At 38.4% G+C, this 54,007-nt stretch overlaps 1 protein-coding gene across 1 annotated transcript; it reads left to right on the forward strand.

The window, feature by feature from the left end:
* Positions 1–7,984: 7,984 nt before the first annotated feature.
* On the forward strand, positions 7,985–47,579 carry CPB1 (carboxypeptidase B1). Its single transcript, XM_032630726.1, has 11 exons — positions 7,985–8,058; positions 8,167–8,242; positions 15,727–15,851; positions 29,279–29,378; positions 29,467–29,568; positions 30,404–30,505; positions 32,792–32,902; positions 32,992–33,082; positions 33,756–33,958; positions 45,399–45,483; positions 47,207–47,579. Exons 1-11 carry the CDS (start codon positions 7,988–7,990, stop codon positions 47,392–47,394), a joined length of 1,254 nt encoding a protein of 417 aa, XP_032486617.1. The 5' UTR covers positions 7,985–7,987; the 3' UTR covers positions 47,395–47,579.
* The last annotated feature ends 6,428 nt before the right edge of the window (positions 47,580–54,007 follow it).

The following is a 54,007-nucleotide window of genomic DNA, read 5'->3' on the forward strand; positions in this document are numbered from 1 at the left end:
AATTTGTCAGTCTGTCGGTTAGAATTTGCCATCAAACTAAACTTTTACCAGCTGCTACCCTTATGCCCATTGGACTTAAACCAGCCACTCTTTCCCACATTTTATACTCTGAACTAAATTGTGTGTGAAAATTACCTTTTATTGACTTTAGTGAGAGCCTTATACAAACAACTGAGGGCAGGTTTCAACTGCCCACTGCCAAAATAGCCCTCTGTCCCATCTGTTGGATGCACATATCATTAAGACTTTTATTAGCCTCGGAAATGGAGAGCTCATTTTATGGTGTTAGCTAAAAATCTACAAAAGTCCTTGAAAAGCAGTTCTTAATGGTCCTGGTAAGCACTGCATCTGAGCAGATGCTCTTAAAGAGCCAGACTGGGAACAGATATTGAAAGATAAGAATGCCTCTAAATGATGGCACCAAACTGTAATTTCATGTCTATAAACTCATACTTTACATTAAACTGCTTAAAGAAAATGTACCTATCGTCCTTCCAAAATGGAGACTTTTTATAATTTAAGTTTAGAAAGAAAATAAGAAAAATGCCTCAGAAACATTTGGGAAAACATGATTTCTTAAAGAAACCACTGTGAAGGAAAGACACAGCATAAGAGTCACCATCAGAAGAAATCAAGAACTTTCTTGGAAAAGTTATAAAAGGCTTAACCATGAGGGGCCCAGGGAGAAGTAATGATCTTTTACCAGAAGAGGAGAATAAAATCATGGAAGCCTAGTATGGCTTTTTACAGTTCTGCTTACAATTACACATTAAACAATTTACCCCTTGTGGATGAGTTCCTGAAGCCTGCTGAGATGTGGCACTCAGAGAAATGAGTACATGCTGTTTTTCTTCTGTTGAGGTTTATTTTTATTAAAACAAAAAACTTACAACAACTAAAAAAAATTCATTTTTGCTGAATTTTACTCTTTCTAAGAAGACCGACAGCATGGGTGAACATTTATCCAATGTTTGTAGTAAGTCCAACAATAAAAGACAATGGCTTATACATTCATGCCCAGTCAATGTCCTATGGGCTGGAATTCATAAAATAAAGGCAGCAGATGGCATACCTAAATTTAATTTGCTATTTGACTCATCCTTGTGTTACCACTCTGAAATGCAGACACTGAATGTTTATCTAACACTGTTAGAAAACACAAGACCATGCTTTGAGCAAGTTTATCACGTAATCTGATGCTGGATCATCAATCCTGAGAATGAAAACAGTAGCCCATCCACAGAGGCACTCTCTTCAGATTAAGAGGGACCAATATCAAGAGTAATTAAGAGTATTATCAACAGCCAATACTCCATGTATCAGGGATGGCATTTCATACAGTGTGGAATCACTTCTCATGACAGTAAAGCAATACCAGAGACCATCAAGAAGAAGAACGTGCTTTGATTCTGCTGTTCTAATTTGAAATTAAAGGGGATATTTTTGTGGGCTTCGGCCTTATCTCCCAACGTTCCATTAATGTTATTGCTTTTCCTTATGAGTTCTTCTCTTGAATACTGTGCTACTGTCTTTGATCATCCATTAGTATGTATACATCAGACCAATATTCTAGACCACCACACTCTAAAATGAATACTTTTTGAGACTTACGTTACTGCTTCTGGCAGCTGTCAAAATAATTTCTGCTGACATCATGTTTAACAGACTTGCCTCCCAGTCAGATCAATGCTGGGGAGCAGCATGCAGTGCTACAAAATTAGGTCATTAATTGTGAAGCAAGCTCACCCCTGCTTGCATTTGGAGACCAAAAAACTCTGAAGTTAAAAAAAAAAAAACTGAACAAGCCAAGATTCTGGAATCTTCTTTTAAATCTCAATAAAGGTGTCAATTTAGCTATTTAATTTTCAGAGTTCTTCGGAAGAATTTTATTATTTAAAAGTATGGTGATATAATACCTAGTCCTCCACAGGGACCTGAAAACATTCCAACATTAAAATATACACCACTCCTAAAGGGTGAAAATCCAAGTGCTAACACCCATTGTACTGACCATCTTCCTGAGCACTCAAATGTTAACTTTTTCAAACAACTACAGAAGAATCTGTTGTTAACCTGTTACTCTCAAGTGTCAACCTGAGTGGGTGTCATAGTATTTGGCTATAAAATTACCTCATAATAATATAAAAGAAACACAAGAGTCTCAATGACTTAGAACCTGGGAAGAGAAAAAAACCAATCTGGTAGTTAGAACCAGATTGCCAAATGACAGCATCAGGGGCATTATCTGTGTGCCTGGAGGCTTCCCTTCCAAACTAATTTTAAGAATAAATTGAAATTGAACTGGAGCCATGCAAAGTAGAACACAGACCTTTTTGAAGATTCGTATCAGGTAAAGAGTAAACAGGTTGTCAGAGAATATTGACATTTTCTTTTCAGAATTGATTTTATGCTTTTATTTTTCTACCCATATGGCATTTTATATTATTAACATTTATTTATTAAAACACTGCCCTTTCCTCAAAAGGTTTTAAGGAGTTTGAATGTTCTGTTACAGCATTTTAAAATAAAAATAGCTCGCCATTATCTTACAGACTAGAATAAAACAAATATTTCTATTTGAATTAAAGGTGGAAATGTACACCTTCTTACAAGTTTGTTTCCAAAGCTGTTAAGATGGAAATACAAAAAAGGTCACTTATTAATTTAAAAATTCAAAATACCTCCAATCTTTCCCTAAAATCTATCATCTAATACACAAATCAAAGATCAAAATATTAAGATGGTCTATAAGAATTAACAAAGATAAATCTTTTGTAGATCCAAAAACAGGCTGATTTATTTGGCATCATTCCAATTTACCTCCCCACTCTTCTGTCCTGATTAATTGCCCTCAGCAAGGAGCTGTAACCTAGTTATGCTGTTTTCTTAATTCCTATTGATGGGGTGTTGATATAAGGATAAAACAAGAATCAACAGCCTTTTAACCAACCCATTCTTCATGAGTTAATCAATCATAACTTGTCCATTTTAATTATGTCCCAAATTCCTAATAGAGATATGCTTGCAGTTTCCAAATATTTGCATGATTAAAGATGTTTTCCTTGTTTCAATAAGGAACCTCAAACTGATGAGTCAGGTGGCAAGATTTATGGGATGAAGTTGTCCTGTTTATCCCCCAGCTTTCAAAAATACTGGTCTGCAATTCAGTAACAAAACAACATTCCCACCAGAGATATGCAGACTATGCCCATTAATGATGATGACATGTTTAAAAAAATACATGCATGTACCAAAAGCAGTAGATGCCAGAGAGAAAAGCCTCCAAGAAAATGTTTACTAGCCTCCCTCTTCACATCCATAAAAAGGCAGTCTATCTGAATATTAAATATAATTACACAAAGCTAACAGGCCATTGGTACACCTGGATAACATTTTCAGGTCGTTTTTGCCCTCCTTGGAGCCATACCACAGACTGTGTCATCAATCAGTTATACCACTCAAATTACACAGAAATTCTGGCTGCTTCACAAACAACTGGACAGTTCAGTTATGATAAAATGTGAGCAGAATTTTCATTGCATTGACTGACAATCAGTTATTTTGACTGTATGCAAACAGAAACAAAAGCTAACTTTTTTCAAAAATAACTTCCCATTTAGGAACTTCCCTCTTCTATCACCTAAAATCCTATCATGTTTTAAACATCAGAATTGAAGTAATAATGTTCCTCTTTCATAGTAAATGGTCTAGCAACTGATGATAGAATATGATGGTGATGACGACAACAATGATGATGATACTGGGTTTCTGAGAGAATAATTTTTATATAAAATGTTTCCTATTCAGTATCCAATAGACACAAATATATGTATAAAGTAACTGAACTCCTCCAAGTCATTAGAACTGTTTTCTCTGACTTAACAGAAATTGCACATTCCCTGATTTATCTCTCTTCCCTTGAATCATCTGGTCCTTTAACAGTAAAGTGCCCTCTATTTACTTCTCACCCATCAGTTCTAGGTAGCACCCAAGTTGAGAGAATGGTTTGCCCAGAATCATCAATTGACCCAATTGTTAAACCCACACTCTACAAAAAATAAGAAAGATGTCAAGAAAACTACTTCCTTAAAATTTGTGTCTAACCACTAATATACCTGGCACAGCAGGGCTTGAAGAGCAGAAATCAAGCCCTTTTCATCTCTGAATACTCAGTCACTTTGAGTCACTCCTCCCAGGAGGGGTGATCAGTACTTGCCCCTCCTGAGAGGAGGAGTGACTTATCTGCCTGGTGAAACTTGGGAGAGCCTGACATCCATGACAACATCATCCTGGAGGCAGGGTACTGTTTAGAAACATAGAGAGTGCAGGTCCATCTCTCCTTCTCTTGGACCTGTCTATCCTTCAGTGAAGCTTTATTTATACAGCTCCGAAAACAAGTTATACTTCAATATCATAAATCATATAATTAAATGTAATCAAATGTAACTATATATACATTTGTATATATTCACTGAACTTCCATCTAAACAGTATAACTTATAATCCAAGGTAGGTGTTCAAAACATGCCTGTAAACATTCTTCTGAATATATTCTTAGTATTTTACAATCACACCGATAGCACCTAGCCCACTGACCTTAACACTGAAGTCACAATAAACTTTTTGGCCTTGAACAAAACAGACCAAGAATCCACAAGTTAATGTCATTCCCTTTGTTAACTCAGTCTAGAGTTTCGCAAAATGTGTTCCCAAAATCACTGGTCCTAAGTGATGCTTTTGAGGAAAACGTTCCACAACCAGACACAATGGTCTAGCAATAGTCCTAAACCTTCTAATTTAGCTGGACTTAACCAACCTGGCACTCTACTGTGAGATGTTTGGGAAATGCTGTATCAGAGCCCCTTTTTGATAATTTACAATACATATTAACAACTCTAAAAAGTCCTACACTAAATGAGTTTGTTTACTTTAGTTTAAAGCAAACACGTTTGACCTTAGAACCCTTTCCTACTTAACACCATGGAATATGCTTGGGGAAGTGCTCTTCCAGAAAGTGAGACATCACATAGGATGAATCATAACTCCATGGGGCAGTTTACAGCCTCTCCCAAATCTCATGCTGTTACATGAAACGCAAACAGACACAAAGGTGCCTCTTGGCTTATTAATCACCAAAGCTGTGCATAAAAAAGAAGAATTTAAATATATAAACATGAGATGGGAAGCAGCAATTTTAATATCTATGAAAAATTATTGCAACTAACAAAAACAAATGTTAATTACTAACTGAAAATCCTAATTGCCCTCCACTTGGATTCACAAAGCACCAATTGAAATAAATTCTCTAGCCTGTTTACCATCCCAAGTACAATACCACAAGTCATCCACAACGATTATGTCATTCTTTTTTTTAGCCATCCAGATCCAAACCCCTACTCTAAGTTGTCACACATGACAGAGTTGCTCTAGACTCCCTTCTTTCAGGCGATGGTGGAGTTTATACAATAGCTAATATTTCCTGTTGTAACTGTATTGTTGTCTCAGTGGAACAGTCAATACTGAAATTTAAGAAAAAAGCTACCTGACTTTCTAAAGCAGACACTGATGTTTTATGGAATTTCTTCAGCTGGTTAGATCTGGTACCCTAGGGGAGGCATGGCTGAGGTCAATACTACAGATTAGTTTCCTCATACTGTTGGGAGTCCTGTTGATATTAACCTTAAGTAAATGCCATATTAGGCAAATTGAATGGATTTGGTCCCAGTCCCTCTCAGTCAGATTAGTAAGAGTGACCAACAGAGTAGCACACTCACGGAAAAATTCACCAGAAGTCAAGAGTGTATAGAAAGAGGTAGGAACTGTTGAGAGACAAGTCTTCATGGATCCCTCTGTTTCTGCATGTCTTGGGACGGCTTTTATTTTGGACTATCTTTTCAAAGATGTTTGTACAGCAAACAACTTGAAAGACAGAAATGACATCCCCCTCTAGGGCAAAGGAAAGTTCTGTTTGCCATTCAGGATATTAAAGCTAATGTCTCCTCCGGGGTAAAAGTTGGGCAGATTTGCTAGCAGCTCCCTTATAAGACTGATAGGTTCCTAAACTTGGTATACCTCAATTGTGACACAAACCTTTGCGCCCAGCATCTACCTGGGCCCACCTCCACATCATCGTCATAGGACTGGGGAGTAAAAGGACTGAAACAAACATAAAGCTTATGCTGTGCTTGCATAATAAAGTCCTTCAATTTTGATCCAGGAGTTTTGTCTTCTGCCAGCATCTATGAAACTGTGGCTGGATAACGTTTTATCTTGTACGTAGGATAGTATCTCAGACCCTTCACACTTTTTGACAAAGACCCAGATTAATGTACAGAGATAACAGGCTTATAAGTTGGCAGACTCAAAAGTATAATTATATCAATTCTCCCCAAACTGATCTATAGATCAGTGCAACACCAATCAAAATTCCAGCAGGATTTTTCTATTTTCATACAAATTGACAAGTGGACACTGAAATATATATGGAAATGTAAAGTACTTAGAGTAGCCAAAGCAATCTTGGAAAAGAACTAAGCTGAAGGATTTATATACTCTCTGACCTTAAGATTTACTATATATAATTAAGACACTGTGATAGTTGTATGAAATTAGAGAAACAGATCAATGGAACACAATATGAAATCCAGAAATTACCCCGCACATACGGCCAAATGAATTTGACACAGACACCGACTATAATTCAATGGGGAAATAAAAGCCTTCTCAACAAATAGTACTGGATCTACTGGATACCCATGTTTTTTTAAATGTGTTGATCCATAACTTATATTGTGCATAATGACCTAAACTACAAAGCTCCCATAAGAAAACACAGGCAAATATGTTTGAGGCCTTAGGATAGTCAAAGACTTCTTGGGAAAAAATGTAAAAGACCCAAATTATAAAAGAAAAACAATAATAAAAAGGCAAACAATTAACTTCTTTTAAAAGGCAAAAGACTTCAATAGATGCTTCACAAAAGAGGACTTACAAATGGCCAACAAATTCATTACAAGATGTTTAATGTCACTGGCATCAGGGAAATATGAATTAAAACCACAATTAGATACCACTGCACACTCACTAAAATTACCAAATTAAAGACTATAACACCAAAATGTTAGGGAGAATGCAGAGCAACTGGATACTGGGGGAAACTTAAAATGATACAACAACTGTGGAAAAATGTTTGGCAGAATCTTAATAGTGTGAAACCCTCCTACATTATTATTTAGCAATTCCATTCTTATATTTACCTCCCTCCAAAATGAAAACATATATCTACAAAAGGTCTTGTATACAAGGTTTATTGCAGCTTTATTCATGATAACACAAAACTGGAAACGATACAGATATCCACCAACAGGAAAATAAACTGTGGTATACAATAGAATACCACTCGTTAATAAAAAGGAACAAAGCAATAATACAAACAAAACACTAATAAATCTCAAAAGTGTTATCTTGAATGAAAGAAGCCAGACACAAAGAAATATATACCATATGACCTCATTTATATGAAGTTTTAGTACAGACAAAATTAACGCATGCAGCTAGAAATGGGAATGGTGGTTGCCTGAGGGGAGTACAGAAATAGACTGGAAAGATGCTCAAAGGAACTTCTTAGGCTGATGAAAATGTTCTACACCTTGACTGGGATGTCAAATTCTATAGACTTTGTTCTATATAATTCTCAAATCAAAAAAATGTTAAAGGCTATAAAATAGATTTTATTTAAAACTCCTTTACCTCCAGACTATTCTAGGTCTGACATCCAAATCAGACAGGCTGAACTTCAGATTATTTGCTGTTTCCACAGGTGTTAAGAGAGATATACTCGCAGACTTTACACAGCTACCAGGGCAGCAATGCCAGGAAAACCTTTAATCAAGACTTGATAGTGCCTATTTGCAATCAGGAGAAGTAAACAAAGAACACCCCAATTATAAAAGCAGGTGAAACCCACCAAAAGACCTAATCAGGCACAATGTTGGCGTTCTTGATTCTTGTGACTGTGACCCTAGCCTCTGCTCACCATTCTGGTGAGCACTTTGAAGGGTAAGTGACTGACACCTTAAATGAGAAACCCTTCTTTGCTAGCCAAAAAATTTGAACACATTACCCAATTTTAAATTTTCTCTCCTTCTTCTGTATTTCACCATTCAGGGAGAAGGTGTTCCGTGTCAGTGTCGAAAATGAAAATGACATCAACTTACTCCGTGAATTGGCCAGCACCAGGCAGGTAAATAACAATTCTATGCTATAGGGTTTCCTTCACACTTATTTTAAAATCTTAGATTACACTATGATTCCATCAAAGGAAGAATGACATGAAATATTAACTATAGCGCTTTTGTAGCAAGAAATAAAAACTTGAAAAACATTTAGTGCCCCCATGCCTTCTTTTTCTGCCTAAATTAGATGGCCATAAGCCCTATAGTATTACAAATCCAGGATAACTTTTAAACAGCTTCCAGAGCATGACAACTGAATGAGCTGAAACTGTTGCAAAGGTCATAGAACATCTAATGTACAGTAACTTCCCTTCTAAGGCAAAAGAGAAAAATGATCAGCTTGGATATTACAGAAAAACTGGGCTTTTGTCCAACTTGATATTCATTTCCACATCCCATGTATCATCTGTTCTCTTTGATTTTCTTTCATTCCAAATCAAACAGCTTGAGTTTTCATGACCTTGATTCAGGCCCTCTTAATGATATGGCATGAAGGAGGTAAAGAAGGTAAAAAGCCAGGAGTGATTTTCATATTTTACTTTCAAGAAACCAAAATCTCTAGGCTACTTTATTTTAAAAAATTCACTGTATATGGGATAAAAACTGACAGTTTTAATTATATATATATAGTGTGTCAGGAAGCTATTGCTGACCACAATAGTTTACTTGATCCAATGCTGTCTTTTCATGAATATAGAAACCAAAATATTCTACTAGCTCCTAAGTATCTATCTTTCCATCCATCCATCTATCTTTCTATAGTTATCTTTTTAGCTTTTAAGGTGTGGAGGAAAAAAGAAGGTAAAGAGTGTCATAATCTGAAACAGATTCAGAAGGTTAGAATTGAAAGAGAATATAAAGCCATCTATTGCAGCCTTCCACTCAAATTTGAACTTCCTCAGTGGAAACAGCATCCCTGGTTACTAGCCCTGATAAAAACTGTTTGAGTATTTCCAAGGATAGTAGGAATACTGCTTTTTCAAGGTAGCAAATTTGCCTTACAAATTTTTTTTTTTTTGCGGTACGCGGGCCTCTCACTGTTGCGGCCTCTCCCATTGCGGAGCACAGGCTCCGGACGTGCAGGCTCAGCGGCCATGGCTCACGGGCCCAGCCGCTCCACGGCATGTGGGATCTTCCCGGACCGGGGCACAAACCCGTGTCCCCTGCATTGGCAGGCGGACTCTCTACCACTGCGCCACCAGGGAAGCCCTTACAAATCATTTTAATCGTTACACTGAGCTGAAAGCTACCTTCTCTATCTTTGACCCACTGGACCTAGCTGAGTCAAATACTGTCTCACTTCTAAGATTTATCTTTTCCAGGCCTTCCATCATTTCTCTTAGCACTGGTTTACAGACACTTGATCATTCTGGTCACCTCTGAATATAGCTCAATCTTTCTGTCTATATTTCTTTTTTAAAATGCAGCTCTCAGAATTGACAATGGACCTCCAGGTGTGCTCTGATTAATACATACTGTAGGACCATTGCCTGCTTTCATTTGTAAAGCAGACACTTACTAATGGGGCCTAAGATTCTTTTTAGCATCTTGAACAGTTAGAATGCTCTTCGCTTATAGTAAACCTATTGCCGATCAAAACTATTAGGCTATTTTTTTCTCACATGAATCACCTTCAAGCAAGGTATTCTTCCTTCTATACTTGCCTAATTGATTTTTTAACCTAAATGCAGGATTTTAGATTTACTCTGTTAAAAATTATCTTGATAGCATATTGAGACAGTTTTAAAAATTAATTCACTCATCCAAATAATTCTTTGCCCTAACTTTGTATCACCAGCAAGTTTGATAAACATGCCTTCTTGACTTTTATCTTTGTCACTGATAAAGGAAAAACATTAAGTAAGTCAGGGGTCAGCACAGAATTAGAGGCACCCTTCATGGTTCACTCATTTAATACCTATTTATCATGAGGCTCCAATATGCCAGACACAGTGTTAAGTAAGCACTGAAAGTGGTTCATTAACCAACTCTCCTTGGATGAGTTTGCTCTACTACCCAAGTTACTGTGGTGTTACCTACAGCTAACATTGTGCTTTCCAGCTTGTAAAGAAGAATATAAATGCACAGACTTGGTCAAACGCTTTGCTAAGATACAGATTCAGCATCCTATCAGGCTAGTGGTCTCTTTCAAGAATAACATGAAGTTAATTGGGCTTGACTTATTCTTTTTTTTTTTTTCTTTTTTTTGGCTTGACTTATTCTTGCTTTAAACCGTGCTGGCTCCCAAGGATCATGGCTTCCTTTTCTGAATATTCACAGTCCATCTGCTTCCAGTTTACTTTGCCAGTATCCATGCCAGGCCCCTGGAGCTCCCGCTTCTGGGATTCACGTGTCTTCCTGTTCACGAAATCCAAGACATGCCCCCTCCACTCCTCAGTGATCCCTTCAAGCTCTGATTCCTCCAAGATTGCTGAGAAAGTTCTGCAATCACATCCTCAGTATTTTTTTAGTTACCTAAAATTCAACATTTTCTGGTGGCCAAGAGCAGAGAATCCGGACTCAGACTTCCTGGGTTCGATTCCTGGCTCTACCACTTGCTAGCTGGATCTTGGATGCCTCTCTGGGTCTCAACTTTCTCATTTGTCAAATAAGAAGAATAAGAGCATTTACCTTACAGGATTGTTGTGAGATTTAAAAGAAGTAATATAAGTAAAGCACTTAGAAAGAACTTACATAGTAAAAACTATGTAAGCGTTTGTTATCATTACTGTCATTAGATCCAGGATTTTGAATGCAATTTGCATTACCAGACTAATCCCCTCTCTGCTTATCTATCCTGGGCCTCAATGTTCTCTTTCCAAAGAAGGTTTTTCTGCTAAAATCATAATATTTGAAATTTTCTTTACTTATGGTAATTTCATCTCTCAGTAGAAGTAGAAAAAACAAGAGATAGTATAACTCCTTAGAAAAGACAAAAGCCAAACAAGAGTTCAATCTGGCTGCTTCCTCTCTTCCAGCTGCAAACATACTTTAGCTCCAAGCAGTGAGACTGCGTGTTTCTTCTTTATTCATTTTATTTCCAACATGATTGAAAAAGAGATTTTTAATCGACAGATGGACGGATAAAGAAGGTGTGGTACATATATACAACGGAATATTACTCAGCCATAAAAAGAAACGAAATTGAGTTATTTGTAGTGAGATGGATGGACTTAGAGTCTGTCATACAGAGTGAAGTAAGTCAGAAAGAGAAAGACAAATACCGTATGCTAACATACATATATGGAATTTTTTAAAAAATGGTTCTGAAGAACCTAGGTGCAGGACAGGAATAAAGACGCAGACCTAGAGAATGGACTTGAGCACGTGGGGAGGGGGAAGGATAAGCTGGGACGAAGTGAGAGAGTGGCGTGGACTAATATATACTACCAAATGTAAAACAGATAGATAGTGGGAAGCAGCTGCATAGCACAGGGAGATCAGCTCGGTGCTTTGTGACCGCCTAGAGGGCTAGGATAGGGAAGGTGGGAGGGAGATGCAAGAGGGAGGACATATGGGGATATATGTACACATATAGCTGATTCACTTTGTTATAAAGCAGAAACTAACACAACATTGTAAAGCAATTATACTCCAATAAAGATGTTAAAAAAAAAGGAAGTTTTACTCTCCTTAGCAATCTTGCAAGTGCAGCATATTCTGGACTGTAGCCTTCCTGATAAGATCATTACAAGGGCATCTAGTCTTTGTATTCATCCTTGGCCATGTGTCCTTCCTCCCTGCTTTTGAACATGTCCTTTTAAAAGTTGAATGTATTGAGACCTGTGACCTGTGACCACAATGGACTCTAGCAGCCTCCCTCTTTCCATATGTAATTGTATAGTAAGGGTTTTATTTTATCTCCTTGTTCCTTTATTGGAGACATTCCCCACAAAACCTATTCTCTTTTCTCAGTACTTTCTTGAACTCTGTTTCTGTAGTTTCAGGTGCATGCCCAAGGTAACTTGGTTACAGTCTTCCAATGTTCCCATCACTTCCATTATGATTGTAAGCTTCTCCCTGCTGTCTGGAACTAGGCCTAGAGTAGAAGTCATTTCCTCTTCCAACAAGAAAGGAAAATTCCATCAAGATAAAGGAAGAGTCTATCATATGCTCAACTCATAGTCAAACGTAACATGAAGAAACAAATTTGTGTAAATATGTGAAGAACCAAAATTCCCCAACACAAATATTTATTCTTTTATGAATCCTTCTTTTTCCCAAAAGAATTTAAGGTGAATACACTACTTGCTTTTGTGCTGGTTTTGTAATATATTTTAGGAAAGACTCTTTAAATATTAGCCAGCTGGCTGATTAAGTTGACATTCCCACAGTGGTATCACTTAAAGATATTGCTTTATCTTCCAACAAATGGTTGTCACTAAGGTTCCTGGATTTATAATTTTATAACCTCAGTTTTGTAACTCCTTTACATATAATAATTCAACTCCTCATATCTCATATCACATACTTTACTCCACTTCCATATTTTAAACATAGATCTCATTCACAAAGTATTGGTAATTACCAAAATTTATATTTATCTCCCTGTACCAATATTTTAAGTTCATTATTTGTAACCACACTTAATGCATTGTAAACATCTATAAGGCTATAATGTTGCTCCTGATTTTTGTCTCCGTTTCTCCTAAGACCTGGAGACTAACTCCAGGTTACTAAGTCTGCATCATATTTACAGGACTCCATAGTGCTGGATGTTGGTATGTTTGCTGACCAATTTTCTCCTTCTCAAAGGAGAGTTTTTACAGGACCTCAAGTTAGGTCTGCAAGTTCTGTCAAACATGCTTATGAGATTTCTCTACCCCATTTAAAAATATATATATATATTTTCTTAAATGGGGTTGAGAAATTTTATATATATATATATAATTTCTCCCAATATTTGGCAGAGCCAGGACAAACGTTTGTACAAGAGGTTAGACGATTAGGGAAGGCAACTTTCAACTTAATATCAGAAGGAAAACCATCAGAAGGCAATTAGGCTGTTCTGAAGTAGTACTAGATATACTCAAGATTGTATCAGAACCATCACCAAGGATATTGTGCAGGTATTTGTTACTCTAAGTGGGAAGCTACCATCTTAATGTAGGTTCTTCCAGAGCAGACCCTTAGACAAAGATTCAAGGGCAAAGATTTCATTTGGAAAGTACAGGGAGGCTGGGTAGACAAATGAGGAGTGATACAAAGAAGGGAGGGCAGCAAACAAAAGGGGCACTATTAAGCCAGCTATCACAGAGGATGACTAGAGCTTAATCCTACAGAGAAATTCCAGGAAAGGGTGCAAACCACATGCATCAAAATTATCCCACCTGAGAAATGACAGATTTGGAATATTTAGACATCAACTTGCTAGGGTCATTGGTTAAGCACTTCTCTGGAAAGAGTTATTTCTTTGGCACCTCCTACCTGCTGCGAGCTGTTAGGCTTTTTCCAGTTTGGGGGAGTTTTCAAGCACAGAGATGCAGATCTTGGCAGTGGGGAGTCTCCTGAGCACGCTAAAAGGCCCCAGTGTTACGTATGAGAGTAGGCGCTGTCAAGTTGCCTACAGATGCTTATGTGCTTTACCAACTCTAAACCTCTGTGTCTATAATAAAGATACACCTCCCTCTCCCATCCCACCATGGAATGACAAGCATTTATTAAGAACACAAATTCAGAGTTAACTTTTAAAAATATGCTTTCTCCTATAATGTGCTTGTCTTCATGGCCCTTCTCTTTACAATGCTGGCTAGCTAGAATTCATCACCAGCCCTTGCTTTCTCTGTCTTTATCATGATAAGCCTTTATACTTCCTCCACTACCTTTTTTTTTTTTTTAATATTTATCTATTTATTTATTTGGCTGTGTTGGGTCTTAGTTGCGGCACGCAGGATCTTCGTTGTGCTCACGGGCTCTTCATTGTAGCATGCAGGCTTCTCTGTAGCTGAGGTGTGCGGGCTTCTAGAGCATGCAGGTTTAGTTGCCCCTTGGCATGTGAGATCTTAGTTTCCCAACCAGGGATCAAACCCGCGTGCCCTGCATTGGCAGGCGGATTCTCAACCACTGGACCACCAGGGAAGTCCCCCTCCTCTATCTTTTAACCTCTCACCTTTATCCTCTCATCTTTGACTCAATAGATCACATTCTGCAGCCAATCCTTGTCAAATTATCAGTACTCTCTCTTTTCAATACCTCAGTGACAACCATCCTCACACTATTTCTTCTGGAATCCCTCCTGTGTAATCCTAATGTCCCTGCCTCCCATTCCCCTGACCTTCCCTATGACCCTGACTCATGATTCAGTACCCTCTAGACATCTACAGAGGTTTGAAGATTACCAGGACAGGATATAGGCACCTGGATTCTCCACAGGTATATCTAAAATTGAGTCATCTTATTATCTTACATCATCAGTTTCTATTTCACAACCTCTAAGTGTGCCCAAACTCCCTTCTAAGTTCCAAAGCAATGGTCCTAAGTACCACCACCTGTCACATCTCCATCCTGAGACTAGCTCATAAATATCTAAACAGGTATTCAGTGAGAAACAGGGCAGAGAAAGATCCAATGGCAGGGTCACCTCAGGTTTCTAGGCCTTTACTCAGCTCAAGCAAAGAACAGAAAAACAGAGACCTGTGAGAGGCGGAATGTCATTGGTTAATATTTTCCCAAGGAAAAAGGAGATCTGAAACCACACATCCACAAAGAAAAACATTAGAATTATCAAATATGTCATACTACTTTTGTGCACAATTTCCTCTAAAATCTCCCCATGTTTGATTTGCTCACTAGTGTATTCCTGGTCTCAGGCACAGAGCCTAGCACATAGTAGGTCCTCAGTGATAGCTGATGAATAATTGAACAAATGAAAATGTCAGCACATTATTGGATCCTCAAGAATATTTTGTTTCTGGCCATGGTTCCAACATAACCACTGTGGAAAGATACATTTTTCCTCCCTGATGGATCCTCCACAGGTCAGGGATGTTCTTGGTTCCACACATTACTATGACTTGTATAGCACTGAGTTCCAAGATAAACTCATAAAATGAGTCCACTAAAAAGTAAGAGAAAGCTCAATTTCTCGCTTTTAAATTTTGTGGCTCCAGTTAATTCAGCATCATTCATTCAGCACATGCATCCATTACCACAAACACTGCTATCACAATAAGCAACTGTTCTAGAAAATCAATAAATAGAAGAGAGCAGTTATAGAATACTGCCATTAACTAGCATTATGGGAGATAACTATATGCTCTTCATGCTTGTTCATAATCAATTAATGCTATGCATGTATGTGTAAACACTTTTATTGACATCTAACTGCTTGGTCGCAACTCTTATTCATTCAAGGGAGAGATTTTTAAGAGATTTCATGGATAATTTGAGTCTGAAAATAACTCACTGGAGTACAGCAATAGTGTGCTTGCTGGTGATAATTCACCCATTGAATTATAGGCGTCTAGTACAATACATCTTATTCCTTATTCAGATTGACTTCTGGAAACCAGATTCTGTCACACAAATCAAACCTCACAGTACAGTTGACTTCCGTGTTAAAGCAGAAGATATTTTCACTGTGGAAGACTTTCTGAAGCAGAATGAACTACAATACGAGTAAGTTTATGTTTTATAGTTATGAAAATTCTCTCTCATGTATGCTCTCATCCTGGTCTCCAAAAAAAACCTGAGAAGATAAAAATAAGACCAAGATAATGGCTTCCCCAGGGCCCCACAAATAGGTCATGGCAGAGCTGGCCCTGAATTCCAAGTCTTAAGATGTCAAGTCTGGTAGATTCTGTGTTTAGTTATTGCTCTAATAAAAACAGGTTTGACTCTTGAATCCCAACTCTTTAGCCAGATATTTGACCTGCTACTGGTTTACAAGTGATATATAGACTAAAGGCCAAACCAATGGATATTCTATTATCAGCCCAACACAGTTTTAGTCCCAAATCATATCAAGTCTTCTTGCCAGGTGATCACCAGACCTATTGTGAGCCATGAGGGTTCTTCATGCTCCTTTAGATGAAGGACCAGACTAGAGTCAGACTGAGTGGTCCTTCTGTCCTTTTTCCTCCCAAAGTCCCCAACTATCTCTAATGGTAGGAGAAGGCATGGAGAGAAGGACTGAAAGAAAGGAAAGTGGTTCCCCAAAGGCCTAGAGTAGAGGTGGCTAAGCTGATCACTCCATGAATCTTCCCCAAATACCACACTGATCCATCTAAGCCTTTTAAGATGAGAATGTCCTCTAAGTGGAGACAGTTGTCCATCCGTTGATCCAACAAGTAGACAGTGAGCGTCTACATATAACAAATGCTGAAAAAATAGATAGGACCCATCCCCTTCAGAGGAAAATGAACAAAGAATTGCAATATGTGTAACAGATGTCAAGAAGAGTAAAGAGCTGGAATTGCAAGGGAACAGATGAAGTCTAGGGATCACGGAGGGCCATACTAGGAAAGGAGGCTTCAGTTGAGAACTAAAAGACGAGGAGTTAGCCAAACAAAGACAATGAAAAATCATAGTCTAGGTAGAGAACAGACTATATGTTAAGGCTTAGAACCTCCCTCAATCTGCATTTGAGGGAAGGAGGAAATGAGGTCTTTAGTCTAAAGCAGAGTTTTTCCTCCAGAGAGTGGATCAGCAAGGAGCAAAGAGACAATCTCACACTCCAGTCTTGAACATTCAAATGTTTAGCAAACAATCCCCTACCATAAGCTCAAGTCTCCATTATATTTTGAGAAACTGTCACCTACATAATTTTAACAGAAATTTTCTCTTATTTTTCACATCCTAAAACTACAGAATAGTATTTATGCTAGTAAAGATATCAGAATTGTCACCTATAAAAATCTGCATCTCCATTAGAAGAAGTGGTACAGCATAATGCAACAAGCAAATGCCTTGGGAAAAAACAGACAAGGCTTAAATCCTGACTCTGCAACTTCCTGGCTGTCTGACCTTGGATAATTTGCTTAACCTTTCTGAGCTTCAGTTCCCTTGTCTTTATAAGGAAAGGATCCTTCTAACCTTATCTTCGTAAAGTGAAGACATATGTAATGCCACTCTCAAAGGGCTGTTGTGAAGATGAAATAAAACAATATGTAAGTAAATTGCAACTGATACTTTTATTGCTGTGAATGCTGCTATAGTTTACTCTTGTACAAAGAGGTAGATTATACATCTTTTAAAGGTCAACAGAAACTGTTTTGTTTAACCCCATTATCATGCTTCACACAGCTTAGCTATCTGCTTCTGCTTGAGGGAAGTGTCAAAATGTGACCTTAAGAATTGACCGCCTTTTTAAAACAAAGATATAATACAGTAAGTTTCAAAATGTGATTAAGATTCACGTCTGTGATATTTTGCTCTTTCTATTACACTAGGATGGACTTCTAAAATCCTAGCCTATAGGAGCCCTTAATAATATTCAAAAAGATGAGTTTCCTTATAGTTCTTTAAGAAAAACAGAAGGAAGACCAGTGACCATAAGCTAACCCTAGCCACCTGAATTGACATCCTAATTCTACTCAGAGCACAAAGTAGTAAAACAGCTTCTAATCAGGTAACAATCTCCTTTTAACAGGAGGAAAATTCATGTCTTTTTTTAATGTGTAAACGTTTAAGGAATTGTGTGTGAATGCTGTCTCACGTAGAATATAGGATGTTCCCTGAAGGCTAAGATCTTGTTAATTTTTGCTTAGCACATTTGTGGCATATAATTTCCTAAATATTAAGTAATAATAACTCCCTAGAAATCCTGGAGCAGCACACCAGCAATATCCTTGCCGGGGCTGCAAGCAGTCCCTGTGCATCCCATTATTACCTCATGTGGTAACTAATATGTATTTAGATGGTTTCCTGCTGGCAAGAATTTGTAGTCGTTTTTTCTATGTAACAGGAACCATCTACTGTACAAGTTCTACCAAAATAGCTTTTCAGATTTTTCAGTGGTTCCAACCCTCTTCACTAAGACTTTCATCATTTGGTAGTTTTAATCAGATTCTGAATTACCATGGGAAAAAATTAAAAATGTGTGCACCAAGAAAAATAACAGTATTTTTTTAATAGATCTTTATTGGAGTATAATTGCTTCACAATACTGTGTTAGTTTCTGTTGTACAACAAAGTGAATCAGCCATATGCATACGTATATCCCCATATCTCCTCCCTCTTGAGCCCTCCCACCCTCCCTATCCCCGCCTCTAGGTGGTCACAAAGCACCGAGCTAATCTCCCTGTGCTGTGCGGCTGCTTCCCACTAGCTACCCATTTTACATTTGGTAGTGTATAAATGTCCATGCCACTCTCTCACTTCGCCCCAGCTTCCCCCGCCACCCCATGTCTGCAAGTCCATTATCTAAGTCTATGTCTTTATTCTGCCCCACCACTAGGTTCATCAGTACCATTTTTTTTTTTTTTAGATTCCATATATATGTGTTAGCATACGGTATTTGTTTTTCTCTTTCTGACTTACTTCACTCTGTATGACAGACTCTAGGTCTATCCACCTCACTACAAATAACAGTTTCATTTCTTTTTATGGCTGAGTAATATTCCATTGTATATATATGCCACATCTACTTTATCCATTCATCTGTCGATGGATACTTAGGTTGCTTCTATGTCCTGGCTATTGTAAATAGTACTGCAATGAACATTAGGGTCCATGTGTCTTTTTGAATTATGGTTTTCTCTGCGTATATGCCCAGTAGTGGGATTGCTGGGTCATATGGTAATTCTATTTTTAGTTTTTTAAGGAACCTCCATACTGTTCTCCATAGTGGCTATATAAATTTACATTCCCACCAACAGTGCAAGAGGGTTCCCTTTTCACCACACCCTTTCCACTATTTATTGTTTCTAGATTTTTTTATAATGGCCATTCTGACTGCTGTGTGGTGATACCTCACTGTAGTTTTTTTTTTTTTTTTTTTTGCGGTATGTGGGCCTCTCACTGCTGTGGTCTCTCCCGCCGCAGAGCACAGGCCCCAGACGTGCAGGCCCAGTGGCCACGGCCCACGGGCCCAGCCACTCCGCAGCATGTAGGGTCCTCCCGGACCGGGGCACGAACCCGTGCCCCCCGCGTCGGCAGGCAGACTCCCAACCACTGCGCCACCAGGGAAGCCCCTCACTGTAGTTTTGATTTGCATTTCTCTAGTAATTAGTGATGTTGAGCATCTTTTCATGTGCCTCTTGGCCATCTGTATGTTTTCTTCAGTGAAATGTCTATTTAGGTCTTCTGCCCATTTTTGATATTGAGCTCCATGAGCTGTTTGTATATTTTGCAGATTAATCCTTTCTCTGTTGTTTCAGTTGCAAGTATTTTCTCCCGTTCTGATGGTTGTCTTTTCATCTTGTTTATGGTTTCCTTTGCTGTGCAAAAGCTTTGAAGTTCCATTAGGTCCCATTTATTTTTTTGTTTTTATTTCCATTACTCTAGGAGGTGGGTCAAAAAAGATCTTGCTGTGGTTTATGTCAAAGAGTGTTCTGCCTATGTTTTCCTCTAAGAGTTTTATACTGTCTGGTCTTATATTTATGTCTTTAATCCGTTTTGAGTTTATTTTTGTGTATGGTGTTAGAGAGTGTTCTAATTTCATCCTTTTAGATGTAGCTGTCCAGTTTTCCCAGCACCACTTACTAAAGAGGCTGTCTTTTCTCCATTGTATATTCTTGCCTCCTTTGTCATAAATTAGGTTGATCATATGTGCATGGGTTTATCTCTGGGCTTTCTATCCTGTTCCACTGATCTATATTTCTGTTTTTGTGCCAGTACCACACTGTCTTGATTACTGTAGCTTTGTAGTATAGTTTGAAGTCGGGGAGCCTGATTCCTCCAGCTCTGTTTTTATCCCTCAAGACTGCTTTGGCTATTCAGGGTCTTTTGTGTTTCCATACAAATTGTAAAATTTTTTGTTCTAATTCTGTGAAGAATGCCACTGGTAGTTTGAAAGGGATTGCATTGAATCTGTAGATTTCTTTGGGTACTATAGTCATTTTCACAATGTTGATTCTTCCTATCCAAGAACATGGTATATGTCTCCATCTGTTTATCTCATCTTTAATTTCTTTCATCAGTGTTTTATAGTTTTCTGAGTACAAGTCTTTTGCCTCCTTAGGTAGGTTTATTCCTAGGTATTTTATTCTTTTTGTTGCAGTGGTAAATGGGATTGTTTCCCTAATTTCTCCTTCTGATTTTTCGTTGTTAGTGTATAGGAATGCCAGAGATTTCTGTGCATTAATTTTGTATCTTGCAACCTTACCAAATTCTCTGATTAGTTCCATTTGTTTTCTGGTGGCACCTTTAGGATTTTCTATGTATAGTATCATGTCATCTGCAAACAGTGACAGTTTTACTTCTTCTTTTCCAACTTGTATCCCTTTTATTTCTTTTTTCTTCTCTGATTACCGTGACTAGGACTTCCAAAACTATGCTGAATAAGAGCAGCAAGAGAGTACAACCTTGTCTTCTTCCTGATCTTAGTGGAAATGCTTTCATTTTTTCACCACTGAGTATAGTATTTGCTGTGGGTTTGTCATATATGGCCTTTATTATATTGTGGTAGGTTCCCTCTATGACCATTTTCTGAAGAGTTTTTAACATAAATGGGTGTTGAATTTTGACAAAAGCTTTTTCTGCATCTATTGAGATGATAATATGGTTTTTATCCTTCAATTTGTTAATATGGTGTATCACATTGATTGATTTGCAAATATTGAAGAATTCCTGCATCCCTGGGATAAATCCCACTTGATCATGGTGTATGATCCTTTTAATATGTTGTTGGATTCTGTTTGCTAGTATTTTGTTCAGGATTTTTGCATCTATATTCATCAGTGATATTGTTCTATAGTTTTCTTTTTTTGTGATACCTCTCTGATTTTGGTATCAGGGTGATGGTGGCTTCATAGAATGAATTTGAGAGTGTTCCTCCTTCTGCAATGTTTTGGAAGAGTTTGAGAAGGATGGGTGCTAGCTCTTCTCTAAATATTTGATAGAATTTGCCTGTGAAGCCACCTGGTCCTGGACTTTTTTTTGTTGTAAGATATTTAATTACACTTTCAATTTCATTACTTGTGATAGGTCTGTTTATATTTTCTAATTCTTCCTGGTTCAGTCTTGGAAAATTGTACCTTTCCAAGAATTTGTCCATTTCTTCATGGTTGTCCATTTTATTGGCATACAGTTGTTTGTAGTAGTCTCTTATAATCCTTTGTATTTCTGTGGTGTCAGTTGTGATTTTCCTTTATCATTTCTAATTTTATTGATTTGCATCCTTTCCCTTATTTTCTTGATGAGTCTGGCTAAGGGTTTATCAGTTTTGTCTATCTTCTCAAAGAACCAACTTTTAGTTTTATTAATCTTTGCTATTGTTTCCTTCATTTCTATTTCATTTATTTCTGCTCCGATCTTTATGATTTTTTTCCTTCTATACTGACATTGGTTTTCTTTGTTCTTCTTTCCCTAGCTGCTTTAGGTATAGGGTTAGATTGTTTATTTGAGATTTTTCTTGTTTCTTGAGGTGAGATTGAATTGCTATAAACTTCCCTCTTAGAAATGCTTTTGCTGCATCCCATAGGTTTTGGGTCGTTATGTTTCTATTGTCATTTGTTTCTATGTATTTTTTTCCTTCTTTTATTTCTTCAGTGATCTCTTGGTTATTTAGTAGTGCACTTCAGCCTCCATGTATTTGTGGGTTTTACAGGTTTTTCCCTGTAATTGATTTCCAGTCTCATAGCATTGTGGTCAGAAAAGATGCCTGATACAATTTCAATTTTCTTAAATTTTCTGAGGCTTGATTTGTGACCCAAGATGCGATCTATCCTGGAGAATGTTCCATGTGCACTTGAGAAGGAAGTGTACTCTGCCACTTTCAGGTGGAATGTTCTATAAATATCAATTAAATCTATCTGGTCTACTGTGTCATTTAAAGCTTGTGTTTCCTTATTTATTTTCTATTTGGATGATCTGTCAATTGGTGTAAGTGGGGTGTTAAAGTCCCCTATTTTTATTGTGTTACTGTTGATTTCCCATTTCATGGTTGTTAGCATTTGCCTTATGTGTTGAGATGCTCCTATGTTGGGTGCATAAACATTATAATTGTTATATATTCTTCTTGCATTGACCCCTTGATCATTATGTAGTGTCCTTCCTTATCTCTTGTTAACAGCCTTTAGTTTAAAGTCTATTTCATCTGATATGAGTTTGCTACTCCAGCTTTCTTTTGATTTCCATTTGCATGGAATATCTTTTTCCATCCCTTCACTTTCAGTCTGTATGTATCGCTAGGTCTGAAGTGGGTCTCTTGTAGACAGCATATATATGGGTTTTGTTTCTGTATCATTCAGCCAGTCTGTGTCTTTTGGTTGGAGGATTTAATCCATTTACTTTCAAGGTTATTATTTTTTTTCTTTTCACACACATACACTGTATTTTTTTTACAACAGATAAATAAACTGACACCAAGCATTGTAAATGGATGACCACAACAAAAGCAACAATGACTGCGATTACCAAACACGAAACACACTCATACTATGTCATAATATTGACATTCAGTCCTGTAATCCTCCACTGTAACAGCTCCTTTACTTTGCAGTGAAAATTGATTTGTATATTTTTTACCTCTGAGTCCTTGTGGGATTTTTTTTTTTATTCAAACAGAAAGTCACAAAAATTATAATCATCCTCATCAGTTCACTCAGTCCCATGTAATTAATTTTTTTCAACTTGATCTTTTGTTAGCACTTTTATGAATTCATCAGTTTTCCATTAGAGTTCTGAAAGTGCTTATTCATTCAGTTCAGCAGTATAGTCAGTTACCAGAAACCTGTACTTGTCAGTCTTTTCCATGAATTCCTTGAAGATGAAACCCTTTTATAGGAACATTTCTGCAAAAGCATCAGAGTATACCCAGAACTATCTGTAAATGACAAAAGACTTAAAAGTGACCACGGTTAAATATTTGATGAAAGTTCATAATAATGCAATTGACAAGGAAATTTAGTTATTTCTGAGATATATATTTTAAAGTAATAACTAGAATTATGACTTACATTATACCAGAACATATAAGATTTTTAGAAATTTCATGTAATGTCTGAAACATTTATATTAACATATTTCCATACAAATAACACAAAGAAAGTTTAGTATTAGTTGTTTTTTTGTTTGTTTGTTTGTTTATACTGCAGGTTCTTATTAGTCATCAATTTTATACACATCAGTGTATACATGTCAATCCCAATTGCCCAATTCAGCACACCACCATCCCTACCCCCCACAGCTTTCCCCCCTTGGTGTCCATACGTTTGTTCTCTACATCTGTGTCTCAACTTCTGCCCTGCAAACTGCTTCATCTGTATCAAGGTTATTATTGATATGTATGTTCCTATTACCATTTCCTTAATTGTTTGGGGTTTTTTTTTGTGGGTCTTTCCTTCTCTTGTGTTTCCCGCCTAGAGAAGTTCTTTAGCATTTGTAAAGCTGGTTTGGTGCTACTTAATTCTCTTAGCTTTTGTCTGAAAAGCTTTTGAGTTCTCTGTTGAATCTGAATGAGATTGTTGCTGGGTAGAGCAATCTTGGTTGTAGGTTCTTCTCTTTCATCACTTTAAGTATATCCTACTACTCCCTTCTGGCCTGCAGAGTTTCTGCTGAAAAATCAGCTGATAACCTTATGAGGATTCCTTTGTATGTTATTTTTTGTTTTCCCTTGTTTCTTTTAATATTTTTTCTTTGAATTTAATTTTTGTTAGTTTGATTAATATGTGTCTTGGTGTGTTTCTCCTAGGGTTTATCCTGTATGGGATGCTCTGTGCTTCCTGGATTTGGGTGACTATTTCCTTTCCCATGTTTGGAAAGTTTTCCACTATAATCTCTTCAAATGTTTTCTCAGACCCTTTCTTTTTCTTCTTCTGGGACCCCTATAATTTGAATGTTGGTGCGTTTAGTGTTGTCCCAGAGGTCTCTGAGATTGTCTTCAACTCTTTTCATTCTTTGTTCTGTTCCCCAGCAGTTATTTCCACCATTTTGTCTTCCCGCTCACTTATTCGTTCTTCTGCCTCAGTTATTCTGTTATTGATTCCTTATAGTGTGTTTTCCATTTCAGTTACTGTGTTTTTCATCTCTGTCTGTTTGTTCTTTAGTACTTCTAGATCTTTGTTAAGCATTTCTTGTATTTTCTCAATCCATGCCTCCATTCTATTTCAGAGATTCTGGATCATCTTTACTACCATTACTCTGAATTCTTTTTCAGGTAGATTGCCTACTTCCTCTTCATTTATTTGGTCTTGTAGATTTTTACCTTGCTCCTTCATCTGTGACATTTTTATTTTGCCGTCTCAATTTTCATTTTCCTTTTTTTTTATAAGTGAGCTTGTGTTCCTGTCTTACTGGTTGTTGGGCTTGAGGTTTCCAACACTGGAGTTTGTAGGCTGTTGGGTAGAGCTGGGTCTTGGCGCTGAGATGAGGACCTCCAGGAGACCTCACTCCAATGAATATTCCCTGGGGTCTGAGGCTCTCTGTTAGTCCAGTGGTTCAGACTCAGAGCTCCCACCACAGGAGCTTTGTCCCAACCCCTGGCTCATGAACCAAGATCCTGCAAGTTGTGCAGGATGGCCAAAAAAAAAAAAGGACAATAACAAAGTAAAAAGTAAAATTAGAAACTAACAGCTATGTTAGAAAACATATAAAAATAAAAATATAGACGAAACAACAACTGGAAGGTAAAACAGAGCCACAATAGTAAAAAACAGGAGAAGGAAGAAAAAAAAAAGTGGAAAAGGCCTTGGCTGTGGAGGGCAGGGCCTAAGTAGGGGTGAGGTTTGGGTGGTGGGCGGGGCCTCTGCTTAGGACCCACAGGGCTGGAAAAGTCCAAGGGTCGGGGGGCCTTAGGCTCAACAGAAGAGGCCCAGGTGTGCTTCCCACCTCTGGTCTCAGAGGGCAGAGGACCCCACCTGGGAGCCCAGCAGGCTTCCTCCACTCCTCTCCTGTTCCTCCTGGAGGTCCCCTCTCATCTGCCTCTCCTGATCTCCCTCCTATGCCCCCAGGGCCCACGTGGCCTGGAGGGGACTTTGGAGTGCAGGGGACTGGCTTGGGAGCTCAGCAGGCTCCCCCAGCCCGAGTGGGTGGGGCAAATGCCCTCTGCTCCTTTCTACTCCTCTTGTCCTGGAGGGCCCCTCCCACCTGCCTTTCCTGTTCTCTCCTGGGCTCCCTCCTATGCTCCCAGGACCAACCCGGCCTGGAGGGGACCTCTGAGGGCATAGGACCTGGCCTGAGAGCTGGGCAGACTTCCCTGGCCGATTGGGCAGGGGAAACGCTGGGCCCATTCCCCCCCTGATCTGAGTCCCCAAGGGTCCCTTTCAGCCACCCCTCAGGGGCGCCGGTCCTGTCTGGCCTCCGTACTCCCACATCCTACCAGTTCGCTTGGGGGTTCTTCCCGTCTCCTTGGGCATCGGTGTCCCCCACCAGCATCCGGCAGGCACCCTAGTTGTGGGGAGACGTGAACTCTGCATCTTCCCACACTGCCATCTTGACTTCAACCCCCGCCCCAATAACTGTATTTTTAAATGCTTATGTCACACCCTAGGTACAGAAAGACTAGGAATTGGATGTTGTAAATCTCCCACTTATGGTTTGGAAGCCAAGTTGACAGAATCTTTCGGTGGGTGGGCCTTCACAGAATTCCTTCTTACAAATTTCAGTAAGGTGGTCTATGCCCTATCCAATGCAGGAAGAGACTGATGGTTGCTATCTGCCTGTAACATTTTTCTGCATATTTCAGATTCGATCAGTAAAGTGTCCTTGGATAACAATGTGTACATAGTAATGTTCTTCAATAGCAATGGGTGTGTAGTCTGGGGACTGACCTAATACTCCTTTTTCAGGAATCTGAAAGGGGGAGAAAACTAACTCATGTCTCTACTCCTCAGACATTGTGTTTCTTGCTTTGTTGGGAGTCCCGTTATCTAATTTGCCTGCATGCTAAAAAAAAAAAAAAAAAAAAAAAAGTGGGATAGCACTATAAAAGGAACATATAAAAGTATAAAATAGTGTACATGCCTCTGTATTTTGGAGCTGTAATGCAGTCCTTATTACATTATGAGTCATTATTTTAATCTCCTAGAATAGAAGCTCATTATTTAGTAATAATATTTTGTAATGTGGCTAAAGTAGTACTTTGTTCTAAATCTAATAAAATCATAGGGCTGGAAAGGATCATTTAAGGTCAATTTCCCACCTTCAGGCAAAAGCACCACATTTCAACCTCATTCTGATACTCTTTTGCAAGTTACTAGAGGACATTTTTACTCTTGGGTGTCATCTTAAATCTAACTGGTTTTATTATGCTTCTTTGTCCTGACTGTTGATGAAAATGTTTAAATATTAACATAATAATAACTCTAACAGATTGTCTCTTCTTAGTACCAAACAAAACACTAACCTCCACATTGCCACTTATTCTCCCAAATAATTTGAATTTGAGGATTGTATGCAAAAGAAGGATATTGCAATACGCTGTGGAAGCCCTATATCCCCCCTCTACTCAGAGCTGGTTCCTGGTAGGTCAGAGATCATTATGGCTATGGTCTTAGGGACAAATGTCTACTGAATGTCCTGAGGCTGTAGAATGCCTGGGAGCAATTAACTGATGATTTCTTTTCTCTGGACCACCACTAAGAAGCCATGCGACCTAGATGATTATTTTACTCGCTGTCAATGGAAAATCTTGTTAAAGGGAAAGTAGATGTCATTTACCATTTCCTCTTGGATTTTTAGTTTTGCCATTCTGTCAGAGAAGTTCATCCTTGTTAGGCAGGATTTGTTCTTTCAAACTGATAATCTTGGAATACAGTTGTTTTCTTAAAGGTTTCTGCCTGTTGATTTTCAGTTTTCAAGGTTTTTGTTTTACTTGTTTTGGTTTTGTTTTTAGTTTTTAGCTATATTTGAAAATCATTTACCTAAACTATCTCTATTCTAGATGTTTCCCTAGAGTTTATGAAGGTGGTAACTGGCAACTTTACTGTAGTTTAATTTTTTTTTCTTCATAAACCTTGGAAGACATCTATGTAAATGACCAAGGCCTAGGAATTTGAGTCAAGTAATTGCATTTTAGAACTGAAAAGGACATTGAATACCAGCTCATAAATATCCCATTGTACAAATTATGAAATAAGGCCCAGAGATTAAATGACTTTGCTGAAACCAATTTACATGTTAGGCAAAACTATGACCCTGATCTTTTGATTTCTAATTCTAGATTCTTTCTAATTCCACCCTATTCTCTAACAATCCAGTTTGGATGTTGAATATAATTAATTATAGCACTTACTATAATCATTGTTCCTAACTATAGCAGGCAGAATGACTGTCCCTCCAAAATGTCTACATCCCAACCCCTAGAATATCTGAATATATGCTAATGGCAAAGAGAAGTTAGGATTGTAGATGGAATTAACGTTTGCTAAGCAGCTGAACTTAAAATAGGTAGATTATCCTAAATTGTCCTGAGAAGTCCAAAGTAACCACAGGGTCCTTACAAGTGGAAGAGGGAGGCAGAAGAGGAAGTCAGAGTGATGAAACATGAGAAGGACTTGAGCTGCTATTGCTGGCTTTGAAGATGGAGAAGGGCAAATAGCCAAGGAATGTGGGCAGCCTTTAAAGGGCAAGGAATCAGACTCTCCCCTAGAGCTTCCAGAAAGCACTTCACTGTTCACATGTTGATCTTAGCCCAGTGAGACCTGTGTTGGACTTCTAAGCTGTAAAATAATAAATTCATGTTGTTTTACGCCACTTAGTTTGTGGTAACTTATAGCAGCCATAGAAATGAAAGCACTAACAAAGTACTGATGGCTGCTTAATGGGAAATTTTCTTTCCACGGAATAAATATTAAACTCTTCTCCTTTTCTTTTTTTTTTTTAATACTACCTTAAGATAGTTAAGCCCTTAAGACAGTATTTGCCTCTTGCTAGGAAACAAATATCATTTAGTATTAATTTATTGTATTTTCCATAAACAGACACAAGTTCACACACAGTTAACCAAAAGAAGGAGAGAGCAGGAGGGAGGTTCAGAGGATGTCCCTGACATACTTGATCAGAATGCCCTTGGGGCAGCCGGAGGAGAAGTAGACTTTTGATATGCGGCTACAATTCTCTGTGTGTCAGATAAAAACATTTCAAGGCTTGACTGTGGATAATAGAAGTTTCTGTAAACTAACTACTGCCCATGATATTTACAGTCTATGATCAAGGACATTAATGCTCATAAAATTTTGTCCCTTCAGAACACACTTTCCACTCAAAAGTAGCAAAGAGAAACAAAGTCATATATACCCACACCTTCACACGTGCCTCTTATAATAAGACCTTTCTCCTGAATAATCATTTTTAGAAATAAGCAAGCCTCAAAGTTTCTGTCACCAATTTTCATATTACCTTGCTACAGAACCATTCTTATATTACTTTAAACCAGCCAAAAGAAAGGCAAGCAGAAACGAATACTTTAAACTCAGTATTCTTTGGTCTAAAAAAATCTTTAGCTTGTCAATATTTCTGAATTTCCACCCATCAAGATATTTTTCTCAAAACCTAGAGAAAGGCCTCAGGTGACTGGCTGTCCCAATCTACCTGGGATTGAGTAGGTTCCTGGGACATGGGACTTTCAGTGCTAAAACAAGGAAAATCTTGAGGAAGAAAGACCATCGATAGGGCTTAAGGGCATGCTTCTGTGTTGAGCCCAAGGCCCTGATGCAGAATGCCCCAGGTACCAGGGAAATCATTTTCCAAGTTTAAGGTCCAAGGACCCCCAAACAGGTGAAGTTTGGGCCAAAGAAGAGCCTGCCTTGCTCATAGTCTCCAGTATCCTTCTCAATGATTTACTTACTTTGTGATGAGTAGCTCAAGTTGAAAGGCATAATCAGAGGACAGATCTGACTTCATGGAGAATGTACTGTACCATCGGCTAAAGCAGAAACTCTGGGTTTTTGCTGACTGGGAAACATGCTTATGTTTACAGGAGCACCCCCTCTGATTTATTACAGGGTATTAATAAGCAACCTCAGATCTGTGCTGGAGGCTCAGTTTGATAGCAGGGTCCGTGCAACTGGACACAGTTACGAGAAGTACAACAACTGGGAAACGGTATGACGCGCACGTGATTTAGACAGACATTGCTTTGGGAATTGAACCAAGAATGTCACATTAACTCACCAATGGTTCCATTTGGTAGATAGAGGCTTGGACTCAACAAGTCGCCAGTGAAAATCCAGACCTCATCTCTCGCAGTGCCATCGGAACTACATTTTTAGGAAACACTATATACCTCCTCAAGGTAATCCTTTTTAACCATAACCTTCCCATGTCTGAGGGCTTTAAATCAATGAATTCTAACACATTAACGTCTGTTTCACAGACATATTCATCCCAAACATTGTTATAACTCTTTCCCTGCCTCAAACAGATTCCCCAGATTGTTTTATCATATGTGAATTTTTTAATCATTATTTTGATTTATTCAAAAGAAAAAATGCAATAAAATAAGAGAAGTCCTATAAATTTAATCACATTCCTGTAAGCAATGTAAATGATCATCTACCTTGATGAAATTGTCCTCTCCCAGATGTTGTTTGTAAATCCATTTGCTAAAGAGGTTCATAAACTTCATATCTATCAGACAACGGTACACAGCGTATCAACAATTTGTTTCTGTCGTCCTCTAATGCCATTTTTATCATGCAATTCTAATGAAGAAAATAAAAAGACATGGAATAAATGGGAGAGAAGGAAAACTTCTTACAAGATTAGCAACAATCATGATTACTTCTAATTACTCATCCAGTTGTCTTGGTCACGTCTCCTAATAGTAGCAGCAGAAAATAACCTCCATGTGAGTACAATTAAGCAGGGTAATCAAGCATCTTCTGAAAAATATGAGCTTGTCAAGCTTAATAAAAATAATAAACAGCCATGTAAGCCTTCAGCTCAAATATTGTGAGTGTCTAGAGGCAAGAACATACCGTGCTAGTATTATGTTTTAATTTAATCATGGAATGTACCTCTTGCTGCTGTCAGGTTTCACCTGTTGAGTCCAAAGCCCAGATGGGTAGTGAATGTTAACCCCTGAATATGATGAATCACAGTTTCCCTTTTCCTTTTGTTTGTAATAGGTTGGCAGACCTGGACCAAATAAGCCTGCCATTTTCATGGACTGCGGTTTCCATGCCAGAGAGTGGATTTCCCCTGCATTTTGCCAGTGGTTTGTGAGAGAGGTCAGTATGTAGAATGATTACTGGCAGAGGAAAGTAGAAAGTTTTTTTTTTTATTTCAATCAATCCCTTGTAATCTAACTATAATAAAAGAGAATAATAGCATAGAAAAAATTCATAATTCCAAGGTCCAAGCTATAAAGGTCACCAAGAAACTTGATAAGGCAAAATTTTTAAACAGTCAGCAAATGGTATTTATTTGTATTTCACTCATCTTAACTTTCTTACCCACCTTTGGTAGAAAGGCTAACAGGTAGTAAATATTGTGGATAGGTCATTTAAAAGTTAATGATTGTGGAAAAACCACTAACTTGATCATTATCTCCTAGATAATAATCAATGTATACTTCAGAGTAAAAGAAAACAATACATAGTGGTCCCTATTCTAAATGATAACTGTTTTCCACTCCTTTATAATTCTAATGGTAAGATATATGTAAAAACCCTTTTAAATATCCATGAGTCCATAATGATATAGATGATTCAATAAATTTTAAAAAAGGGAGAGAAGGAACAACTCTTTCTTATAGAAGAATTACAACTAATAGATGTACAAATGAGCAAAATAGAAAGTTACCATTAGAACACCACAGTAATAACTACTTCATGAAAATCTACAGATGGATACAAGGATTAGTGGGTAAAAGTTTAAAGAAAACTAGGTTATTTGCAGCAGCAAAGTATCTCTTAAAAAATATGTATTACATTACAAAGGCAAAATTTACAGTGGAGAAGCCTAGCAGAAACTACCTTAACCGGGTGATCAAGGTTAACAACACCTGTGTCAAAGTCATAAAGGAAAGTCTGAGGAATTGTCACAGATAAGAGGAAACGTGACGACCAACTACAGTGCGGGGAAGCTGGGTAAAAGGTATATGAAAACTCCCTGTATCTGCAACTCTTCTATAAGTCTAAAATTATTTCAAAAGTAAAGTTTAAAATATTGAAATACTTTAAAAATATAAGACTATTATTATATACAACATAATTTCTTTTGGGTAAAGCACTTCTGTATCTATTCTTTAGGCTCTTGGTTTCTAGACATGTTATGTGTCCAATTGGCACCATTTAATTTCAGTGAGTATCTCATTATCTGCCATCTAGAAAGAAAGACTTTCATCATTACTTTGGTTACCTCTAATCACAGACCACTAACAGAACATGGTTCTATAGCTCTTCCAACAGAAAAAGCACATGCTTTACCATGTGTTATTTTAATAAACATACGTGTATAGAGCCATGAAGAATATATAAAAACTGTTACTACACAGAACCCGTAAATATTTTAAAATCTCTTCAAGCAAGCCTAGGGAAGAGTTGAACGTAAATTTAATATAATCCTGGGGCTGAAGAACTGTGACTAAGAGAACATAATAAATGGGTATGAGGTCCTTCATTCATAGATAGGTATCCACATCACTTAGCAGGGAGAGCTAGACCCTTAACAGAGTTCCCTTCTCAAGTAAGAGGAATAAGAAGAAGACTTCCATCATGATGCAACTTGAGACTTGGTGAGAGCCTCTCCAAAATCCATCAGTGTGATCTCACTTCATAGTGGGAGCCTTTTTCATTCTTCTTCCTCTACTGAGACCATCTACAGGAGGTCTCACCAAAATTAAACAAATTTCTAGATGACAGTATTAGGAACATGCAGAGCCATCCATAGACATTCCTTACTTACTAGGAATACCCTCATAGCCTACTAACTTTGAAAAAAAGTTCTTACAGTTACTATTTCAAAGGAAATGAGTATTCACGTTAAGTCTTTAATTTTATTGAATTTTCGTTCATCTTTAAAGTAAATAGTTAAAATAAAAAGTAATAATTATATGAGGTAAATATGGATGAAATAGAGCAGGGGTCCCCAACGCCCGGGCTGTGGACTGGTACCTGTCCACGGCCTGTCAGGAACTGGGCCGCAGAGCAGGAGGTGAGTGGCGGGTGAGCAAGTGAAGCTTCATCTGCCGTTCCCCAGCGCTCGCGTTACCGCCTGAACACCCCACACCCCCATCCGTGGAAAAATTGTCTTCCACGAAACCGGTGCCTGATGCCAGAAAGGTTGGGGACCACTGAAACAGAGTATCCTAGAAAAAGGGAAGAACTAGAAACTATTTTAAATAAAACTGTCAGTAATATTTTGCTATTTGCTTTTTAAATATTAATAATATCTACTTCAAAAGGGGATGCCACTTTTGTTACCAAAGTCAACATTCATCTCGTCTATGTAAATTTTAGCAGCATAATGCATTCCATTTTTCCATGAAATTCTGCTTTGTAATTTATACACAGGCTGTTCGCACCTATGGACATGAGAGCAAAATGACAGAATTTCTCGACAAGCTAGACTTTTATGTCTTGCCTGTGGTCAATATCGATGGCTACATCTATACGTGGACCAAGGTATATGAACCAATACTGAGAGGGGCTAATGAAATTAAAACCAACCACTTTCTACTATACTTGTCCTAACCATAAACTGCACTTTTCAGTACCGAATGTGGAGAAAGACCCGCTCTACCAACGCTGGATCCACCTGCATTGGCACAGACCCCAACAGAAATTTTGATGCTGGTTGGTGCAGTAAGTATCTGGCTGACCATTTTGCATGCATCTTTTGAAAAGCATAGGAAGGAAGTAACAGGAAAACACAATAGTGTCTAAAATAAGAAAAAAATATAAAATTTTATATTTTAGAGTTCTAACTTTCTGAAAGCACAGACAATAAACAGCTTGTTTATTCAGTCAATAAAAATGTATTGCTTATTCTATTATGTTCCCAGCTGTGCTAGACGCTGGAAACATAAGACTGAACAAACCAGACATAATCCTACTACTTGTGGAATGTAAAATCTAGAGGAGACCATCATTAAATAATTATTTAAACAATTATTTAAATAAAATTGTGATTCAACTCTCAGTAAATGATTATACTAATATAGAAATTTCTCATGGATATTAGTTTGTCCCTACTTATTAATCTTCTTACACTATATTGATCTCATTGTTTGGCACTACACAGGGACATATTGGTGATTTCACATGCAACTTTTTAGCCTGTTAGCTTAAAAACACCCTATTCTTGTGACTAAATGTATGCATACTTCATAATGTACACATACATGAGGATGATTATAAAAACTCCTGTGAAAACAACTTATTTTTTAACTCTCTCTCTAATTTGAAATTTTGAAACATGACCTGTGGGAACGTCAGTAGATGACCATTTGCCATTAACAACAATACGTTTTTCCAGCTATCGGAGCCTCTAAAAACCCCTGTGATGAAACTTACTGTGGATCTGCTCCAGAGTCTGAAAAAGAGACCAAGGCCCTGGCTAATTTCATCCGCAACAACCTCTCTTCCATCAAAGCATATCTGACAATCCACTCATACTCCCAGATGATACTCTACCCTTACTCCTATGATTACAAACTCCCCAAGAACAATGCTGAGTTGGTAAGTAGTCATGGTAGTAGATATAGTATTTCACTGTTGAGATTTTTAAATTCTATTCCTGGAAAACATATATATATATATACAAAAAATTTCGGGAAGTTCCATTCTTGATTTTCGGTAATAGAAGCAAAAAACTTACCAACACAAATTTACAAGGCATCTGAAGTTGGCTACATAAATTGGCTAGAAGAAATGTGATTTTGATGTAGGGAATGATCGCCAAAATGCGGTTAATTCACTAATATTCAAAATGACAACAGTTCCACTTCCTCCTGCTTCACCACAGCACTGACACACATGATGATTTCAGACGCATCTGAGGTAATCAACAAAGTTCCTTCACCTCATACATAATCTTAATCAGAAAGTCAATTTTATCAAGTTGCCTTGAGCTGGATTTGACATGCACAGGCAGAGTATGGCAGATGTCGTTAGGAATTTGCACATTTGGTTGATATCTGGTTAAGTGATAAGATCCTAATATTGCTTATTTCTAAATTGTTGGATTAGGTGAGACACAGATGTAAATCAATCAATGAACAAATGATGTGAATGGGTCCTTACTATATATGCGAAATATTGCAAAAAAAATGAACTATCCCTGACTCAAAAAATTAGCAATCTTGTTGAAGAATCAAGATACAACCACATGAAAAGATAAATAATATAAGAGTTTTATACTATTCAAATTAACAAATATGGTACATCAATGTATAATTTTTTTAAATAAGCAGGTTTGAATCCTTCAAACAACTTTTTTTTTTAATTTATGAACATCTGGCTGCCAGAAGTTGGGACCAATGATCTGAAAGAACAAGTGTAAGATTTAAAGCATTTGAGTTATGCCAAAAAAAAAAAAGTATTCCACCTAGACAACATAGATATTTGGCTTACCTAAATGCATAAATTCAAAGACCCAATAACTTTATCAACTGGAAACTGTTTTGTACTTTCAGATTCAGTCTTTCAGAGACCAAATAAAACATGTAATGCTGTAAATATCTTGTGAAAAGCAAAATGGAAAAATAACTCAGCTTCTTAGAAAACTGATAGCTAATAGTTAGCCAGGTCCTGTTTTAAAAAAAAAAAAAAAAAAATGCTATTTTTCATTTCATTTCATTTCAGGAAAATCTTCCCATTTTCCCTATCTGTAGCCAAAAAACAAAACAGGACATCATTAGTTGGAACCATTCAATATTTCAGTTTTCCAATTAGGCTCAGTCTGTAAGTGTTCCCAGCAGTGGGTGCTCACAGGCCTGCTGTCCCAGAGATGGGTGTGGTCAGCTCCTCATTTCAGTCCTCGATTTCCAGGGCCACCAGAGGAGAGGAGGTGGGGGTATGTTGTTTGTTTAACTCATGTGAATATGTTTAAGCTGTACCACATCAAAAGAGAAAAAGACAAAGCCATACAAACTAAGCACGAATGAGTTAGTAAGTAAAATATTAAAACTAAAATTATAAACCATATTAAATGTAACCACCAATATATCCAATTTGCTTAATAACTAGTTTTAAACATAAACACTAAAAGACTAATGCTAACAGAAAAGCTTAAAGTGTTCTTTGGAATTGAGCTGCTGCACAAAGTTTCAATACTTTTTCTTACTTGGGGAATAAGTTTAAGCCCTTTTAGCAATGAAAACTTTGTTGCCCCACTGGCTCCATACAATAACATAGTATATGACTGCTCTAGAAGTCTACAAACTTTCCTTTAAAAAAAAGAATCAAGTAAGTTCTACCTTTAGAATCTCATGAATAATTCTTGCTACTTCCTGTGGTTTCTCCAGGAAAAGACCCAAGACTCAAAGTGGGTTTAGTGGGCCAATTCAATATGTGCCCCAAATGGTGTGAAACCATTCCAGAGAATGTGATCCACTTCTTCATTTAAAATCAAGGAAAGAGAGGTAATAGTAAAATATATATATATATTAGAAATTCCATCCTCCAAAATTGTTTTTAAATTCTAATTAACAAAGAAGTGAAACAGAACTATATCAAAGTAAAATATTCATAATCAATTCTCAAACAAGCATAAACCACAAAATAATCTTACCTTGTTTAAATTTATACCCACAAATCTAATAAATTCAAGGAAAAGGACATGTTACTTCTTATGTTTTCTAGAGCATAAGATAGGTGAATAAAATACAAAAATTCTTTGCACTTATATCACACACGTTGATTTAAAAGTTATTTTAATTTCCAATAATCTTTTCTGTGATTAAAATTTTGCCTAGTATCTTAAAAGAGATATTTAAATGCCATCAGTAAAATCTAAGATGCATATTATTTGATTATTTGATTCATCTGAGATCTGAATTTAGTTTGGCACCCCAAAACAATTTAAATCATTTGAATAGTTAACTAGAAATCCTTTCAGTCTTTTTCTTATTTTGTATAAATCCAATTCACTTACTTCCTAAGAACATTGTGCTAGAACAACTCATAACTATAGTGTTATCACAAATACATGTATAGCCAAAAGAGAATTTGAGTCTCCCAAGAAGAAAGATATTGGCTTTTCCATGGTTTTTATTTGTAATGAGGATATCACTTTAAAAAACTAAAAGTCTTGACCTAGAAAGATGAATGTTCCACCCAAATCTAGTGCCTCCATATTAATTCTCAATTACAAAAATGTGACCCCACTGTAGAAAACAAAAGATAGTAAAAGACTAATAAGATGAATTATTGGCACCATACCACATTATAGGTAACTCAGAATTTTCTTACAGTGCTACAAAGCTGACTTTGTCTTATACAGATTTTAGTATATATATATGCATGTATATAAAATCATATTTGTAGCTAAAAAAATGCTTCAGTGAAATAATTGGAAGGGAATTATTCTGTATAGAAACATTAGCACTCTCTCAGTTCAAATTTAGAACATACCGTAAGTAGCAATCCTTTGACATTTGAGTCGTGATGAAAATGTGTACGGCTTCATTTCTGAAAGATCTTACATGTAGATTACCTGACAATTACTTATATCAGGAGACAACCTTCAGAGGGAAGAAAGGCAGAGATGGGAATGCAAAAGACCAATGAAGTTAAAGTACAGAAGTAATAGCCTGGATTACAAAGGCTACCAAAAAATACATCTTCAGCAGAGGAGTAAAAAAAGTTTGAGGAAACATAAGAGTGTCTTACATGCATAATGCTTTCCTGACTGCAAACTGTTTTTACACGCATATATTATTTAAAGAAAGAATACAAAATGCACTGTGAGTTTCCAATGACTTCATAAATGTCCAGTCCCTCAGCGTTGACTTCTTCAGTATAAAGCTATCACTATCTTCAAAGGAAGTTTTAAGATCCAGAAAAAGAATATCTTTACATTTCCAAAATTCTAAAGGGTAATGAAATATTGAGTTATATGACCTCTTCATCATCAGAGGAAATAAAAACTAGGAGACATAATTGAAAAGGCTCCCAAACCTATCCATATCTTTGCATTTATTGAGCATGGAAAAGCTCCCAATCTTTGGTCTACCTTCCCCCCAAAGAGGCACACACAGCTCTGTTAATAATAATTATTACTATAACACTACTTCTAAATTCAAAAGCAGAAACCCAGAATAATACCAATCAACTAAGTATCTTCACCCATTTCCCAGACTGACCAAATGGAAAGCTGATGTATACTACACAAAGATGCCAATCCAGGGCATGCATCTATCATTACATTTCTACATTAGAAGCACAGAATTTCACAGGTGGAAATCTTGGAATTTCTCTGGTTCTGCTTTCTCATTTTCTAGCTTAGACAATGAAGGCTTGGTTAAGCCAACACCAGTAGTAGAGGCAGCCTTGGGCATGGAGCTAGTGGATGCTGAAGAATTTCCTAAGCTGCCCCAACTTCCAAAGATGCACACACACATATTTGTGTGGCCGTGTTCTATGGTGGTGCTCCATGCAGCCGGTTTGCAAGAGACCATTCATTAAATAAAGTCTTTTATCCCATAAATATATCATTATTACCTCTGACCCCGGACATTGCTAAGGATTTACACTGGTCAAGTAAGATCCCTGACTTCTCAGGGCCCAGTCTTCATGATTCTGGCCAGTACTTGCATGGGTATACGTACATTAACCAGGAGAAATATGACAGTCTAAAAATTTCTGAAAAATTATTAAACTTGACCAAAAGATAGAAATCCATTTCTAAAATCTAACACCTTCTAGTCCAGAGACACCTCACTACCTCTTAATTAAAGCTTTGGTTAATGAGCCACCAAAACAGAAACCCACTGCTCCACCCAAGCACGTGAGCATAAGCCGGGACTATGATTAGAGATAAACGTAAAAATCAGGGGGGAAGAAATATTGTGATTAGGAGGTGGACAATTGCAGGGTCATGCGCACACTCCACCACTGCTGTCACCACGTCCTTGCCTAATAACAAGAGCAACCGGGTCACAGTCCCTGTGTCAGGCAGGCTGCCAGCAGCTTAGGCAGGACTGGAAGCACAGAACATTTGCTTCAGGAATTTTCTCAGCATTTCTAATCTCACTTATAAGACCAAAGACATTTTAAACGACAACTGCAGAATTTCTTTGATTAGAGAAACCGGGTGCTGATTTACCATTATACATTTTAAGTGGCTTTCTGGCCTGTTAAAGTTCTCCTGCAGGGCCTGGTCAGTACATGACTCATCAGGCAATTACCAGAAATTCCACTGAGCACCTACTAAGTGCTCGGCATAAACCCTGGTTCCTGCCGTGAGGAAGGGAGCAGAGGCCGTCAGCCTGTTGTGAATGTTCTCTCGAAGGAAGAGTGGGAGTGAGGTAACCAGGTTACCGAGGACTTTAATGTCAGGATGACTCCTGTGTCACAGCGGGCCCTGGAGCCAGTAACCTGGTAAACAGAATGGCTACGTCAAATACAGAACTCCCAGTTAGATCTGATTTCAGATAAACAACAAATAATTTTTAGTGTTTAAGTATGCTCCAAATATCGCATGGGACAGACTTATACGGGAAAAGCATTCATTGTTTACCTGAAATTTAAATTTAACTGGGTATCCTGTATTTTTGGCTAAATCTGGCAACCCTGCAGGTAAAGTGTGATTTTGGCAGGTGTGACCTAGCAGCGGCGCTTCGGAGACACTTGTATTATCGTCAGCAGAGGAAAACAAGGCATTCAGAGCACCTTTAAAACCAGCTGTCTTCTTTTTCAGTTTTTCTCTCTAAAATACTTTCTTCTTTAACATAATTACATCTTTTATCTGACTTTCCTTTAAGCTAATTTTGCCTCCTTCCCTTCCCCCAGAGGACATCTGGCGGGGGTGGGGGTGGGGGGCCTTTTTGATTGTATGTCACTGTGGGAATGCTCCCGGCATGCCTTGGGTGGAGGCCAGGGGAGACTGATCAACACCCTACAAAGCTCAGGACAAGCCTCCACAGCAAAGGATTATCCAGCCCACGTGTCACAAGTGCCAAGGTGGAGAAACCCTGCTTTAAGCAAAGGTAAGAAAAGTCTCATTCCTGGCCAAGTGTCCCTGGCTTTCAGGATCCTACACCCCCTCACAAAGAGCTTACAATTTTCTGCAAATCTCAAGTGTGGGAGAGTACATTCCCATCATACGGCATTTATTTTTTAACATTTATTTGGAAGAAGCACTACCGCCACCGGGGGGGAAAAAAAAATTCTGGGCTTTGCAACTTCAGCTGACTCGTGCTTCACATTTTACCTGAATTTTAAAGAGCTTAAAAATATGTATTCAGATCAGGCAAAGAAAGAATTTGGTTTCCATCAGTGAAAGCATTGCCACGCTCCCCATGGAGTCTGCCAGGACAGACAAGCCCTGCTCTCTAAAGAAGGCCTTCCCACACTCCTTGCCTTTTCTTCATCTCAAGGCTTTGCAACCAGAGCCTGCACTTGTTTACTCTCCTCCTTTTTCTCAGAAACATATTTGTTTCCAAGGCTTTCTCCTCAGTCCCTGCCTCAGTAGGCCTTGGAGGCTTCTCCTTTCGCACCAAACTTATAAAAGTTCAATTCCTCATTGGTCCCTTGGTGTAAGCTACCCATTATCACAGGACAGAAGGAAGGAAACTGCCGCTAAAGATCATTTTGACGCTTCCATTATCACATGTATTCACCCAGAGGGATGGTTAAACTCAGAACTTGAAGTTAGAAGCAAAGTTCTGAAGAAAATTCCCTTTGAATTGGTATATACCCCACCGTCAGTTTGGGGCTTTCGTTTTCTTGTACGGTAATGGTGGACCAGTGGAAGATTAGAAGAGGCGAGACCCCACTGTCATGACACTTGGCTGTGTACGTAGAGGTCGCAATGATGACCATGAGCACAGTCTCGAGACGGGGCTTCCTGATCACATGTTCCTTAGGAATGCAGGTCAGTGGAAAAGAACACCCTCGCCTTATTCATCTCACCAGCCCCCTGGAGCTCAGAGCCTGGGGAAACGTTACACTAGTTGGTCCTTTGTCTCTTGGGCTTTGAGTTAGATGTGACATTTTAGACTCTCTCTGTCTTTTGCTCTATGACCAAGGCCTCTTTTTAAGAAAACAGGTGACAAAAGAGAACATGCATAAGACGTGGTAGGAAACTCATATCTAAGGATTAATAAAGGCTGGCCATGTTTGGCCTTGACTGAAAGCAAAGTTTTCTCTGAGGCTGATTTATATTTAGCTTCCTTCTGTTCTTTACAACTGGTAAAACCAGCTCTAGCAACACTTCTTTTGAAGTATTCCAAGGCCACAAGGAGAAGTGAAAAAGAGCACAGGATTTAAAGCAAGAAGAACCTAGCTCAAGTCAGCCACTTATGGGGCTGCATGCCCTTGGGCAAGTTCTTTTATCCTCTCTGAGTTTCAGTTCTTTTATCTGTAAAATGGGGATAAAAATATCTAGCTCTTATCAAGAGCTCTTTGTCAAAGTCTAAGGTTTTATGTAAATGTTAGTTCTTATTTTGAACCCACTGAGCAAGGATGTAAGATCTCCCTCAAATGACAGGTTACATAGAAAATGTCATTAATTAGAGTTTGAAGACATGGATCATGCTCTCTGATGTACTATTGTTTCTGCCAGTCTTTTGTCAGCTGTCTTAGTCCCTTTTTACAGAAACATACAAGGAAAAGGAGTTACCTCTCTAATATTTTAGCAAATTCAGGAATCACCCCTCTCTCTACCATTTCTGGCAGGGGTCAGTCACCCAGCTTGGTTGGAACATTCCCACCAAGCGTGCTGCCCCCATGGCATTTCATTCTGCTAGAAAATTCTGTGTTGATGAAATGTGGACAGATAATGTTAGGAAGATAAATGAGCAACATTTGTAAAAGTATTTGAACTCTTAAAAAAAAAAAGACCCACACTGATTCCAGGGATTTTTGTTACAATACTTGGAACTTAAAATATGATATTTTGGTTGATTAACGTCTGCTCTGACTTTTTTGTCCCTTGGTCTCAGAGGGGCTGAGAGAAAGGGTCTACAGACTTCACTTTTTTTTTTAATCAAAGGAAATAAGTTAAGTGCCCAGCAGAGGTCAATGTCTAAATGTGGTAACCCATCAACCATCACTGCATGGTACCACCACTCTCCCCACAAGCATCCTCAATCTCCACTCAGGGGGGTCACAGTCCAGCCTTTGTAGAACTCTGCACCCCCATCCCAATCAGGCTCACCTGAAGCCCTAGGAAGAGACTAAATCAACCAACCAACAATGTGCTAGGTGTTAATGCAATCCGCTGAGGATACAAGATGAATAGCCAAGAATCCTCCCCCCACAAAAAGCTCACCTAGGGGACAAATAGATGCAAAAACAAATGATTACAGCACAGAGTGATAGGAACTCTGATAGAGACATGTGAGCCCTCACAAAGAAGGGGTGCTCATTGCTCCCTAAGAGAGTTGGGGGCAGCTTTGCAAAGAAGATGACATTTAGACTGAATTTGGAAGAACAATAGCAAGCCTCCTTGTGAACAAAGAGGGAAAGAGATTTCCTACAAAGGGAGAAGGACACCCAACGTCATGGAGGTAAGGAGAGGTGGGCAAGGGTACGGAAAGTAGTTCAGGGAAACCTGGCTCGGAAGGAACATGGGGATGCACGGCAAGTGATGCAGCCTGAGAGGGAAGAGAGGGACAAGCTCACAAAGGCTCTTTATGTCAAGAAAGGAGACCAGACTTCAACAGAAGGTGAGAGAGTCATTGAAGGATATGATGATGAGGTGATGGTCAGAGGACAAGTGATGAGGTAGACATCAAGATGAGAGAGCAACTTAGGACAAGGAGAACCAAGGCTGAGACACAGACTAGATGTTCCTTCAGTGGGTACCCGTGACAGGAACAAAATAACAGCCATTTTAAGTTAACATCAATCTTAGATATTGCCTCAGCATCACAGGCAGAGCAACTGTTTCCAAAAGATGACTCTGAAGGCTTAGAAAGCACTTGGTTATCGCTCTAAGGAAAGGCAAACTAAACATTTTTGTGTGGTCCTAAGGGTAGTTATGACTAAATGGATAAGTTGATAAATCAGAAGCAATAACAGATCACAAGTAAGCCCCTTCAATTTTGCCAGATAACTCAATTCTTATGTTACACCAATAAAAATATTGAGAGACTTGAAAGCCATCTGACACACAGGAGGTCAAGAGATAAAGACAATGATCTTGTCTTAAATTGTCTATAGTCATCATAACTTCTCACATTTGGAACTAATCCTGAAGAATTTCCTTTTTTTACAGCTTTACTGGTATGTAATTGACATATAACAATGTGATGATTTGATACACGTGTATACTGTAAAATGTTTACCCCATTAGTTTACACACCCTCTACCTCACATAATTTTGTTGTTTTGTCATTTTGTTGTCATTTTGTTGTTACGGTGAGAACATTAAAGCTCTATTCTCATTGGCATCTTTAAGTGTACGACGCAGTATTGTTAACTACAGTCACAGTGCTATACAGCAGCGGTCCCCAACCTTTTTGGCACCAGGGACCGGTTTCATGGAAGACGATTTTTCTACGGGCCGGGGGTGGGGCAGGGGGATGGTTCAGGCAGTAATACGAGCGATGGGGGGGCGGCCGACGGAGCTTCGCTCACTCACCCACCACTCACCTCCTGCTGTGCGGCCCAGCTCCTAACAGGCCACAGACTAGTACTGGTCCACGGCCCAGGGGTTGGGGACCCCTGCTGTACATTACATGCCTGGAATTTATTAGAATCTTATTTCTACTAACTAAAAGTAAGAATTCAAGGTTTAAGGGGGAAAAAAAGCAGAAAAGAAAAGCCTGAGGAAGGTAGCTAGGGAAGGAATAAGAGTTCTTTAGGATTAGAGGTTCTGCCTTACAGAAAAATAAGTAACTAGAAATTTCCTTGGATGAATCGCAAGTTAAAGAAATTGTAGAACAGTAGGAAACATGTTGTTTGCCTACCAAAAGAACAAGTACCTCACCATGTTTCACATCTCTAAAAGATGGTTTTAAATGTATTCTGAGCATTGTGCAATGTTTACACATTATTTCTGATTTCAACTGGCAACAGGCCTTATACTAAAGGATGGAGAGAAGACCTAACTCTAGTATGTTGGTTAGAATAAAATTAAACAACAGAAACAATACCTTTAGATCACAACAGTAAAGATTCCATACAGTATGACAAAGCACATACCAGTTTGGGAAAAAGGGAAATGAAACCCTAAAATGTTCAAATTACTGTCCCAAAACTCTAAGAATAATAAGTTAGTTCCAAGAAACTGACTGCATCATTTCAGACCAGAAAGTCATGATTTAAGTTTTATAATTCCTTTTAAATTTCCAAATTTACCACTTGTTTCGATGAAGCACTGATGCTTTGGGAGCTGAAATTGTTGAAGTCTTACAGCCATGCCCTCATCAATTTGACTTAAGACTTGACTGAACTGGTTTTAATATTAGAACAAGGATTAAGGGAAGCTGCTATTTTGTAGAAACAGAATTATTCTGATGTCATCACCAACTTCCAACAGTTTTCCAAGCATATGTACAAGACAATTATGATGCCAAAGTAAGAAATATAGCTAGTTTCATAGCCAGAATGAGTTATGGCTAATTCTCCTGTAGTAACAATCAGATTCACAAATCTGTGTTCTCCAGACAGAAAAGTAAAGCTTGCTTTCAAAGTGATTCAGTTAAATAGACAATTTGTCAGTGGACACTGGAGAGTTTACTGTGCAGGGAGGAACTGAGTGCACAGCCCTTCTCCCTGAGGGGCTGGGGGTAGGGGCAGGAGGGCAGTGGGTCTGATGAGAAGGTGATGCTGCTTCTAATAAAAAAAAAAAAAAACATAAGTTAATACTTGCTACTTTTTTTAATTCTGGAATTCAAATGTTCTGCCTTTTGAAATAAAATAAATGTTCTCTCATTTTTCGGTCTAAAAAATCTTCCATGCTGGAACTACCACTCCTCCTTGGAATTGTCCATTCTTAAACATTTTTACACTATCACTGAAGGTTGCACCGACTATCCAATCATTCTTTTGAGTGGTTTTTAACACTCCTACCCCAACTCACATAATCCTGTCATGACTTAATCTTCACTTTATAACCTGCCCTATTTCCAGGTGGTTTTTGCATTGTTTTGTTTGGAATTATTTTGTATGTTTTTGATTTTTGTTTGCCTCTAATAGGTAGACAATCTCTTTGCACAACCACAAAGACCTCCTTGCCTCCTGCTTTTCTCTCACAAGCTCCAGAGACAAGATAGATTTGCCAGACTAATCCTTAGATATAACCTAATTCTTCACACACAGTGACATTTTACTATGTCAATAAATGTGGTATCTGGGACAGTTACAAATCACTATAGCCTCATTTCTCCAGCCTGAACTAAGGTTTAAAAATAAATGTTTAACAAGCCTAAGTAAGAATTCCAGGGGAAAAAAAAGAGCAACTAAATTCTATGTAAATAAAAAAGAAAACAAAGTAAAAGAATAAACTCTGGATACAACAGAGTTTACAGCTAGGACCCAGATTTTACTGCAACGATCATTTAAAATAAATGTAAGGACCTAATTCTCAAATAATAGGGTAAGAAGAGTGCTAACCATCTCAGAGCTTCAACAGTTACTGAGTAACCACTAAGTAACAAACCCTGGGCTAGGCCCTGGGGACACGGAGATAAAGGACAGAAAAAGTCACTGAGAACTCAGAGGGCAGCTAATGGTATTGACACAATATGACACAACTCTGTGTGTGACAAAGAGAAGCTCAGAGTGAGTGCTTGAGGAGGGCATTAGGGAAGACACCCTTCCACAAGAATCACTTGGATCATATGACAAAGTTCACTGGAAAATGGGGATGCGCACTGAATAAGTTTAAAACACTAACCCGAACTGTGACTTACATGTCTTCAACGTCTTAAAAATAATGTACAAATGTTTGGTTTTTGTCGGTGTGTGCTTTTATTTCTTCACTCACTTACTGCTGGCTCTTTTGCAGAACAGCATGGCTAAAGCTGCCATGAAAGAACTTGCCACACTGTACAGCACCAAGTACACATATGGCCCAGGAGCTTCAACAATCTGTAAGTCTTGGCATCAGAACTGTGCAAAGAACCCACGTGCTTCAAAGGCAACAAATGGTTCCCAGCGTCTTTCCTTTCTATCATTTAAAGCATGTGACTTTTGCCTGACAGTGAATTTTTTTTAAAAATATGTAATCAGTTTCCTGTTCAGAAAAAAGGGGGAGAAATGTCCCTTTCAGCCCACGGAAACATTTACTCTCCGTAAACATCTATTGAGCATCTACCACTTGCCAGGCCCTCAACAGATGCTAGGAGAGAAAGGAAAGGAGGATGGAGAGAAGGCAAGAGGGAAGGGGGAAGGAAGGAGGAGGGCTGGAGCAATCTTCAAAGAACCCACAGCAGGGAAGCGGGAAGAGTAAACATTAATTGTCATACAGGAGCTAAGTGCTGCGACAGAAGGATGTCTAAGAAAAGAGCACGCCCAAAGACTAACCACCCCACTCCACAGTATCAGGAATAAGTTCCCAGGATGATGACACAGAAGCTTTATCTGGAAGGACAATTGCTGGAGGAAAGCAGTAGAGGGAAGGTTTTCCTGGCTAACAGATGGCAGTTTCGAAAGGCTACTTCAGGCTCAAGCTATTTGCAAGGGATGCAAGCAAGTGGCAAAAGAGTTAGATAGCGGCTAGACCCCAGAGCCTTGGGGCTGCAGTTCGGATTTCGCTGGGAAGGCGCATTCTGCAGGCCCCATTTTCAATTTCTACATATATTTGCCTTTGCATGATTTCTTTCTGCCCCAGGTCTTAAAGGGCCAGAAATACAAGGAAAAAAGGCCAGTCCCATCATCAAGGGGGCTTCAATGCAGTTGGAGAGGCTCCAATCCTGAGGGGTTTCTAAAAGCTTCATGTAGAATACAGTTTCCTGTATTCCTGTTCTTTATTAAACTTCTCTGTATCAGATGGGGTATACTATTTTCTTAAGGGGGTTCTATCAGAAATAACCCACAGTGACATTGCACCTATTCACATATGGTGAACTTCTTGTAGGTCTTCTTCAGGCAAGTTCAATGAGGTTTCTCTTTCCATTACAGTGTAAGCCCCTGGAGGGCAGGGGCCATGTCTTTCCTTTGTCCTAGCATCTCCAGAGTTGATTGAGCACATGGCCTACTACTAAGTGAGAGCTGTACAATTGCTGACTGAATAAATGAATGAACAAATGAGTGACTGAATAAATGAATGACATCATAACTGTCACCAAATGAATAACTGAAGGAATGCCTAATCTGTGCCAGGCCATATGCTAGACCCTGAAGAAACAAAAATGAAGGCACAGCCCTGCCCTCAAGCTGCTCCAGTTTCACCACTCAGCACAGTTTCAGCAGGGTTTGGAGTCCTCTCCTCTTACCAGTCATCATGCAGTTTTCCTTATTTTTCTAGGAGATACACATCCTTTTCCCAGAAACTGTATATATTTTGTAAACAGATTACACACTACATAGCACAGTTTACCTCAGCATACAAGCACTCTGAGAAGTTTATATATTACAAATTACATACTTCCTGGGGTATTAAACACATCACTCCCACTAAGTAGACTTAGAGGTAAGACTGGACAAATTTTTAAAACAGCCCCCATAGCTCTTGTGATCCAGTTTACTAGAAAATTCACCTACCTATACTGTTTTGTGCAGTAAAACATTTGTAATTATAAAAGAAAGCTGGTGGGGTTTTTTAATCTCCTTCCTAGATTTAAAATTTTTCTTTCTTCTGTTTGTTCATTTCAGATCCTGCTGCTGGGGGCTCTGATGACTGGGCTTATGACCAAGGAATCAAATATTCCTTCACCTTTGAACTCCGGGATAAAGGCAGATATGGCTTTGCCCTCCCTGAATCCCAGATCCGGCCAACCTGTGAGGAGACAATGCTGGCGATCAAATACATTGCCGGCTATGTCCTGGAACATCTGTACTAGCCCAGAGCACTAACAGCCTTATCTCTAAATGCGCACTCTTTGTTTCTTTTCTATCCTGAATTCTGACTTTTGTTTGCCTAGATGTTTTCCAGATCCTCCTCTTTCTTTTAAGATTCTGGGTCTATTAAACTACCTGGGTCTTTAATATTGATCATAATAAAAAATGAACCATTACAATTGAAAAACCTGACAGACTGTCTACTTCTCTGGGGGAAAAAAGATGTGAACGAATGACTAAGGCAAGCCACACACAACCAATGATGTAGGTCAGCCATACGGGAGTTAAAGTCCTTGGAGTGTTGCCAACCCTGGCAGACTGCAGACATGCACAGGTTATAGTGAGGTGCTGATGCGGAAGAAGACCTGTAAGGGGAAATCCAGGACTGTAAAATGTGGTATAGGTGAAACGATCCAATCATGGTTTAGCTTTCATCTCGGCTCGCTCAAGTTATTTTCTGAGCTGTTTACCACATGCCAAGCACTTTGCTAAGCAATTGAGGACAGAGCAATGAAAACGAAAGAAAACATTTCTGCCCTCAATGGTTGTATAAGCCACTTGAGAAGATGGACATGAAACAAATAATTATTTAACTAATTATGTAGCAATTAGTGATTTAATTTATATTACCTATCTGACGTGGAGGAGGAAGCTCTCTCAGGAAGTGCTAAAGCCTGAAGAATGACTCACAGTTAGCTCGAAGAAGGGAGCACCCCTTCCAGGCCCTGTAACTATGCAGAAGCTGTAAGACGAAAGCAAGAGAGGGTGGAACTCAGAGAAGTGAGGGAACACGGGCATGTGAAAGGGCTGAGGAGGGAGTTGGGGATCATATCAGGCAGGGTTAGAGGTCATGTTAAGGATTTGGAACAACTGATCTAAGAACAATTAGAAGCCTTAGGAGACGGATCCAAAAAAGTATTGCTGCGATTTGTGTCACAGAGTGTCCTGCCTATGGTTTCCTCTAGGAGTTTTATAGTACCCAGTCTTACATTTAGGTCTTTAAGCCATTTCGAGTTTATTTTTGTGTATGGTATTAGAGAATGTTCTAATTTCATTCTTTTACAAGTGGCTGTCCAGTTTTCCCAGCACCACTTACTGAAGAGACTGTCTTTTCTCCATTGTATATTCTTGCCTCTTTTGTCATAGATTAATAAGTAAAGGAAACCAAAGCAAAAATAAACAAATGGGACCTAATTAAACTTAAAAGCTTTTGCACAGCAAAGAAAACCATTGACAAAACAAAAAGGCAACCTACTGAACGGGAGAAGATATTTGCAAATGATTTGACTGATGAGGGGTTAATACCCGACGTACATAAACAGCTCATACAACTCAACATCAAAAAAATAAACAACCGGATTAAAAAATGGGCAGAAGAACTGAATGGACATTTTCCCAAACGGAAAATGCAGATGGCCAACAGGCACATGAAAAGATGCTCTACATCACTAATCATCAGGGAAATGCAAATCAAAATAACAACGAGATATCACCTTACACCTGTCAGAATGGCTATCATCAAAAAGAACACAAATAAGTGTTGGTGAGGGTGTGGAGAAAAGGGAACCCTCCTACACTGTTGGAGTGAATGTAAATTGGTGCAGCCACTGTGGAAAACAGTATGGAAGTTTCTCAAAAAATTAAAAGTGGAACTACCATATGACCCAGCAATTCCACTCCTGGGTATACATCCAAAAAAATATAAACACTAATTTTTTTTTTTTTTTTTTGTGGTACGCGGGGCTCTCACTGTTGTGGCCTCTCCCATTGTGGAGCACAGGCTCTGGACATGCAGGCTCAGCGGCCATGGCTCACGGGCCCAGCCGCTCCGCGGCATGTGGGATCTTCCCGGACCGGGGTACGAACCTGTGTCCCCTGCATCGGCAGGCGGACTCTCAACCACTGCGCCACCAGGGAAGCCCTAAACACTAATTTGAAATGATACATGCACCCCAATGTTCACAGCAGCATTATTTACAATTGCCAATATATGGAAGCAACACGTGTCCATCAACAGATGAATGGATGAAGAAGATGTGGTACATAGATACAATGGAATACTACTCATTCATAAAAAAGAATGAAATTTTGCCATTTGCAGCAACATGGATGGACTTGGAGGGCATTATGCTGAGTGAAATAAGTCAGACAGAGAAAGACAAATACTGTACAATATCACTATATATGGAATCTAAAAAATACAACAAACTAGTGAATAAAAAAAAAAGTAGGCAGAGTCACAGATATAGAGAACAAACTAGTGGTTACCAGTGGGGAGAGGGAATGTGGAAGGGGCAATATAGGGATAGGGGGAGAAAGGGGTTATTATGTGATTATATGAAATCAAGTGTGTGAAACTTTTGAAAACTGTAAAGTACTATAGAATTTAAAGAATCTTTCATTCAATAAAAAAAGAGCAATGAGAAGCCAATGGAGATGTAAAATTGTAAATGACGTGATAAGAGTTTGTTTTTTGTTTTTTTAAACACCAGCCAGGCTACGGTGTGGAAAGCAGACTGGAAGTGAAACAAGAAGGTGCCAGGGACTTGTATGTCAAACATGACTTGAAGTTTTCCAGAATTAAAACTGAACGTGCTAGTAATGTTGGAGAGTACTGTGCAAAGTTCAAATTTTAAAAAATAATAATATGTATTTAGATTATAATTTGGGGGCATTGCTTACTTTAAAATCATAAAACAAAACATTACCTCATTGTTTTCCATGTAGATTCAAGGAAGAGAAGATTCCATATCTAACATAATATGTTGAATTATCTATAACAGTGTTCCATTCAAAAACAGAATCCATTAACATCACAATGATTTGTTTGGAAGCTGTCAAGCCAAAGAATGATTAATTGCATTAATTGTCCACTAGATGGTAGCAGTGCAGCTGCTACAATTTGTCAGGCAACCATCTTCAAAATAATTTAGTAATATATCATTTAAATAGGCACAGAAAAAGAGAGACCCTTAAGTGCCAAAAAAGAAATTCCCATAAATTCTTAAGCAGTATTGATGCTAATTTAAAAAAGAGATGTAATTTAGCAAAATTATTGTTTCTCTCTCCCATTCTGTTGCTGGAGGTATATCATTCAACTCCGTTCCACAGGACACTCCCTTACCCTACCTCTAGCAGGTGCCATCGACTTCTAACTAAGGGATGCTGTGGCCCAAAGTTCAGTGCTTTAAAACAGAAATTAGGAATATACATGGGCTTTTCTAAAATTTCAAGGAATTTTTAAGAAGAATTAGAAATAGGAAAGCAAGTAAAATCCATGTACCTGAGATTTCCTGCACTGGAGACATTTTTGCTATATCTCTTGCCAACTGAAAGTTAACAGCTAGCAGGCTAGCAGTGCCACCTGCCTGAGCTTCACCAAGAAAAAAGAGAAAAGAAGTTTCTGCTTTAGGCCTTCCTACTGCAATATAGTACTTTATGCCTTCCTGCCCGGCTGACCAGAGACTCTGCTGCCTTGCCAGACCAGACATTGCCCAGCCTTGCCCACACAGGAGCCCCTGGCTGTGAGGGCACCTCTCTTCTCCCTTTCTTTGGCTAATTCCCATCCTGAGAAGGACCTAGGACTGGCTCTAGGCTCCTTCAGTCCCCAACTCTCACCTCCCCAAAGCAGCAATTAACAAACAGCAGGGGCTCGGCCCCCTGGATCTTTCCTACCTCAAACAGTGTTGCTACAAAATAGCAAGACTGGTTTTCCAGTCTGGAATATGGGAGCTCTACATATCTAGAATCACATCTCATGTGTTCACCTGCTTTGCCAGATAACCTATATGCACTGGACAAAGAGAGAATTTCAGGAGTAGAAGGAAGACGGAGGAACCATGATAGTTAATGATTTGGGGGCCAAATGGGGTCTTGATGAGCCTCTTAGGTCATCTCATTTGAGCAGGTAGTCACTCCCCAGCTAGCCAGGTCTGAACTGCCTGAATCACTCACCCACGTCTCTGTCCAGAAATGCCACCTTTCCTGCAACCAATAAAAGACAAGCTTCTCTGCAGCATTTTCCAGGGCAGTTTCATTTCAATGTTAAAAAATCCAATACCCGTAACTAAAGGCAACACATTTTTCTTTCAACATATCCTTTATGAGATATCTAAAGGTATTCCAGAAGTTTACTATATTTGATTTGAAGATAGAGAATTATTTGAAAGATTGTAGTAAATCACAAGGGAACTTTCACTTCTATTTTCTAGGACATTTCCTTCATAGTGATAATGCTTGAAAAATATGCAGAAAAGCATAGTTTAAAAAATACAGTGGTATTTTTAACTGTGTCTAGACATACAAAAATCCTAGGAGTGCAAAGATCCAGAAAGATGGAAAAATTATTGTAGTGTGAAGCATTCAACTTTAAATATTTTTAAAGAGATTAAATTAACCTATGAAACATCACACCATCTTACATAGTCCATCCTAAAATGATATGGTGTCTTAACAACTATTCATCCTACTCCATACATATGCCAAGACCTTTCATAAATCTTGATTCAGTAATACAAGGTTTTACTGAAATATGCCTGCTAAGAAACCATACTTGTTCTGAGAAAGAGCTCCAAAATATTCTTGAAATCCATCTATTGTACTGTTTTTCAGAGGCTAAATAGATTGGGGAGGGGTGGGAGGTCTTAAAGCATCATATGTCTATGTCCTATTCCAGAAACAAGGAATTGTCAATATGCAACAGATATTAAGAAGTCAAAGATTATTTATTATCAAAGTCTTATCTTGAGAAATACCAGGATCCTTCAAACATTTACTTAGTTACCCAAATAAAAGGGTCCTTCCTAGCTGACCTGAAAAACAGACACACAGGCCTTCTCTATACAGTTTTAAAAGTAGTCACCCAGAAAAAGGCTTTAACATAGAAAGTGTATCAGAATGCTAGAATTAAGAGTGACTTCTATTTTCTTCCTTCAACTTTTCCATATTTTGCTAAATTATTTTCAATGGGCATTTATTATTATTATTTTAGAATCCAAAAAAAATTCCAAAAAGCAAAACTATAACATAAAATTGTTTTTTCTTTAAGAAGTCCACATTAAAACAAATACAGAGAGAGATTTTGGCCTTACAGGACACAGCTACCACTTTAACCTACCACATGATACATGCTGATACTCACCAGTTCTGCAGCCTGACAGTGGCCAGCAAGTGTGTTTACAGAACTTGACAATTGTATTAACTGCTTAGAGGACACAGGCATGTTTTTTGTACCTACCATCCACCAAGTCCCTTACATATGCATCTCATTTGGCCCTCACAGCCACTTGTTAGAGTCCCATGTGCATCCCTATTTTACAGATGAAGAAACCAAGGCCTGGAATGACTAGGCAGCCTGCTCAAGGTAAAGTACCTAGTGTCTGGGAGCTACCCTGAGGTTACGTTTGTCTAACTCCAAAGTCAAATTCTTCCTTTTTCTCTGTACTCCTGCCAAGTGCCGCCCCCTTAGAATCAACAGAGCAAGAATTTGCCTTGGGATTTTCTAGTGCTGATAAGCTTGTCCAATGTCAAGAACATGAAGGCATTTGTAAACCCCTCCACTTCCTTACCTGCAGGGTTGCAGCAAGGGAACCCTCTTGGGGGACCCGTCACATTGCACATCTATCAGGTGGAGAGGAATGAAGCTATCGCTGCTATACATATAACAGGGGCATCTCCCCAACAGCATTATTTTGATAATAAAAATATACAACTATGACTCTGAGAAGTTTCATGTATGACCATCTATACATGAAGAGGTAGTTTTAAAGGAAATTCTAATAAGTTATCTGATTAAATTCACTCAGTATATTATTAGGTTACCTATAATTCTGGGTAAAAGTGTTGCCTTCTCCCAAATAATCCATAATTAACCGAGTTTTGTTCAAGATTAAAGACCTCCCCCCAAGACACTGTTTAAAATGGTTTATAAATGACTTTCAGTAATTCTACTTGCAAAAAGCATTTATTGGGCACCTACAGCATCTAGACCCTGAAGACAGCAGCCCATGAACAAACATTTGAGCAACCATATTATCTTGCCCTCTAAATGTCCGCAAGTTGCTTTACGAATAGGGGTTCCCCCTGAGGACAGAGGGAGGGAAAGGGGAAAGAAGTGGGGATGTGAGTAATTTAGCAATTTCTGTAATGTTTACTTCTTTACCAAGAGAGATACCGAGAAACGATGGCAAAAGTATAAAATCTAGACAGTGAACATATCAAAGTTTTCCAGATTACTTACAGTACTTTTAGTAGATTCAAAATAATTTGTAATCAAAAGTTCTTATTTTAACAATTTACAACGTAGCTTCAAAAATATCTGTTTTAGAGGGGTGGGAGAGGGAGGGAGGGTGCAAGGGAGACGCAAGAGGGAAGAGATATGGGGATATATGTATATGTATAGCTGATTCACTTTGTTATAAAGCAGAAACTAACACACCATTGTAAAGCAATTATACTCCAATAAAGATGTTAAAAAAAAAGTTTTGCTATTAAGGACCACCCATCAGGGTTCTGTGGCCAGATACCCAAATTCATCTCGGTTTCCAAGTGCAAATTTAAACTGATTCCTTCCATCCTTCAATTAAAGCATATGGTAGAGTAGTATTTTAGAACAAA

The sequence above is a fragment of the Phocoena sinus genome, chromosome 4, assembly GCF_008692025.1.
Source record: "Phocoena sinus isolate mPhoSin1 chromosome 4, mPhoSin1.pri, whole genome shotgun sequence".
Lineage (NCBI taxonomy): Eukaryota > Metazoa > Chordata > Mammalia > Artiodactyla > Phocoenidae > Phocoena > Phocoena sinus.

What these genes read in the sequence shown, in the direction of transcription:
- CPB1 (XM_032630726.1), top strand. Translation starts at nt 7,988, where the DNA reads ATGTTGGCGTTCTTGATTCTTGTGACTGTGACCCTAGCCTCTGCTCAC. An exon ending in CAGAATGAACTACAATACGA is followed by an intron (nt 15,852 to 29,278) that starts GTAAGTTTATGT and finishes GATTTATTACAG; the next exon opens with GGTATTAATAAGCAACCTCA. An exon ending in CCAAGAACAATGCTGAGTTG is followed by an intron (nt 33,959 to 45,398) that starts GTAAGTAGTCAT and finishes GCTCTTTTGCAG; the next exon opens with AACAGCATGGCTAAAGCTGC.